Genomic DNA, 72,089 nt, shown 5'->3' with positions numbered 1-72,089 from the left:
AATTTCAAATTAGGAAGAGATAAAACCTCCAAGTCTGGTGTCTGTGAAATCCTAATTTAAAATCCTAATGTATGGTGAAGTCGGATTTTAAATTATAATTCTGAAAATACCATTTTTAGAAAGTAGCCATTTTCTTACTTTAGCCATTTGGTGCCCGATGCCTGTCTCTGACCACATGACTGGGATGGGTGATAGCTAGGCTTTGTGTATTCCTCCTAGACATCCACACACAATGGGAGCTTAGTTGTGACCTGATGGGCCATCCTGGCAGGATTAGAGGGAGGAGCTTGGCACAGCCTCACTTACACCTGAATAGGGTATGTCCTGTCCACACACAAAGGGCTGCATATCCCCCTTTTAGTGAGTCTAGAGCTGAGCAGGAAGGACAGGTCCTCTGAGCACTTGAAGTCTCTTCCACTTCAAAGTCCCAACTCTGTATAAGTACTGGACTTCTGACATCACCACTTCAGTACACCTCTGGACTTGTGGATACTGTGCCAGGAAGAAAAACTGCTATGCTGCTGAAAGGACTCTCACTCTGCTGGACTGCCAATCTGAGGGAGCTGCTGCCTTGCCGTGCTGATCTGCTGCCCTCTTGCCTGGAGAGGAAGAACTGGACCTGGAACCTATCTTGATCCATGTCCCAGAGGGACTCCGAGGACTAGTCTGCTGGCCTAGTATTCGGAGCCTCAGGAACATAACAGGCTCCCCACAGCTTCAGGACCCAATTTCAATGACGTCCTGACCCCCAAAACATGCCTCTACAGTCTCTGGGCCCTTGGTGTGGTTCTTGAGCTCTTAAAGTCCAGCTTTTGGGTTGTTTGCAAATGTGAATGGGCCCATTTGCTCTGGTACCACGTCGCTTGCACAGAGAATCAGTGCGAGCTGCTGTAAGTTAGTCTCTTTGCACTGCAAATCTCTTCCGTGGGCATGGATTGCCACTGCGAGGCTCTAACCTGCCCATCCGCGATGCCTGGCCTGCATTTCATGCCACACCAACCATCGCCAGCGATGCTCTCCTTGATCTCAGCAAACTTCTTCCCTACAAACGGGACTCTTGGCACAAACTTAAGAAAGTAAAATTTCCGCTGGAATAATCTGGGACTGTATCCTTGTCAGATCTCTCTAAAAACTAGGAAGAAACCTGTAAATATAGTCTTCCAGGGGACATTGCTAAAACCTAAAGTAAGGTTAAAAAGAATGCAAAGCAAGTTAAATCGAAATAGGAAGCATTCCAAGATGGCAGTCAAAAAACAACTTACAGTACAGCATACTAGTGTTGCAGAATGGGAGACAGGGATGGATTGTCCAGCGAGCTCTCCTTTAGAACACTGCTCTTCACCTGAAGATGTTCTGAAGTAAGAAGTCTTTTTGCTTTTCGGTGTAAAAGCTAGTCAGGGTAGCTGCATCTTGTTTTGACATTTAGTTTCGACGCATTGGGGTTAATCGGTTAGGATTAGTGTCTCGTTATGGAGCAGCGCACGTTTTCATTACTAAGTTTCCACACGTCAATAGCAGCCGCTGCAGGTAAGAGCAGCACTGCAGCGGGGCCAGGTGAGAGGGCATTTCGAGAGACGACCACAAGGTAAAATTAATTATTTATTACATTTTCCCTAGTGGTCGTCTCTCGATATCCCCCTCACCCGGCTCCACCGCTCTTACCTGCAGCGGCCACGGCTGGTCATTAGGATTAGCGTCTTGTTAGGGAGCAGCGCAGGTTCTTTTCAGTAGTTACCGCACGTATAACTCTAGGCGGTTTCCGTGTTGAAGGGAACTAGTTTCCCCTCTTCATGCGCCTACTCTCTCTCCTCCTTTCTCAGGGTTAGTTCAAGTGCTGAAAGAAATCCAGACGCGCTCGTCTCTCGCACAAGTATTTTTTTCTTTGGGTCTCGGTCCAGCTCATTTATTGTAATGTCTACATCATCTATATTTGCTGTTTGCTGGTGTTTTAACTATATGATTCGGCTTTCAATTGTACTTTGATGAATTGATATTGATACCTGTATGTCTTTTTTGTTTGTTTTTCCTTGAGTCTTGGTCCTGTCCATTTATTGTAACGCTTTCACCACCCATATTTGCCGTTTCCAGGTGTTTTAACCATAAGATTCAACTTTTAAACAGTTTTTTGATGAATTATATGTTTATGAATAATATACATGTTATTATGATATATTTTTAATTGTCTATATTGTATTTTATGTAGTAACGCTTTTTATGACAAGTACTGTCAAAATAAAGCTATTTGGATGGAAAAAGAAAGATAGTGCAGCGCTCACACAAGTGTAAATAGTTGAAAGGGAGGCAGTTGCACAATAAGAGGACAGCATCGGAGTGTCTAGCAGTCAGTTCATGAGTTCAATTCCTGCTATCAAGTACAAGATGCTCATCTGCAATACACGCAAGTACCTAAGAAAAAAAAATAGGATTAACAATGAAATTAACTCTTTAAAGAAACAAGATGCTCTAGTCACAAAGAAGACTACAGAACTAAATAAAGACCTCTCCATAGTAGTGTAAAGAAGAGTGGCAACAGTCATAGTCTACTAGGGTATGTACATAGTAGTAATGTGTATAGTATCTACTATATTATTCTCCAATTATTATATGCAAAGAACGTCTTGAGAGTTTTAAAAGTTGCGTGCACATTTTACTTCCTCTCTTGCAGTTGTTTTTCCTTTTTCAATGCTTCATTGAAGTAATTGCCAGCAGATGTTAAAAAGGAGCTAATAGTGGAGTACTGGAGAAAAGAAATAGGAAGAAAAGAAACCGAAGAAAGACCAGAATGTCTCTTCTCACTCCCCATCCCCTTTGCCCCCTTCAAGTTCTTCTGTCACTCTTAATACTTATCGACTTGATGACAGAGGGCGTTGGAGATAGGCATTGGGAAAAATACATCATTCTGCGAGAGTTTATGAAAATTCTACCCTCCCTATCTTGCAATCCACCTGAACATTTGGATTTGACCCAATCTAGTGCAACCAGATATCCCCGGTTAGTGCTTTATGCTTTCAAGTACTATTTTACAGCTTATTCTTTAAAAATTCATAACTCAAATTCTACTGATTGGAATTATGTCGTTTTGGTCTTGTTTTATTTATCAAATTAAGCTCTATTTTTCTAACCTGGTGTGGAATCTTTTTGTTTGGTGTTTTTACTTTTTTACTGTTTTGAAGTGTTGCACAAATACTTTACAATATTACTTATATGAGGCTGTTAGCCTTTCCATTTTATGACTTTAATCTGCTTTGGGCTCGGAGGAATGGGCGGCTAACGTGTAGGCTTTGTAATTATCTGCACCAGTCCTGGCTGCATCTGCTGTGCTATTGTCCCTTCCTTGCCAACGATCATCGCCGCCTTCTGCTCCCAGTTTATCGGGATAAGTCTCTTAGGCACTGCCGGAAAGCAGCTGATTTGTGCTTCAGTAATAAGTCTGCTCAAGTTCTAGCAAGGGCTGGGAAGTTTATTAACAATATTTTAACCTCACTGCACACAGCTCAGCATTAAGAAACAGACAAAGAACACAAGACGGGCTCAGGGGGTTAAACTTGATCTCCTTGTAGAGCCTAATAACGCTCTTTCAGAGACTGCTTAGTGAGCGCTGTTGAAGCAATCCCAAGTCCTCTCTTATACTGCCATTGCACAAATGGACCTTGCTGAAAGCTAGGTATCGACATTTGAAGCAACTTTGGGATATCCTGCTATTGCCTTTTGCACTCCGCACTTTCATTCTGGCGCCAAATAGCCTATCTTGACATACTCGCCATTAACCAGAAATGCTGCTTTGGAATTGTCACTTTTCTTGTATTGCTTGCCTCATAATGTGATTTTAATTTTTAACTTCCGTTTTAATTAAACATCAACGTGATGTCTGTATGTTATAGTTTTAATTAACTGCATAATACTACTTTACATATTACCTCTAAAGTTAAGCCTGACTGCTCTGTGCCAATCTACCAGAGGGTGAGCACAAGTCAATTTAGGGTTTACTTATACCTTACCCTGACTAGGTCTGTGGTTACTTCTTGACCAGGGCTTATATCCTAGTCAACCAGGAATCCAATGTTTTTACAGTGGTCTGCTGACCCCACCAGGCCATTATCCCTTTAATGGCAGAGAATCATAGTAGATCACAATGTGTGACCTGCCTCATTAATATTCATCACATAGGTTGAATTACGACCCTCTACAATTTCTTTTTTTGTGAACTTATATAATAGGTCAGTTTGCAAAATACCTCACTGGTTGCAAAAATACAGGTTGCAAATTTTTGCGAGAAATGTTTACAGCATCGTGCCCCTAGGTTTTAACAGTGACCACATGGGAAACCCCTTAATTCTTATACCCCAAAAGATATCTCAGTAGCTCATCCACGGGTGGATGGGTCGAGGATGATGTAAACCTCAATTTCAAGAAGGCAATGTGTCAAAAGACAAGGCACCAGTCAACGCATTAAAAATGCTGTCAGTTAAGTAAGGACAAACTCAATAAGTGCGTTCTAGGACAGAATTAGAAAACTTTTAAAGATTTATTACAGAAATTCAAAAGGTGCGGTCCAGAAATGGTAAATGCAAGTGCATTTGGCCACTGCCATGAAGGCTGTCAGAAGCAGATCGGTACAGGATAAAAACGACAAAATTGGAAAAAATCTAAATACCAAATGAGCAGCAAAATCAACAAAAATTAGACATCACCCCTAGTAGCGTTAGAAAATTTTCAGGAAAGTTCTGGCTCACCACCAAAATTAAAAGTTTATATAGGAAATCTTCCCATAGAACATAACTAAAACTGCAAAATTATCAAGATGTGAACACAAAAAAAATTATAATTTCAGCAACTCAGAGCACGGTTCTATTAAACTTCATATTGCCTTACCATCTAAGCGCTAGCACACTAAATGAATATTGATTCAACCCTTCTATGCTAATATTATTTCGGAGATGGCAGGACGAACTAGTTACAAAATAACAGCGAAAACTATTGTGAATGAATACAGTACAGAGAGCTAGTGGAAGTGACCTTGAGTGATCACAATATTACTTAACTTGTGTCGGAAAGTTTTCAAAGAGAGCAGCAAGAACAACATAAATGGAAATATACGAACATAACTTTGCTTGACTGTGTGCTATGGAAATAATAAACAGGGAACGTGCAGGGAGAGAAATCCATTTTGAACAAGATGGTGTTGAGGTCTAACTAAGACCTAGTATAAGCTAGGAAAAAGTAGTTTCACAAGTCTTAGCAAATTCGTTTCAAAGGCATTAACATCAAATAAGTGTACACGTGTAGCTTCGAGTGTAAACCACATTTTACACACTATTAATAATGCATAATTTTATAAATGCACAAAACTCCCACAAATGCACTGTATGTTCCTTAGCGTTGCACTAAATACTCCATTTCATTTATTCATAGTCTATGTTTATCACCAGCAAGGTTTCTTGAAAGGTATGCAACAGACCTGCAGAAAGAATCTGTGTAATAAAGGTCTCATTAAATTTGCACTTGCATCTGAAGATAAGGGGCTTCATTCAGGCTGAGCAAAAATAACTAGAAGGTAAAACAGCAGTCCTGAAGGTGAACTAGAGCCCCGGCATTTCTGAAATAAATAGTCCCATGATTCCATCTTCTAACAGTTTAAACAAAGTTTGAAAGATACAGCGAACCCTGCAGTGGGTGTTTCTAAGCTCAGAGGACAAACAGAATTACACACTGGGCGTGACTACAGAGTAAATATAACTTAAGGGAACAGTGCCTGCCAAGGCTGCTTCACCCAACCCTTCTCATTCTTCAGAAATGAGGCAATGCTGCCGCACCTTCTGCTGAGGCATAACAATAACTATCTTGTTATTTTGTCAAGGACAGGCCCGCCACGCCTTCCACACGTTTGTGCTTGACAGTGCATTTCAACATTTGATTTCTGGCATCTCCAGCCCGCCTCACGCTGCATCTCCAGAAAAGTTCCAGGCAGTTTAATTGCAGGCTTAGCAGCCAGGTTTTCGGTGTACATGTGTGTAACATTTCTGTTTACAGGGTGCCTTTGTGTGACATTTACCTACCTAGTGTGAAGTGTTATCGCCAGCAGTTGATAAGGAAGACTGGAGCAATGGAAACATTTCTCGTCTTGTTTTACTTTTCATGAGCCTGCTTGAATTTCTGCATCCAGATACTTTCAGTAGTAAAACTAAAAGTACCAGAATTCAAAGAGCAAAAAAAAAAAGAATTAGATTACTTACTCCAAATTAACAAATCCTAATTCAGCCTTTCTTCCTCCTTAGTAGCTTAGGTCAGAGCTGTCAAGCGAGATAAACTGGTTATTGAAATTTGCGGGGAGCCAGTCTGAGATTTGCCGATAATCAACGTGATGTGGCTAAGGAAATATTACGATGGGATAAAGCAGAGCAAAGGATTATGGAAGGCCAGGGTCGGACTGGCACTGTAGGGCAATCTGGCAGTGCCCGATGGGCTGGTCTGACGCACCAGTGTGTGGACCGTTTTTTTAGCAGTTTGTGGGCCACTTTTATGGCTAGGTGAGTCCGTTTTTACTGTTGATTTCCTTTACAAATTAAATTACAAATAGCTTTAGAGATCCATCCATGAGCACGGAGGAATTTTGGTCGTAAAATTAAAGCAAGTTTGCAGGCCAGATCGGCAGGTTTCAATGTCAAAATGAGTACATTTGAAAATGATTCTAAAGCTGCTGTTTGGATCGGGAGATAGGACGCAGGAGCCCGCGGGCAATGTGTGTTCCACAGCCAAATAAGAAAAGCAGAAGGCCAGAAAGGAGAGGCTTAGAGAATCGTGCTCAGTTGTAGATGCCTCCTGGTTTTTAGCACATTTACTGCTTCTAGTACAAATCTAACAACGCACAAGTCATACCTACACAGTCAGCTGTAGAATTTTTGACTAATACCTGCTTCTATTGGCATGTTTCAAATGAACAAGTTACCTCCAGTAACACTCTTTCTGGTGGATACTTAATCAAACCGTTGGCCACTAGGTGGTACCATACGGCTCCGTGCTGACTCCACACCACCCCGATGTAACAGAGTGGAGCTTCCTATAAGCGCCAACCCTAAGGACTCACATCAGTTTCTTGTGTTTCCCTTTCCTCACTCTCAGACATGGAACATGAACAACTGTTGGTACCAGTGTGCTGAATACTAACTTGGGACCCTTTTAGATACCGCAGCATGAGAAGGTTGGAGGGGGGTGAGGAATCTGCCGTTAGATAGAATATCCACCAGAAAAGAGCGTAACCAAAGGTATGTAACTTTTCTTCTGCTGGATACTTCATCCACAGATTGCTCACCTTAGAATAGATACCACGGTAGTACCTCCAGAGGTGGACGGTCTGTGGAGGGGACTCAGATTAAAATATCTTGCAGGACCTAGTGAGAGAAATTTCCTTCCTGCAGGACCTGGCTGTCAAGGTAGTAATGACTCATGAAAGTATGCACTGACCCCCACGTTGCAGCCGGGCAGATGTCAAGTACAGCCGTTCAACGAGCCAACTCAGTGGTAGCAGCCTTAACCCTGGCAAAATGACCTTCTGGGGACTTCTTCTTGGTCACCGTGTAGCAGATCTTAATGCAGAGGACAAACCACCTTGAAAGGGGCATCTTCTGCACAGCCTTCCCTTTATCGTTGACTTTGATCACCCACCTGATGGTCCTTGGTTTTATCAATATAAAAGCTTAAATCCTTTCAGGGCTCCAGTTGATGAAGCCTCTCCTCTTTTGAGGGGTGAGAGAGAGGAAAAAAACAAGTACAGCGTTAGATTGCCTAACGTGGAAGGGTGTCATGACTTTTGGCAAGAATGCCTTCTGAGTACTCAGCACCAACCTGTCTGGGTAAAGGGTGGTACAGGGCAGTTGCTCTAACAAATTAAAGTGAGAAGACACAATGAGCAGCCATGCATCGGCTTGAAGGGTGAACACATGAGAAACGTAACATCAAGTTAAGGTCCCACTGTGACATCACACACAGTCTGGGGGACACGTGTTTCAAACCTTTTATAAATCGCATCATAATTGGTGATTTAAACAATGATGTTTCGTCTGGCAAACATAGGAAGGCCAAAAGAGCTGATACATAACCATTAATAGTACACAGGGACTTGCTGGGCGACACATAAAACACAAAAAACAAATGTCTGACAATTCTGCTTGCAAAGGGTCAATTTAGCGATCAACACAAATTTGTCCCATCGCCTGGCATAAATGGCTTTGTAGAAGGGCACCCGGTCACAAGGATTAAATCCACTACTTCAGGCAGCAGATCAAATGCAGTTAAGTGCAGCTGCTTAACGTCCATGTATGTGGGTGTAGATTGTGCAGATTCTGATCGAGGACCCTGCCCTGCTGCTGAGAGAGGTTCTTGTGAAGTGACTGCCTGAACAGAAAAGAAATACTTATACCCAGAAGGTCCAGATACCACACTCTCTTGGCCCAGTCCGTAGCCACTAGGAAAACTCGGGTACAGTCGTTCCTCATCTTCTTCATAACTCTTGGCAGGGAAGGCAGGGGCAGGAAGGTGTGCAGGAGTCCAGTCTTTCTGAATTGATGCAAGAACTGTCTAGCATGGGTCAACAATCCCAAAGAGTGCGCCGTAGCTCTACTGTCCTTAAAGCGCTCCAACAGAGTACCCACCTTCTCTTTGAAAAAGTGGGAGCTATCAAAGGGTATATTCATGAAGGTGGCCTATACATTGTATATAGGAATGTATATGGTTCTTTAAAGAGGGCAGTCTTCAACTCTTGCCTAAACTGGAGCAGCATTGGTGCCTTTCTGATAGATACATGGATGTTATTTCTTGCCAGAAAATCCTGTGGCACATATCCATGTGTGGTGACAAATTATGACACAAGTACCGACTGCCTTCCCCAAGCAATTCGTAGTATCCAGACCGGTGCAGATAGGGAAATGGCCTTTACGATGCGGGCTGAACCACGTGTGCCGTTTCCCCACAAGTGGAACCACACTTGCCTTAACCACGCATATGTGTGGTTAAGGCAGTGCGCGGTCTAGATGCGTGGATGGGTGGGCACAGGAAAAGGAAGGCTCGGCAGAGGGAGCTCCGAGACATGGCCTGGTAAATTGGGCTGGGGTTGGGTTTTGGGGGGAGTAGTTTTTAGGGGTGGGGGTAGTTTTTATGGCTCAGCGGGGTTCGGGGTTGTTTTCATGGCTCTGGGTTGTTTTAGGGCTATGGTGGGGTCTGGGTTGTTTTTAGGGCTTAGAGGGGGGTCAGGGTTGTAATTAGGGTTCAGCAGGGGTCAGGGTTGTTTTTATGGCTCATGGGGGTTGGGGTTGTTTTTAGGACTCTGGGTTCTTTTTAAGGCTCATAGTGGGCGGCTGGGGTGTGATCTTTACCACACATATCCCTTTACCACGCAATTGCATGGTAAAGGCATGCGCTGTAAAGGAATACGTTGTTCAGATGCATTCGTAGTACGGGCAGCGTTCTAGAGGCATGCGTGGTTTAGCCATGCATGCATCTGTCATACAACCGCGCAGATAACATATTTAACCGTGTCTTGCCCATCATGAATCGTCCAAGCCCAAGAGGCCTTAAGGTTCTCCAGGACTCCCAGCAAAATCTCACTGGACTCTTGAGGGCATGTGTTAGCAAACCGTTAAACAAACAGAATTTACAGATTGCAGTGCTAGGCTGCCAGAGGAAAACATGTGCTTGCCAAACTCCTCAGTCCTCTTGGACTTCTTTGTAACTGATTGTGATGCCCTTGCCCTTTCTCTTTAAAGTCAGAGTGGTGAGATGGGATAGAGTCCCACTTTGATTTCTTATGCTTGCTCCTCGACTTGACTTAATCTTACAGGAGGACTTTGGGTGCAATATTGAGCTGTCGCAGAAACAGGTATGCCCCCGTGACTTGGATCTGAAACAGGACTTTTACGAAGAGCGCAACTACTTTTTGTCTTTGGTGACCTACAGCTTCACCTACTGGTCTCAGATTGCCTTAGATTGCATGAGGGTGCACTTATTGCATGACTTCGAGTCATGAGCCGAGCCCAGACACCAAACAAACACCTCGTGCAGGTTCCTGATTGGCTTCTGCTTTCATGCAGTCACGGCATGGTCTTAAACCTGTTGTTCCTCGCACAAGGGTTTGAAATTGTCTAGAAGTCATCAGAAAATGAACAAATTTGGGAATGGAGCTCTGGATCCACATTGGTACGCGCAGAAAAAGCTGACATCAGCACGCAGGGGCCGTGCTTATATGTGGCTTTGCTCTATCAGTTCCTAGGCGGTGTGGAGTCAGCACAGAGCTACACAGCGCTGCCTAGCGGCCCGTATTCTAAGGTGAGGAATCTGCAGTTAGAAGTATACATAAGAGTAGTCAAAATGTACATCATGTCACTGGACATTCCTGGATGGTGCCAAACTTATAGAGTATTTCCAATAATGAGAATCTGTAAGAACTGCAGGCACAATATCTAATAATTCTGACTGATCTGAGAAATCATGCTCTTGTTAATTTATTTCTTTATTTTAAATTAATCATTAAGTGCATCCAACACCTGTATGTACTTTTGCACTGAGCACATCAAAGCTTCTCTCCTTCGTATACAAGACATTCACAGATATAGAGCAGAGGCGTAAAGCCTAGCATGCTGGAAATAGTCAGGTTTTTAACTGCTTACAGAACTCTAACAATCAATACAAGTTCTTTCCTCAGTTCAAGGGAAGCCTATTCCACAGCTTTGCTAAAAATAATAAAAAGGCCCTGCCACCAGGAGTGCATCAACGGAAAGTTGCAATATTCAGTTGAAAGGCCTTCTCTGATCTTAAACAGCGTCTAGGAATATAAAACGAAAATCTGTTAGGTAAAGAATTAGGGGTCAGATGTACAAAAGAATAGCGACTTGCAAATCAATCGAAAAATGGTTTGTGAATGGAAAAATTACCTTTCCCCATGTACGAAAACCATTTGGAAATCAAAAGTTTCCAAACCGGTTTGCAAGTCGGTATTTTTTGCGACCGAAAATAGCGAGTCACAGATAAGAAATCCCAAATTGCAAATCACAAACGGAATGTTAGAGGCAGTCGCAAATAGCGAATAGTCTCAAAAACGACCCGTTTGCACATGCAATTTACCACCAATTCATACTAGGTGGTAACTGGGTGCAAACTATAAAAGCAGGCCTAGAATACATCAGGGCTGTCCACAATGACTGCCCTGTACGTGATAGCAGGGAGGGTGCGCATACCTGCTGCTCAGCAGAGAAGAAGGCGGAGACAAGCGAGGATTTTCAGAGTCAGGCTGACCATTTTTGACCAAGCAGAGGAAGAATTAGATGACAAATAAAGGCTAAGTAGCACTGCCATTTTGGAGTTAATAGCCCTTTTAAAGCCACACCTAGAAAGTAGTACTCTGCGCAGCAATTCCATCCCCACCCATGTTCAGGTGTTGTGTTCGTTACACCTATTAGCCAATGGCAGTTGCCAGGATGTGGTAGCCGTTGCAGGATGGGGGCCCCAAAGAGCGCTGTTGCATTTCTGCCACACATTTCTCCATGCCATGCTTCTCTACATCCACCCTCACATTTACATGCCCAGGAATGATGAGGAAATGCATAGTACCAAATTGCAATTTTACAGGATTGCCAAATTTCCCCAGGTCAAAGGGTGTATAGATGGGACACTTGTGCCCATATGTCCTCCATCCCATCTTGAATACTGTTTAGGAACAGGAAATATACTCACTCCTTTAATATACAAGTGGTTTACAAAGCTCACAATATAATAAATGACATTGTGTTACAATATCCAGGATGCACCCATGAGTCCTTCATGTTTAGGCACAGCGGAATATACAGACAACTGGAAAGTGGGGAGTTTGATGAGGGATACTTATTAGGTACTGACAATGAATATAAATGCTGATATGTAAGTGCCCAATCCCCACAATATGTATGTTGTCTCACACTAATATATGTTTTTCAGGTGACAGTGCGTAAATGCGATTTCCAAGATAAGGAAGTGACTAGTTAGCAAGTTGCAATTTTTCAGCAGACAGCGTCTGTACATGCCGATTTGCAATTAACGAATTGCGATTCTCTTAAAATCACTATTTGATAATCGCAAATCGGATGGTTCATACATCTGGCCCTAGGTCTCTTATCATAGAGTGTTTTGAGCACTTGACATGGAGATTTTAATTTGGTCCTCTGGCTGTTGGGAGCCAATGCAATTTCTCTAAAAACTCACGGGGCAATGTGTAAAGTATTTGTGTAACACACCCCCACAATAATCCAGTGTACCCCCACAAAAAGGACACCACTCCGGCATTAGAAAAATAAAACTACCTTTATCTAAATCTTGAAAAGGTCGACAAGAATGCATCACATACAATTACAGGTTTCCAGTAGAAAGTCTTTAAAGGGGGCTGTTACAAGGATGACCTGGTAAAGGCAGTGTTTTGGTTGGAGAAAAGCGCTCAGATAAAACAGTTCCTCAGTCCCAAGAAAAACGTTACAGATTTTAGGCAGACCATCTGAGTTTTCAAAAGTTTTAAAGGTTACTAGCACATGCCCGCTCCTTCATGCTGACAGGTTGGTGACTCCGCTGTCCTGAAAACGTCACTGCTGCAGTACTGACTCCAGGGTCAGTCACGTAGGGATTAGGTTATTTAAAAACTTTTGAGTTGCCCCGAGTTCAGGAGTAAAAAGTCCCAGTACCGCAAGGCCCTTCTGGGCCCATACGGACCGTGATTGTTACCAGGCAGGGGGCGGGGGGGGAGACCACGCGATCAAGTGAGTGTCCCCACAGGACCGCTATCAAATAAATTCAGTCTCCGGCGGGCCTGATCTCAAATATACTGCCCACACAGCCTCTGGTTCGCAGCCCGTACCCTGCCCAGGGCAGCCCAACATGCAGTGTTACCTGGGGGGATCGAGTTGGGCAACGGCGCGAGGCTCCTCCGGTCTCTGGGACGCGTGACTGTGAAGGTGCTGCACGTGGGAGCAGGAGAGCTCTTCCTGAATCGAGTGCAGCTCTTCTCCTCGGCTCGATGCTGGTGTCCCGCTGGGTGACTCGTTTGTCAGCAGGGATGCGTCTTAGAGGAAACCCTGTTCCCGGGCAATGCCTGACCTCCACAGGGCTTCCTTGTGGGCAATATATATCTTGTTGTCGACTCGCGGCCAGCGGCGGTGGTGATTTCAGGGGCGATTTTAAAAACGTTTCACTCGCGCCAGCAGCGGCGTCGGTCCCGAGGCTCCGGCGAGGTTCGCAGCTTCAGGGCTTCCCAACAATGCAGATTATACGAAGGTGAAGTATTGCAGTTCTTTATTCAAGTTAGTAGCCTGCGTGGAAAGCTATGCTCATCCTAGGCCAGCCAGTCATCAACTGCCTAGTTCAGAATCCTCTACTCCCAGGTGGAACGTAGAATACACTAGACACAGTGCTCCACACTCCACGCTAGGAGAGAACTTAACCTAGAGAAGATTACAACACATCCTCTACTCTTATACAAATAGATGAAAACAAAAATGAAGGAGATAAATGGAAACTGAGAATAAAGAGACTAAGGAAAGATGAGAGAGAGATAAGAAGTAAAGAAACATTGTGAAATACTTTTCAAAAATTACATGGCACAGGTAATGCCTTAACCATATGTTATCATTTAAACACTATAGAGAAGAAACCAGATATTCAAGGAATTTGAACATTAATTTGACCATTAAGTACATATGTAATCTTTCAAATAAATTGGAGGATGACAACCTCTTACATGCCTCACTTCCCTTGCAACAGGAACCATTGGTTCGGCCTCATTTGAAGAGACAGATGCATCACCACCCCCTAGCCTTCCCATATGGGTGGAACTCCTGGCATAAGAACTGCTCATGAAATCATTGTCAGACATAGATAAGAAGATATTACTAGAACTAATGTTTTGACATTCAGTTCTGACATTGCCACTAGCACTACCTTTCTGGTACAGGGCCACACGTCTATAATTCCACTTGTCTCCATTATCCAAAACAACACCATAAGGCAAAGTGTGTTTGACCTTGTAAGGACCTAAAAATTTTGAAAGACGTGCACCTGGTCTACCATTGCGTATTTTCACCCAATCACCGGAGGAAATATGTTTCTCAGTTTTTTTATTAGTACACCCTCCTTGTTGAGGAGAGAAGGAAGAACTATCACTGGGGGTGGAATCTTTCAAAACAATATCTTTAATCCAAGTGGGAACAAGTTTGGTGTTGGGAAGTCTACCACGCATCATTTCAAACTGCGTCTTGCCTGTCACTCCATGCACACTCGAGCGATATGCCCAAAGCAATTCAGACACTAACCAATTGACCTCTTTCCCACAGGACATGGCCATTTGAATAGCACCTTTGATGAGACGGTTTGCCCCCTCAACCATACCATTGCCTTGTGGATTGTAAAGAGAGGTGCGAATGTGTTTGATGCCAAAGGAACTCAAAAATTTCTGCATCTCATCAGACGTCAGCTGAGTACCATTATCTGTTATCAATATTGATGGTATACCTTTCTCCCCACAAATTTCCTTTAAGGTATTGATGGTAGTTGATGTAGTAATATCTATCAAGAACTTAACTATTAACCACTTTGTATGGACGTCAACCACTACTAAACCAAAACGTAAACTATCCTTAAGATCATTCATGGGTCCAATGAAGTCTAAGCAAATAGTATGCCATGGTTGACCTGGATCCGTTATGTGGCCCATGGAGGCTTGGACCCCCAATTTCAAACGCTTGTCACTTTCATTACAGATCTCACACTTTGCGACCCAAGAATCAACGTCAGAGTCCATACCAGGCCACCACCAATTCACTCTCAATCTTTTTTTTGTTCTTGTTTGGCCTAAATGTCTCTCATGAGCTAAACTGATTAGATTGTGTCTTAAGGCAACAGGTGGAATAAACAATTCTCCTCGCATGATTACAACATCACCACATACAGATAGTTCATCCAGAATCTTAACGTAAGGTCTAATGGAAGGAGAAACTGAGCTTTCTCTCCTATTACCTAGTAGAATTAACCGTTTGAGCTCTAACATGGAATTATCTATTGACATTTCTCTGATCCAAACAGTTTTAGTTATGGCTTGCGATTCAAACACACTTAATACATCTTGAACTGACGCAACAGCTCCTTCACTTTGTTTCTTTAAAACAGCATTTTTATCAACAGTCTCCCAATCAAGAGACAGTCTAGATAAGCAGTCAGCTTGCACATTTTTCCAACCTTGAATGTAAACTATATTGTAGCAATACTCCTGAAGGGGAGAAGCTAATCTAGCTAACCTAGCTGAACACTTAGTTGTACCTCCCGGTGACAATACCTTGATGAGAGGTTTATGGTCTGACTTAAGTGTGAATTTGGAACCCCACAAATAAGTTCTAAAGTATCACACAACCCCAAGCAGCCGCTAATGTTTCACGTTCTATCACTGAATAATTTTTTTCGGAATTAGTCAGTGTTCTAGATGCAAATGCCACTGTTTTTTCATGACCATTGTGCAATTGAGCCAAGACAGCTCCAAGACCAGTGGCACTGGCATCCACAGTGAGTACTGATTGGCGTTTGGTATTAAAAGGAGTGAGAATACCTGCTTCACAAATACTTTTTTTTATGTCTTCAAAGCATGTCTGTTGAGGCGTGCCCCAGACAAAGGCGACACCTTTCTTTAAGAGAGATGTCATAGTGACTGTTTTGGTAGAAAAATCCTGAACAAACTTTGAGTAATATTCAATGAGTCCTAAGAAGGACCTCAGTTTGTCCTTATCAGAGGGAATGGGAGCCAAACGAATAGCATCTAAAAGATTTTGTTTGGGTTTTACCCCAAGGTCTGAAATTTCATACCCTAGATAGTCAACTTTATCAACAAATATTTTGCATTTTTCACGTCTGAGAGTTAAGCCAGATTCTCTTATTTTGAATAAAGCCTCTCTGAGCGTGTGATTATGTTGATCTACACTATCACCAAAAATAAGGATGTCATCTTGAAAGAAGACAATTTTTTTAACATCTTTAAACAGTACATTCATCATCTTTTGAAAGATGCTTGCAGCCGAACAAAGGCCAAACGGCATCCTGGTGCGCTGAAAAATGCCATCCATAGTGATAAAGGCTGTGAGTGGCTTGGATTCATCATGTAATTTAATCTGGTGATAAGCGTTTTTTAAATCTAATTTCGAAAAAAAATTACCAACACTCAGAGCCAGAATCAACTCATTGATATTCGGTAGAGGAAAGGTGTCAACTACCACATTTTGATTAAGTGACCTAAGGTCAATGTAGAATCTAAATTTTCCATCCGATTTTTCAGTGATAACCACCGGAGAAACCCACATGGAGCTCTCCACTGGTTCTATTACCCCAGAAGTAACCATATCTTCCAACATTTCTTTAACTGCTTCCCTGGCAACTATGGGTGTCCTGCGCACCTTGTGTTGTATAGGAATGGCATTCGATTTTAGAATTATTTTATGCACATATCCCTTCAAACAGCCTAGTTCATCCCTAAATACATCTTTCGCTTCCTCTAAAATTTTTCCTAAAGATGGGTTTTCAATCACCATCACTTGAGTAGGAGCCCTGGGATTAACTATGATCGAAAGATCGTATTGATGCATCCATCCAAGAATGGGTGGTCCATCAGTGGCAACATATACGGATCGATCTACCACTAAATTCTATTGTGGAATTCATGTATCCCAACAGACTTCTTGTTTCACCTTGATAACCCCCAGGATTAATGTCTTTGGGTAGTAGAGTAACATCCGACCATGACATATCATATATGTCTTTTGGAATGATGGTGTACATGGACCCACAGTCCACCATCAATTGCACTGGTTTCCCATTTATCAAGAAATCTGCCTTAGGTCTATTCTTTCTACCTATTTGGTCATCAATGCTTAAAATGTTATCAGCAGGATCATCTACACTTAAAATGTTGTCAACCTGCTGAGTGGGTGTATTGATTATACAGGAAGATTCAGTGTCATGAGACAAGGTATTAGAATTACCTTCTATTTTGGCAACTCTCTGTTTAAAAGATTGCCTGCACATATTAGAAAAATGGCCTCTACGTCCACATTTCTTGCAACTTTTCCCTATTGCTGGGCATTTACTATAATCCGCATTATGAAACGAGCTGCCACATCTATAACACGATCTAATTTGTTGTCTACCTATTTGTGGAACTTTACCTGACTTAAATACAGCAGCAACATCTGAATAATCTCTAGACACAACTGATACACTATCCGAAATATTTTCTTGTTTTTTGGTCAACTCACGCATACAATATTGAGATTGTTCAAGAACTTTGGCAATATCTATAGCATCTTTTAAAGAGGGATTTTTTGCAGCCCAAAGTCGCTCCTGTGTTTTCTTGCATTTGCACTGTACTATTAATTGGTCACGAACGAGTTTGTCAGTCTGAGGAAATATGAATTTTGTGATCAGTTATGTCCCCTATCGTAGACCCCAACGGCTCCATGTGCATGCTATAAGTACATGTATGTTCCCTCCTGCTCCAGTTTTGAAGACGCAAATATATGTGCGTCCACCGTCAACATGTCCTCTTTCAGATCCACCATGAATGGGTCAGATATTCCATTCCTAAGTATGAAAGGCCACCGACTTTATGTGGTTCACTTTCCACATTTTACAGATTCAGGCGAGTAGGCCCCGAATTCTGTCATCAAGCCTTTTCCTGCCTTCTGCTTCTGAAAGCTCCAGTCTGAGCCTGCATCTGTATCCATGAACTTTGTCCTACTCCCTGCGCGGCTAACGGTGCCTGATCCAGCCTGTCGCCTGCCAAAAACTGTATTTCACCTTCAAGATTATCTACTCCGCTCCTCATCCGATGCATTCCTGTCTAGTAGTTTATGTAAACATTCCTCCAGCTACCGTGCAAAGGGCCAGGCCTCGCTGTCCTCATGCAAGTAATTCATAGCCCCGTTACCATGGAATATTCCTACCCCCTCGCATCTAGTGTAGACACTTAGACGCTTGTACACGCACTAACAGTCAGTATAGAATAGATTCTATCCTAGAGACCTCTCCTTTTGGATAACACAGTTCTTTAAACATAGGATATTAGATATGATTTGGGATTAGGTTGACATGACCCCCAGACTTCTGTCTCCACATGTAGAGCTAAATGTCAAGTCCCCTTCACCCTCTAGTTGCACGTCAATCACACGTCATGCGGCTGCGCGCGCATCTCTGCCAAATATTTCTGCTGACATTGCAGGATTCTCTTATGGATCCACCCACTTGTGACATCATGTATGATGACGTTTATTAAATTACGCCCATACATCCGCCTCTATTAGTTACGTATGCACCTTTTATCTGTACTATCAGCTGTTACGCCTCTTGCATCTGTTTCACTGTAATGTATTTTCTATAAAACTGCCTATCTGTCAATAATGTATGCCCTTCCTTCCTGAACTTTCGTGGTGATGGAATAGAAAGCCTACAATTCGAATTGTATTCCTTTGTATAGGAATAAAGCCTTTTAAAACCTCTGATACCACGGATTCTGCCTCTTATATTTACTGAGTTATTCTTAATAGACTTTACCGCATAAAAAATAGTACCGGTAATGAAATATTTACCACATAAATTGGCGCCCGAATAGGGACACTTTCTCATCTCACGCGCCGGCGGTGCGTTGCAGGCCCGGTCTCCTGCCACAGCTGAACGGACAAAAACGCGTACCTGCAGGATTTCCTGTATCTCCCTCCGGCCAAGCGGGGACGACTGAGGCTGCGATCGACACCCAGACGAGGCGGTGAGAAGTGCGAAGTATCCCGACCAGAGCCTAGCTGAGAGAGCAAGATCCGAGGTATACAGAGGCCCACCAGGTTCCGAGTCCAGTCGAGTAGAGTCCAGTCCGGTCCAGTTTCAGTTCCGTTCCGAGGCCTTCCGTTCCGAGCTACCCGGTGAGTACCATTACCGGGGAGGCATTTAACGTGCACATAGTCTGTGCCGGTCAAGACGGGTTTGGGTACACAAATCCGGTCTGCACTGTTTTAGCAGTGTATCTGTACTGTTTAGCAGTATATATAGTATGTCTTGCATATAAATAAGTACTATCTAGTGTCAGTATTATGTCAGTAACTAGTTTTCTATTAGTTATCACTGTTCGTAAAACTGTTAAGTGTTAAATGTTTTAAATACGTTCTATATATATTGTGGTGTGAATGACTGTTCATTATTGTGTTTTCTTGTATAAAGTGTGTTCTAGTAATAAGGTCTAAAAATGCCGCTCTTTTCGAAACTAAGACAGATCAAAACTAGAAAAGGTGTACTCGAAGAAGCTGTTCCCATCCCACCTAGGGACACTCCAGGGTACTTTATGTATCATAAGCATGGCCTAGATGCCGTATTATTCCTTGATTTATGGGTGGACTACACCAAAGAATTACCAGAGAGTCAGAGATGGCCCGCAGCGGGGACCTGGGATGCAGATTGCATCATGAGAGTAGAAGAAGAATTATGGAAAAAGAAAGCCAGACAGTCACAGAAAGATGCCATTGAATTATTGCGTAAAGAATCATATAGACGTACAGAAAAAGCACTCAGACAGGAAGAGAAAGGTAGAGAGAATTCAAATAAAACCCGAGAAAATCTATTACTTGAGGAAGGTACCCGAGTAAAATCAGAACAAGTAGATAGACAAAGAAACACTCTTATGAATGGTATGTATCCTCTTCTGGCCGAAGGGTTACCTAAGGCTACCCCGGAAATAACAAAAGACTTAACTCCTCCATTGCTCCCGATAAAAGCACATCCCAAAACACATCCCAAAACAGCAAAGGACGTTTTCCTTTCCTCCTATTTAGATGACGCAGCTCCCGAGTATGCTAATGCCATACCACCCACACCGCTTGCCGATGGTGTTCAGCACCAAGAGCATTCGTCTGTATCCCCGCAACTACAAACTCCTACACAAGTTCCAACAGGCCCGTCCGTTTCTACAGTTTTTCCCGCATCTACAATCTCTATCCTACGCCCAACGAATCCTTTCGTGCCTAGCACCTCAGATGGTGCTACAGGAGGTACGACAGACATGTTTGCCACACCGCCGCGAAATAAACAGACCCTTAGAGATTTAGCACTCCAACGTACACCCCAATTAGCGACATCCGACATGTTTAAAGAACAGCTTGTGGATTGTAGATACGACCCAGTACCAGGTAGACAGGATAAATTGCTCATATCATCACTACGTATAAGACGAGCTACATTATATTTAATGACGATACCAGGAATGGGTGAACACCTAGACGAAATATATCGCTTTGTCCAAACAGGGCGAGGTCCAGAAAGTATTAACGAAGCTATGGAATACCAGAAAGTGGATGTCCAAAGACAACTACTACGTTTTTTCATAAATTGTGTAATTAGGAATCAAGACAGGCCTGGGGCAGATCACGATACCATGCAAAGACTTGCCAAATGGGGTCAGAACATATCAGAAGAGAAACATGATAGACAGGCGTGTATAATCGCCATGTGTCGAAAGATCCGCAAGGAAGTAGAACGAATACATAAAGAAAGACGAGAAACAGACAGAGTAGAATCAGAAGAAGAGGAGGAGCAAGAATCAGAGCAATTAGAAATGATAGCTTATGTAGGTAGAGGAAGACCCCATAATAATACCAGAGGTTTTAACGACCCGATACGTCCAATACGTCCAGAATATAATAGACATTTTCCAAACCCTATGTTAAATACAAAATCCCCTGAACACCTATTCCAAGCCGCTGATAAATTACTCCGAGATCGAAGGGGGTACCACATGCTCGATTCCATGGACGAACAAGAATTAGCCAGGTCAGCAGTACAATGGGCTGACAGTCCCGGCGAATACAATGATGATGTACTTGCCCACACGTTTCTGAATCTTGACCCATACGAACAGCGTTTAGCTAGTATATACATGATTCAACACCTCCTTATATTATATAAAAGCCAACACTCCGATCCAGGACCTTTACCTGACATATTGACAGAACTACTCACGAACATATGGAGTAGGTCAGGTACTGATTTGATTAAGGAAATTCTAGAATCCCGAAACCAATATTTAAATTTCGTATGCCCAGAACACGTTCCAGTTCCCATAATGGGAAGAAGAATGTATCACATAGATAGACAGAACCCGTTACGCGAAGTGCACCCAATAAGAGGTGACGGTGATAATTTTACACGCGTGTTTGTGTACACGCCTATAACTAAACTGGAATTATTAGAAATGAAGAAAGTAGTACCCAGCCATGACAAGGACCCAGAAGGTTTCCACCGTGAAATAAAGGACATGTTACTCATGGGAGAGTATACCTACCCCGATATTATGAAAATATTAAAAGTCCTATTACCCGCCGGTGTTTATGAGAAACTCAAAGAAAAGGAATGGGAGGTGGGAGACCAAAAGATAGATTGGACAGCATTGGAAAACGAAGAAAGGGCCCGAGCTGCAGGAGCAGGGCTTGGGGAAAAGACTACAGCACTAGCAGGATTACTAATACAGGTACTGCCACGTTTATTAACTACGAAAAAGGAAGACTGGGGTGCAATCTCAGCCTGTAAACAAAAGCCAGATGAAGACACTAGTGATTTCTATTCCCGATTTGAAAAATGTTTTAGTATAAATAGTGGCATAAAAGCCAGTAGTGAGTCATATCCACATCTGTTTGTGACAAAATTAGTTGAAAATTCTCTGCTGCAAGTCAAGAATAGAGTATTGAAATTCGAAAGTACCTGGCAAGGTAATACCCCATCACAGATGTTACAAATGTTACAATATCACCACAATAGAATTAGAGAAGAACAAGAACACGAACAAAGACGTATGAAAGATACAAAAATGAAAATGCTTGTTGCACAGTCAGTTCCAGCCGATGGTCATCAAAAGGGTGATTCCGCAGGTCCAACGAAAGGGACATGCAACTATTGTAAACAACAAGGTCATTATATACACGATTGTCCAGTCCTGAAACATAATATTGCCACAGGTAGAACGCAGGAAAGACCACGTCCACCTAGACAGGATCAGAATCAACAACAAATCCCTCAGCATGCACAACCTAGGTTAGCTCCGCAACAACTAGCTCCGCAACAGGCGGCTCCACGACAGATCATAGCAACACCACAAGCGCAGCCTATTGCTGCAACACAAGCAACGACACAACAGATGCATCAGTACGCACAAACAGATTATCCCGATTATCAGCGATACTCATGAGATAGCCTAGAGAGGGAAGTTGGCTTACCCCTTATTGAGGTTCCTGTAGACCAAGAGGGACCTTATGTACATAGTGAACTATTAAGGGAAGACAGAAAGTTTTTACTTGATACAGGGGCAAGCAGAACAACTATAAGGCGCAGTGAAGTTCCAAGGGCACCCCTCTCAGGCTCACAGAATATTTCCCTTGGATTCTCAGGAAAACCTATAATAAATGACGTAACACAACCTCTTCCACTTACAGTCGGTCCATTGACATGTACTACAGATTTATTGCTTACTAAATCATGTCCAGAAAACTTGTTAGGCATAAAAACATTGAAAGCTCTAGGAGCCATAATATGTTGTTCTCCGGAAGGAGTACGACTATTTTTACGTGACTTTAAAGGTCACTACGTGTCCAGAGACATGGATCACCGACTGCAGAATTTACCTACACATTTATGGGCACAAGGCCCCACTGATGTTGGTTGCATGAACATTACACCATATCGAGTTACACTGAAAACAGGAATAGTACTACCACGAATGCGACAATACAAGTTACCACCAGATGCTGTAGTGGCTTTACTGCAAATCATTGACGAGCTCATTGCACAAGGAGTGGTTGTCGAAACCGACTCCAATGTATGTAATTCCCCGATAATTCCGATTCTTAAAAGAACGGATCCAAAAGCACCACCAGTATATCGATTAGTTATTGATCTGCGCGAATTAAATAAATGCATTGTACCACAATACCCTGTGGTCCCAGATATCTCCTCATTACTCACCGCTATTGACTCAGAAGCAACGTTTTTCACTGTAATTGATCTCAAGAATGCTTTCTTTAGTGTCCCAATCGATCCGGAAAGTCAATATCTGTTCGGATTCAGTTTAAATGGACGAAGTTTTAAATTCACACGCGCACCTCAAGGATTTACAGAAAGCCCCAGCATCTATAGCCAAGCACTGAAACGAGAACTTGACAGTATCCACATGCCAGTTAACACTGCATTGCTTCAATATGTCGATGATCTGCTGATCACCGCCCGAAGCGAACATGAATGTGAAAAAGCATCACTGACGGTTTTGAAATTTCTGGCCGACAAGGGGCACAAGGTGTCCCCTTCTAAGCTGCAATTCTGTGTCCAGCGAGTTGTTTACCTTGGGCACTCGCTGTCCAAGGAGGGAAGGCAGCTTACATCCGACCGCATCCAGTTAATTGCTAACATGCCACCACCCAAGACACAAAAGGAGGTGCGGGCTTTTATAGGCCTCACTTCATACTGTAGGCAGTGGATCCCTCAATATGCATTTCTAGCAAAACCACTCATCCAGTTGACAACACAGGAGGCAGCCACATCGACTGTCCTCCCTTGGACTCAAGAACATACACACGCCTTTGAAAGCTTAAAGAAAGCTTTATGCCAAGCACCTGTCCTAGCAACACCATGTTACAGTAAACAGTTTACACTCTTTGTTACAGAACGCGAAGGTACTGCTTTGTCAGTACTCACTCAGGAACAAGCAGGATCACACAAACCATGTGCTTATTTCTCTAGTACATTAGATCCAGTAGCTCAGGCACTTCCTGCGTGCCTGAAATCGGTGGCAGCAACAGCTTTAGCAATCAGACAAAGCGATGCCATAGTGTTAGGACACCAATTGACAGTACAAGTACCACACGCAGTAGAGGTTCTCTTGAACCGCACACAAACACAACACTTGACTATAGCGAGACTTACCGGTTACGAATTAACATTGTTTCAGCCACATATAGAAATCAGACGTTGTAATACGTTAAATCCTGCCACACTGTTACCAGTAGGCGGAACAGATCCATTGGCACATGATTGTGTCGAAGTCATTACTATCACGACGAAACCCAGACAAGACTTGACAGATATCCCTTTGTCAGATCCAGACTTGACATTGTATGTAGATGGGTCATGTATGAGAACAAGTACAGGAGAGTTAGTGGCCGCTTACGCAGTCACAACAGACACTGAAGTCATTGAAACAAATTGTATTAACACCTTGTCAGCTCAAGCAGCAGAGCTCATCGCTCTAACACAAGCCTGTATTCAAGCCACAAATAAAAAAGTCAACATATACACAGATTCACGTTATGCATTCGGAGTCGTCCATGACTTCGGCGTACTGTGGCGAGAGAGAGGTTATTTAACTTCTCACGGGGCCCACATCCAACACGGACCCCTCATTCAAGCCCTATTAGACGCGATTCATCTACCTACTGCAATATCGATTATGAAATGCAAAGCCCACACAAAGGTTACCGATATCATTTCTCAGGGTAATGACCTAGCTGACAGAACAGCTAAACAGACTGCTCAGAATCAGACTCACACAACTGACATGACAAAGACAATAGTTCCGACACCAACACATTGCATGACAGTTAAGGATCCCGCCCTTGATGTAATTGACATACAGACACATGCTACACCAGAAGAAATAAAGAAATGGACTGAATTAGGAGGGATCCAAACGGATCAAGGATGGATGACGTAGGAAAAAATCTATATGGTTTCTTCCCGACTCAATGGTTCAAGTCATCATTAACACTATACATAGTCCAGCGCACCTAGGAGAAAAAGCTATGCTAGACAGCATTCAACACATTTGGTTCAACAAACACTTGCGAGCAGCAGCTAAACAAAAAGTTCGTACCTGTATGATATGTTGTCAGTTTAATCCAGGTAAAAGCATCCCCGTAGAGCAGGGTGGATTTCAACCTCCCGATCATGCTTTTGAAGTCCTCCAGATGGATTATATCCAGATGGAACGATGTCGAGGATTCAAATATGTTCTCGTAGTTGTCTGTGCTCTTTCCCGTTGGACAGAAGCATACCCGGTTTCAGATTACACTGCCCCGACTACTGCCAAACAGTTAGTTCGAGAATTCTTCCCACGGTACGGTTTACCACGTGTTGTCTACTCAGATAATGGCCAGCCGTTCTCATCCGAACTAATGAAACACGTTTCCCTTCTGTTAGGCTACCAATGGAAATTCCACTGTGTCCGACATCCCGAGGCGGCAGGTCTCGTGGAACGCCATAATCAAACTCTGAAAATTAGATTGTCCAAAATATGTAGAGAAAAAGGAGTTGATTGGATAGTAGCCTTACCAGTTGCGCTCTTTTACATGAGAATGGTAGCACATTCTCGAACAGGGCTATCCCCGTACGAGGTGATCTTCGGTAGACCACCAAATATGTGGGGGACGCCTATACCTCGCAAAATCACTGATGTTGACTGTAATATGCTGACAGATTACCTGGCTTCCTTGATGTCTGCACTACAATCTTGTCGTTCACAGGTAACCGCAGCTTTTCCCGATAATACTGAGGTGAAGCCCCATGACGTGGTCCCTGGTGACCTGGTTCTGGTCAGGAATTTCGACCGGAAGACCCAACTGGAGCCTAGGTGGAAGTCGCCGAAGCTAGTTCTACTCACTACAAGGACAGCCGTGAAGATCGAGGGACGGAAAGGGTGGTTGCACTCGAGTCATATCAAGAAATTTTATGGACTACCATCCAGTGTGAATACTCAACCCTGTATTCCCTCACAGACAGACTCAAAGCTCCCCTTGGTTGAGCAGTCAAAACCAGAACTTTACAAACTAAAATTAAGGTCTAGTAAGTCAGACAATTTGATTGTTTAAGTCCTCTCCAAGGTGAATCGGTTGAATTTGTCTCTGACATGTATCCTCTAGACCGGAATAGAGAAAGAAATCATCAGATGCAGCTTAAGAAGCATGCGTATTGTAAATCATTTCGTAGTCACTGCACAGTAACATTATTAATTTTGTTTTTTCTAAGTCTTCTGATCATCATTGTCAGCATACTATTGCACATGTATTACCCTATTCTTAAGCGTGCTTACAATATAACTGCAGAACATTCTTTTAGCGAATTACCTCCGCATGAGTTGTCCTATAGATTTGCGCTGCGCAACAACACATTCATTAGTATGTTACATCATTCCCATCAAACCAGCAATGCCACAAATTGTTGGATATGTGGCCGACTCCCTCCCTATCAGAACTATAAGGGAGTTTTGCCCCTCTTTCCCTATCCGTTCACACACAATGGCTCCTGTGGAGCATGGTTTAGTTTGATTAATTCCCTAGATTCAAATTCCGCAGTTTATCAAGACAACTGGGTATGGGGAAACCTGAACTTAGTTTTGCTTAAAGTCTGCTACCCTAACAAGGAGGGACTTCCCAGAAGAACAGGAACTGATCTAGAAAATGAAGTATATGGATTAGGTAATTTTACACTTAACCTTATGATCCTGAACGTTGAATCTGAAGCTACACCAATCTTGCCCGCCATGTCAGTATTCCCAGTAAAAGGGGAATTATGTGTAAGAAAAAATGGTTCCATACACATGGGCCATAGTAAATGCACCACTGTAATAAAATTCAGTGATCAAGGCAAGTCTACATTTAGAGCTTCTCGCCATTCCTACTTTATATGTGGCCAGACCGCATATATACGTCTACCTCTAGATTGGGATGGTACCTGTTACATAGCATTCCTTCTACCACCTGTTTTCCTAGCTCCTCCTGATTATCATAGAAATACCCATTTAGTACACAATAGACAGCAGAGAGATCTCCCAATTGTCGATTACACTGAAACAGCATGGGAAAAATACACAGATTTCAATAAAGGTTTCTTTCCCTATATAGGTACAGTCACTAATAGTAAGCTGATACGTAGATTAACCAGAACCCTTGAAGCAGTAGTGAACGAAACTATTTCCGCCTTAGGCAATTTAACAGAAGAGCAGTCTGCTATGCGGATTGTTGTGCTTCAAAATCGTCTTGTCCTTGACGTCATCCTGGCCGATAGGGGCGGAGCTTGTAGGGTCATCGGATCGAGTTGCTGCATTTTCATACCAGAAAATTCGCCGTCAGTATATAAAGCCATAACTCGCCTTCATAAGATTGTAAGCCAGATACACCAGAGTCCAGGCACCTGGACTTGGTCCGGTTGGTTCTGGGGTGTGTTGTCAGCCTGGGGATGGAGAATCCTATCCTTCCTAGGCATTGGCTTTCTCATACTATTCAGTTGCTGCTTATGTCTACAATGTGGGCCAGCGATTTGTGGTCTGTGTGCCACCTCGTGTATCCCACATCCAAGTTTTCGTTCAAGATCCCGGAAGAAGAAAGAAGAACAAATGATGCTATATGAACAGATCGATGGATTGATGAAGATCGATATCTCCTGAGGGTCCGTAGGGGACAAGGAGGGAATGAGGAAATATGAATTTTGTGATCAGTTATGTCCCCTATCGTAGACCCCAACGGCTCCATGTGCATGCTATAAGTACATGTATGTTCCCTCCTGCTCCAGTTTTGAAGACGCAAATATATGTGCGTCCACCGTCAACATGTCCTCTTTCAGATCCACCATTAATGGGTCAGATATTCCATTCCTAAGTATGAAAGGCCACCGACTTTATGTGGTTCACTTTCCACATTTTACAGATTCAGGCGAGTAGGCCCCGAATTCTGTCATCAAGCCTTTTCCTGCCTTCTGCTTCTGAAAGCTCCAGTCTGAGCCTGCATCTGTATCCATGAACTTTGTCCTACTCCCTGCGCGGCTAACGGTGCCTGATCCAGCCTGTCGCCTGCCAAAAACTGTATTTCACCTTCAAGATTATCTACTCCGCTCCTCATCCGATGCATTCCTGTCTAGTAGTTTATGTAAACATTCCTCCAGCTACCGTGCAAAGGGCCAGGCCTCGCTGTCCTCATGCAAGTAATTCATAGCCCCGTTACCATGGAATATTCCTACCCCCTCGCATCTAGTGTAGACACTTAGACGCTTGTACACGCACTAACAGTCAGTATAGAATAGATTCTATCCTAGAGACCTCTCCTTTTGGATAACACAGTTCTTTAAACATAGGATATTAGATATGATTTGGGATTAGGTTGACATGACCCCCAGACTTCTGTCTCCACATGTAGAGCTAAATGTCAAGTCCCCTTCACCCTCTAGTTGCACGTCAATCACACGTCATGCGGCTGCGCGCGCATCTCTGCCAAATATTTCTGCTGACATTGCAGGATTCTCTTATGGATCCACCCACTTGTGACATCATGTATGATGACGTTTATTAAATTACGCCCATACATCCGCCTCTATTAGTTACGTATGCACCTTTTATCTGTACTATCAGCTGTTACGCCTCTTGCATCTGTTTCACTGTAATGTATTTTCTATAAAACTGCCTATCTGTCAATAATGTATGCCCTTCCTTCCTGAACTTTCGTGGTGATGGAATAGAAAGCCTACAATTCGAATTGTATTCCTTTGTATAGGAATAAAGCCTTTTAAAACCTCTGATACCACGGATTCTGCCTCTTATATTTACTGAGTTATTCTTAATAGACTTTACCGCATAAAAAATAGTACCGGTAATGAAATATTTACCACAAGTCATTGCGCCAAAATTGCACTTTAGGGATAGTTCACGAAGTTTGGATACAAAGTCATCAACAGATTGATTTTCCTCTTGTTTATGCGTATAAAAATGATACCGATTCATGACAATATTGATTTCAATATATAGCAAGGGGAAGATATTTAAAAATTCGTTGACCTTCCTTGCCCAAGTTGTTTAACAAGAGTGCCTTTTTTCTTGCAGCACTGAACTTGGAACCATCAAGTGCGTCAAAGTAGTTCTCAAACATGGGTAGCCAGTCTTCCCATTCAATGGATGGAGGTCCCGAAGATGCTAAGAAGATGGGAGGTGAAATGATTGAGCCTTGTGATTCCATTGCTGTGATAGTAGTAAAATGAAAAGATTTTTTTTTTTATTTTAATTTTGAAATAAAGCTACTGTGAATGAGACCTTTTACAGTGTAAGCGTGTAAAACTCACTGAGGTGTGTGAATCACCGAAGAAATGAAGAGCTCTGAGAAACACACAAACACCTCGTTGTTTAAAATAAAGAAAGCACTAAAATATTCAATTTTGAATGTTGAAAAAAAATATTAACAGTGAATACCTTAGAGCGAGGAACAATCCTTGGTATGCGCGTTGACAGAAACGAGTGGATAATTGGCAGTTGCAATGCGTAGGAGTCAAGAGTAAACGCGGTATTATTATTTGAAGCAACACACTAAAAGTAACTTTAGCAAGATGGCCGCCGACGTCGTAATGATGTGCTTTCTGAAGGCAGTAGAGCTTGTTTCGTAGATAATATGCCCTGGAGAATTCCAATGGAAGCCCAGGTTCACACCAGAACATGGACTTCTATTGGAATTCTCCAGAGCATATTATCAAGCCGATTATCGCCACTTTAGCGGCCGTTTTCTGACGCTAAACCGGCGATAATTTTTAACGCCGTCCTTGATAATATGCCCCATTAATAGCTGGTATTAGACCTGTCAGCCTTAGGGTTATCTTCCCCCAAACTTTTTGTCTTACTCCTCCATTTTTGCTGATCTCGTTTTTGCTCTGGATCTAAAGTACTTTGCTCAGTTGGCCTAACTGGGTCTCTGTAGTGCGCTTGTGCTCCATTGCAATCAGCCTGAACTTGTGACTTTGTCCCAGTCCAGTACGACATGACCACATAACCACAGTTGGTGCCTTGTGATTTTTAGGTCGAGCATTCGAGACCTCTTGTATATACTTTAGTATATACTTATATGTGTATGTACTCTGGGGGCTCTGGAGATCAGCCCTAGTACTTGTCTGCTTCCGCTTAAGGACTTTTTTTGCTGTTCAACTGCCTCTATTTAACTGTCTTGATAGAAAACGACCAGCAGAGGTCAGTAAATTACCAGAATTGCTTTCTGCTGATGGACTTTATTTTTTTAATTTTTCTGGCAACTGCCTCTATTTAACTTTCTTGATAGAAAACAACCTGCAGAGGTCAGTAAAATACCGGAATCACTTTAGCATTCTCCAGATTCCAGTCCATAGAAATTGTCTTCCACGAGCACCCGTAGACAGTAATATTTTTTTCAAATCCTATATTTTCAGTAATATGACCACTGAAGGCCCTGATTTTATATTAAAAACAGAGCTTGGACTTTACCATTTCCCACTGAAAGGCAATATTTCTCTCCATGTGTTACCATACCTGGCGTGTCACGCAGTTTGGTGCCTACTTTCCCTCCATGCTAAAGAACAGTAGATGTTTCAGCACCCAGGCTAATGTGTTGCATAGCTAAATACATATAAGGTCCCAAAGGCGAGACCGATTGCATTGCAAATGCTTGTTGGCTCTATTTCCACAAAAATCTTTAAACCTGCATATCGCTGGTTCTACTGATTGGATATTTGTCATTTTGTTCTTTTTTATTTATTAAAAATGACTTTATTATTCTAAAATGGTGTAGGTTCCTTTTGAAGTGTGTTTTTACTGTGGTAATATTTGAAGTGCTGCACTAATACTTTACACATTGCTTCAGAGTTAAGCCTGAATGCTCTGTGCCAAGCTACATTAAAAGCATGCACTTTAAGAAGATGGTCTCATTACAATGTCTAAACAACTGTTACGCCTTACCGAGATGGTGTCCTAGAATGGCAACCAGCAAACGTAAACATATAAACCAAAAGTGGAGCAGGACGAAGGAAAAATCTGACTCTCTTACAACTCATGGGTAACAAAAGTGCACAGTACCACAGCTGTTGAAACAAAAACAGTTATAAGAATACCAATAATAAAAATGAATCAGGATCAAACAATTAACAAGCACTTTTAAAGCTAATAGGTTTTCCCTTTTGGACCTATTGGCTTTACCAATGGTTGTTAGCCATGCTGTACAGCAGCCAGGATGGGAGGAAACACCACAGACGGTGGGGTGGGGTGGGGTGGGGTGGGGAGGAGAAGTAATGGGCAAGAGTGTGTGAGGAGAAGCACACAGAGGATAAAGCAATGGGGGTGTATGGGGTGTGGGGTTAGAAGCAACAGGCAAGAATGGAGGACCCAGGTGGGGAAACAACATGGAGGGTGATGGTGATGAGAAGAAGCAATGGGCGAGTGCAATTTACAGAAGGGAAACCACACTAGAACAAGAGAGGGAAAACACATGTATGAAGTGCTTACACAAAAAGAAAAAAAATAGTTCCCTGAATGTGAGCATGAAAACCAGGCAATCAAACACATTGTAAAGAGGCAATGCTTCATGGGAAGGACAAACAAACGATTAAAGGAAAATCCTTCAAACAAGAAGCAGGAAAATAAGAGTGACAGTAAAGTCAACCAATGGTAAGCAATGGGCGGGCTCCAAACCCCTCTATGTTCTTGGTAAGCATATAATGTGTCTGACAACACACAGGGCCGGCACTGTCTAGCGTGCTCAACCTAAAAATCAGCCATACCAAACAAGCCACAAAATGCCTCCTTCACCCTAAACGTATGGCTCAGATTAGCTGGTGCAGACGTGCCTTCATGCACCTTATGTAGATGGCCCCGTTAAAATGCCTGAACAACTAGAGCCTCTATCTCACTAACATAACAAGTTAGAACGGCCACCAGGAAGTGTAAAGATATAAGCCAAAAGTGGAATCGGAAGAATCAAAAGGCCAACTCTTTAGCAACTCTTGGATGACAAAGGTGCACAGTGAGACACTGGTTAAAACAATACTGATAATAATTAAAATTAATCAGGCCCAAATAATTAAAAATCAGTCCCACTAAAATAAGCAGCTAAAATATTCCCTCTCAGTGAATGTTTGCACGTATTAGTGACTCATGGATTAGCTCATATTTTCTGTTCAAAAACTGATGTTTATTTTGATTAGACGCATAAACCACCTCAGGCTTTATTCAGATTGCGGGTCCTCATTTATTAGCATAGAGACCTACATTCATTAGTAATGAAAATCAGCAGCGTCAACTCTGTTGTTGCACCCTTTCGGTAATTAACATACACCAAAAGAGGTACAACAGGTCACTGGACAGAGGCCAAACTGAACGAGTTTGTGGAGCACCAACTGTGCCTGTCACTTACATCAGTTTCTAATGCAGGTTTTGGAACAGTTTGTTCAGGTGGTTTTAGAGAATTATAATAATGCATATATTTAGAGGAGGTGACTAGCGTTTTAAATCATTATTCTGAATTGCTCGTTCTTATCCATAACTACTCAAATACACAACTCTTAATGCAAGTGAGCACTGAGATATTACCCTGTGAAGCGCCTTCTGACTGTGTGTTTCTTAATTTGACATTCCATCTTCCTTCACAATGTGGGATGAAAAGTGTCCATCATAGCCACAGAACTCGAGTAGTGAGAATAAGTAGAGTTTTCTATTGCTACCATATTCTTTACAGAACACAGATCATTCCCACTTTTCTTTCCTTACAAGGGTATTGTCTTACATATTTAATACATCATAAGTCACAACATCAACAGAGGCACAGTGGCTCTGGATGGCCAATTTCTAGATATTCAGATGGTCAGCTTCAAGTCATGACCATCATAATGAGAATTCTGTGATAGTCTACCAGGTTTCTGTAATTTATTTATCTGCTGTTTTATGGCCCAACACAATAGTTATTGTGCAATGCATGACCTCTTTGCCGCTTATCCTAAACCACGTACATCATTAGAAATTCGCTGAATTAGAATACAAAACCAAGCATTTGGGTTCCCAAAGTCTACAGCCAAAGTAGATCAAGTATGAAGGACATCCAGGACATTTTGGACATTCACTTCAGAAAAGTAAAATCAACGACGAGCCACCATGGCCACAAAGTATCATCACTGCCTAATTTGTGTGAGGGCTACCAGTATTATGCACTGACACAAATTTTTTCCGACCAAGACTTGTTTTTCATCATCAAACTTTGACCCAGGGCAAGAGAGAGATAAGACAGTAAAATAAGAAAGATGGCACAAAAGAAAGACAGGAAACAGTGACAAGGGGAGAAAGCTGTGATGAGAAGCAACCTGCAAGAGTGTGCTAGAGACAGGAAGTTCATGGCGGTGGAGGAAAGAGGCATGAGGTGGAACCAAGGGTTGGCAGTCTTTCTTTCACATACTCCAACATTCAACAGTGCGTGTGGGGGGGCGTGGCTTGACGCCGACAGCAATGGCCGCCTAAAAGGAAAGCTCCGCCAGAGCCGGGGCTCTAAACCCCCACAACATCTGTTAAAAATCCGCCTGGGTGGGATCGGAGCGGCGAGCTGCACGTCGGAGGTCGGGCTGAACCCGAAAATCCCTGAAACAGCCGTTAGCCCCGGGCTGGGAGCCCGCGGGAGCCGAGAGGGCGCGGTGCCGGCGGCGCCTCTGAGTGGGCGCGACCAGGAGGACGCCAAGTGGGCGCGATAGTCGCGCGTTGCCCCTGCAGACGGAGAATAGAGGAGGCGGGGAGTACCGGGGCCGCCACACTCTGTCAGGCGTGAATTGCCGAGACTGCAGGCAAGGTGAGGGCTGAACGGCGCCACGTCGGAGGACCCTAATGGCTGCCTAGGCTGCGGAGTAGGTGGGAGACTTGCGAGGCCCTGCGGTGGCAGAGGACCTCGCACACGGTAAATAGCGGTGCGAGAGGCCTGCGTGGGGCGGCTGCTGCGGTCCATAAGCCGGAGTGAAGCACATCTGAGTGTTGCTGAGCGCAACCAGGGCAACGCGTTGCTCATAATACAGCAGGTGGCCTGTGGCGGGGTCCTGGGAGGCCCGCGCTCACCCTATGCCGGTTTGAAGGTTCTGGAGGTTAGTGCACTACGAGAGCAGGGGAGGCACCTAGGCAAACCGTGGAATGGTGGGACTACAGTGCAGGCTTTTGCGATCCTCCGCCTTTACAACCTGAGGCCCGGACGGCAAGCAACATCGGGGAGGGTGCGAGGCCCTGGTGTGACGGACGCGGCTCACTTGGCGGGCGGCGCGGGCGTAAGTGGCGCACTTCTTGAATCTGTGCTGCGGCGCCCATGGCTGCTCCATCAGAAGGAAACCTATAAACCTATTGTCAGAGCTGGATGCGTGCACACTTCGGGTGCAGCCGCCCGGTGTCTGTACCGGCTGGAACATGTGTGCATGGGAAATGAAGGACTGCACTACATCTGGTGGTCATTATTGAACACATCCTAATCTAGGGAGGAAGCCAAGCCTGATAAAACACGCCTGTAGACGTGAGAGCGAAAGTGAAATCTGGTGGTCAGACTGCGGTAAAACACCTCTCAATCGGACTTGCACGCAGGGATGGGTGGGGTCGCGCCACTGGAGGCACGCAGGTGGCCGACACACCACAACTATGAGACCCAAAAATGGCTCCACGGTTCAATCCAACAAGCAGGACAAATACGCCATTCCCAAACCGACGTCGCAGTCTGACAACGCGCAGGAGGACCGAGAGGGGGAGCCCGAGCCGTCTTTGCAGTCCATAATGGCGGGCATTAAGGGGCTAGGAACCACCCTTGAAACGAAAATGGACAAAATGTCAATTGAAATGTACCTCATGAGGGTAGACATGAATAAAACAACAGAGCGAGTCAAAGAAACTGAATCAAATGTCACGGACCTCCAGACAACTACGAAACGCTTGGAGGAGAGACTGAACGCTCTGACTCACCAACACCGCCAAATGGCACTTAAGCTCGAGGATCAAGAAGGGAGGGCCCGCCGCAGTAACATCAGAGTGGTGGGGTTTCCAGAGGGATTGGAGGGGCCGAGTGTTGACCTCTTCCTGGAGGACCTCATCTTAAACCACCTCAAGCCTAAAAGACTCTCCTCGCTCTTCGCGGTGGAAAGGGCACACAGGGCTCCGGTCCCTAAACCAAAGCCAGGGGCGGCTCCCAGAACGATCATTGCCAAGATCCTGAATTATAGAGACCGGGATGCCATTCTACAGGCTGCAAGGCTCCAGGGGGACGTTCGATACGAGAACGCAACTATCCGGTTTTTCCCGGACTTCACGCTTAAGGTTCAACAGGAGCGGCGGTCATTCGAAGGGGTGAAAGCAACCCTGCGACAGCGTGGGTTCAAGTATATGATGTTCTTCCCTGCGAAGCTTAAAATTCTTGCCGATGGGAAATCACATTTTTTCACCAGCCCTCAGGAGGTACAGGACTGGCTGGAGGGGAAGTCAGACCAGAGGAAGACCTCAAGGGCCACTGCGAGACGGACGGAGCCCGACAATCGAGAGGAAGTGACACCAGGGGAACATGTCGACCCTGGGCTACATACTGCACGCACTTGGAGATCGCGGTCCAGTAGCCCGGGTCGGACACCACCGAAACATAGGACTTCCATACTTCCTTTGGGAGAAGACTCCATAAAACTGTAATGTATAAGTATAGATGTGCTACCCTAAAGGGCAGTAGAAAGTGGGTCCACAGTTTTAAGTAGTAATCGAATAATTTGGTATTACCTCTTGGCAGCGCTGGGGAGGTGCATATCTACGCTCCTGGCCTATTGCACATAGCGGTGGGTGGGGTGCGTTCCTTACTAATATGACCAGTGCTGTCGGGGTGAGGGCCGCTGCTGTTGATCTCGTGTTTTGCAACTATTTCAGTGAAATAGGGGGGGACTCGGGCGGCCAAGGTCGGCTACTGCCCACTTCCCCAGGACATAGTTTTTCATTCATTGGGGCGATAGGCACTCTGCTGGTTGGGGATGTGGGTAGTTTTGAACCTACGTAGCAGGGTAGCAGGGAGGGGGGGTGGAACATCGGAGTTGGTACAATTGTGGTTTATAATTTGTGGGCTGTTGGTTGTGGGGGGGCAGGAGGAGGGGGAAGTTATTGTTGGTCATGCAACCTTAGAGTGTTCGTAACAGGGTCGGTCGGCATCGTACATGAATGGTCCCTGAAGAGCTGTTTTCCCATCAGACATGCAGTGGGACAAAAGCCTTAAACTTATAAGCTGGAACGTTAATGGGTTGGGTGACAAAATGAAAAGAAGTATTGTGCTGCAACACCTCAAAAGGCACACCCCGGACACTGCAAGAAACACACTTAATCGGCAATACATGTAAAGCACTCAACAGGTGGGGCTACAAAATGGTGACACATGCAGGGTTCACGACGGTGTCCAGGGGAGTGGGGATCCTTTTGCGACACACCTTCCCCTTCGATGCTCAGCGAACGTGGGCAGATCCGCTGGGGCGCTTCGCGGCGGTCGCGGGGCGGTGGGAGGGACGCACACTCACACTAGTGGCGGCATACATTCCCCCTGGTTTACAAGCCCAATCCTATAAAGACCTCGGCGCCTTTCTACTCGGACTACCTGAGGGACACATCGTGATTGGGGGGGATTTTAACGCCGTTGTATCAGGGGCGCTGGATAGGCATCCGCCACGAGAGATAGGACCGGGGCAGCAGTGGCTCCCTAATTTCCTTGAAGCCTTTGGCCTTGTCGACCTCTGGAGGAAGCGACATCCCACTTGCAGAGAGTACACGTTCTTGTCGGGAGCCCACCGTACCCTCTCTAGAATCGACTACATCCTATCTCCCGTACAGACAGACATGACCACAGCAGACATTAGGCACTTACCGAGAGGTATCTCTGATCACTCGCCAATATGGGTCCACCTGACGATTGGGGACAAAAGAGTTGGAGGCATAGCACCAATAAATCCCTGGTATCTGAAAGGTCAAGAGACCAGAGACGCAATGGTGAAGGTAATTGAACAATACTTCCTCGACAACGAGGGCACGGTGGATTCCCCTACTACTTTGTGGGAGGCATTTAAGACGGTGCTCGGGGACAGGCCATCTCAGCAGTCGCAGGCAGACGTAAAGATAATGAAAAGCAGTTGACCGATGTCGAACGCGACATCGCTCGGCTGGAGGAGCGAGCTGGGCATGACCCTGACGACGACATCTCCCATCAATTGCAAATAAGAGCGGCAGAATATAAAGCAATTGCTACAGACGCTGCAAAAACCCTAGCACGTGACAGGGATGGACGGATTTATGACCAAGGTGACAAGGCGGGCAAGCTGATAGCCTGGTTAGATAAAAAAGAGAGGGCGCAAAGAGTGGTGCCGGAGCTAAAAAGCACTTCGGGTGTCGTCCTCACTGAACCCCACGACATAGCTAGAGAATTCGCTATACACTTTGAGAGGGTGTACTGGAGAGACTCTGAGTTCACAGAGAGCGACTCCTCAGATTTTTTGGCAGACATTAAGCTGCACACCCTCACTGATCAAGATCGTGAAAAGATGGAGGAGGATCTCACGACGGATGAACTAGCTAGGGCAATAGGGGATCTTAAGGTGGGCAAAGCGCTAGGTCCCAACGGCCTCCCAATTGAGCTGTACAAGCTCAAGCCAGATAAGCTAGTGCCTCATTTGAAGGCCATGTACTATGACAGTAAGGATATAGGTAAACTGCCCAGGGATCAGCGCATAGCAACACTGGTCACCATTCCCAAACCAGGGAAGCCGAGAGATGAATGTACATCTTACAGACCAATATCCCTCCTCAATGCAGAACCTAAGATACTGGCCAAACTGTTAGCAAACAGACTCCGGCTTATCATAACTAAGCTAGTACACCCTGACCAATCGGGATTCATACCCCATCGAAATATGGCCCTCAATCTGCGGCGCCTTCATGGAATGCTGGGGTGCTGCCCCGGAATCCAGGAGGATGCAATAGTGGTCTCGCTGGACGCCACCATGGCATTTGACACCCTTGAATGGGCCTACCTCTTTGCAGTGCTTAAAAAGATGGGCTTCGCCCCCAAATTTATAGGGTGGGTACGCCTTCTATATGCTGAACCGTTAGCACAAGTGACGGTCAATAATAAAATGTCGGAAGTGTTCCCACTGGGCAGAGGCACCAGGCAGGGATGTCCTCTGTCGCCGCTATTGTTCGCCCTCTCCCTTGAACCGCTTGCAGCATGGATACGAAGTGATGTCTCTATCCGTGGACTCCGTTGGACCGAGGGTTGGGAGGATAGAATTTCGCTGTACGCTGACGATATCCTCCTCTATCTTTCATCCCCTGCGCGTTCATTGAGAGTGGTGCTAGATATTTTTGCCAGTTTCGGACGAAACTCAGGTTTCCGAATTAACTGGAGCAAGTCGACGCTCTATGTGCTCCACGGAAACGCTCCCTCCCTTCCTAGAGACTGCACGATACAGGTAGCGGTAGACGGATTTAGATATCTTGGCATATTTATAACCACCGATGCCAGGACTAGATATGAGCGAAACCTGGCTCCTCCCTTGCAGAGGCTTCGAAGGGATGTGGATGTCTGGAGGAAGTTGCCTCTGTCCCTGCTCGGGAGAGCAGAGCTGTTTAAAATGATGGCATTGCCTAGATTCTTATATGCCCTCCAGAATTACCCTGACTTGGTGCCTCATGCGTTCTTTAAGGAGGTCGAGTCCTTGCAGAGAGAGCTACTGTGGGATGGGAGACCGCGCATAGCACTCGGTAGGCTTACGCTCGGATGGTACGATGGGGGTATTGCCCTACCAGACATCAGAAAATACTATTGGGCAGCGCAGCTGGCTGCAATTAATCAATGCCAATACGGCAGTGGGGATGACCCAGCATACTGAATGGATAGGTGGTTACTGCCTGGTGGCGACTTCACAAGAGCACTTTACTCTAGACCAGCCAGGTTCACGCTCACAGGCCCCAAGAAACACGCGGTACAGGTATGGCACGTGGCCAATAGAGCTCTGGGATGGGCCAATAAGCTCACGATGGCCACCCCCCTATGGGATACAGAACGGCTGGGAACTTTGGGGCGAACTAAAGGGTTTGACAAATGGGACCTCATAGGTATTTCGCATATAAGGGACCTTTGGGGGCGGAATGGAGTGGAAACGTTCACTGCACTACAACAGACATACGATATGGCTGAATCAGAGCATTTTCGATATGTGCAGATTAAGCACTCTTTACAGACCAACATCCCAACAGGTACGGAGCTGCCCGAGGCATCCCCACTAGAGGACAGATTGCTTGACGGGCATTTACCAGAAAAATGCATATCCCTCACATATAAAAAGCTCATTCACCACACCCCTGATCCCCTTACTGCACTTAGAGAGAAATGGGTAAGAGATGGTCTGGAAATTGATGATGAAGAATGGCAGGAAGCACTTTCCTCACCAAAAGAAGTGGCCATATCGGCAAAACTAAAACTGGTACAACTGAAGATTCTACACAGGGTTTACCTCTCAGGGAAGCAACTACTGCTCAAGGGCAAAAGCGTTGATGGGCTGTGTAGAAGGAGATGTGGGATGGAGGGTGCGTTCCTACACGTTCTCTGGGAGTGCCCACTAATTCAAGACTACTGGCAGAAAATCCTGAAATGTATGAGCACGGTTTGGGGGGTGCCTTTGCTGCCCGAAGCCAAGAGATGCCTGTTGAACATTTGGGAGCCCACAGACTTAAATGTGAATGGGGGGATATGGGCCACTCTTGGGCAGATGATTGCTAAGCGCAATATAGCGCAGTCATGGGGAGCCGCTGCGCCACCGACATTGAAGAAATGGAAAGAGGACATGGATTGGTGTATGGTGTGAGAGAAAACAGTCTATGTAGCGAGGGGGTGTCCTAAGAAATGGATAGCAATTTGGACTAAATGGAATGTTTATCGGGGGGGGACTGTGTGCACCCCCATCTATCACATCCCCTGATGACCACTGTATGGTGTAAACCTGACTGCATGTACTGTAAATGTAAAATCCATGACGAAAGTAATATACCGATGCCTATAAAGAACCGCTACTATGGTAATGTACGAAACACATATCTGTACAGCATGACCACTGTTTTAAGTTCAATAAACAGAATTATAAAAAGAAAATTAAAAAAACAGTGCGTGTGGCTCCCAAGTAAACGTTTGGGCCCTGCACTTATATTACTTGTTCATTTATTACATATTAAGCATTGTGTACAAAGATATAGTGTTCCAGCAAATCCTCAAGTGCTGTTGGTCCTCTTCCCTTCACCCCACCGGTGCAGTCATCATGTTATAGAACAACATCAAACAGGAGTGCAGCAATTTCTTTTGAAAACAAATTCATGTATATTCATTCATAAATATTCATTCTGTGCTTTGCACACCTGGGGCTCTATTATGTAAAAGGCGCACTTTCCCTGTTTGCTCCCCGGCGCACCTTAAAACAGGTGCGCCGGGCACAAACAGGGAAAGTGTGCCCTATTACATGGAATGTGCTGCCGCCAGGGCAACCGTAAACTTGTGCTGCCCTGGGGGCAGCTCATTCAAGTGAAATAAGGAGCGTCTTTGAAGCAGCTGTTCAGTGTATCACTGTGCAGGCGGCAACCCGCCAGCACTTTTAAAGAGGAATCGAGATCCCCTTGCAGGTACGTGCACACACTGACTGCACCCGCCTTCAAGGGGATGTCTGGGGAGTCCATGGGACACCCTTTCCCCCGGCAGTGGGCTGCAATCAGAGGGTGTACTGACAGTGCGCCCCCTTTTAGGGGGTGCACTCTCAGTGAGCCTCCTGAGAGCTTCTTTGCCTCTGCACCCGCGTCTGTACTACAGCACCGGCACAGAAGCAAAGGGATTCCCTCATTTGCATGGGGACTGTGCCCCATGCAAATGTGGGAACGCCCCCTGAAGATAGCGCTTCAACAGAAGAACTCCCCCGATCCGTAGTTTTGGACATGGATTGTAGTACTGAGTATCGACATGAAGAATATCAACGTGGAAGAATATAGAATATCAAGGGACAAAATATCGAAAGGCAAGTGCATGTTTTGCAGAATAGATTTACTATTCCTAACTCCGCATCTTCGTAGTTTGAAGATAAATGCATTACGTAGCTACATATATGTGGAGTTCAGTAGAGAAAATCTGACCTTACTTACCTGTCGTTTTTTTTCCTATTCTTGGAACTTTGGTACCATCAATATTCTGACTTCAATATTTAGTATGCACACCTTGGCTATCAACCAATAAAAGGCACGCTCAATCATCGGCATTATTTCCATAACTATAAACGGGCATTGTCTTAGCATAAACTATTACATTCTACACAAAATACAAAAGTTCAGATGGAAGGGCTTGCATTTTGCATTGTATGCTGTTTGGAGTGCATCCTCTGCGCCGACCCCACTCCTAAAGGTGTAGCTCGCCCCATCTGGTAGAGCATGTCCTCTGTACTCAAAGCAAAGGCCACTCATAATTCTTTTCTGCATTGCTGAGCACAGCGAACAAAGAGGTGCACCCGTGGATACTAACAACCAAAACATAGTCCGGGAACGCTTGCAGTTTTGCATTCGTGCTACTGCACTTTAGCTGGGATTTACTGCGGCTTCCCTGTGCTTTTTTCTGTCTCCACCTCATTGTGTTCATCCAATTAAAGCCAATTCCTGCATCTGAGAACAGTACACTGCCGTCTGAAACTAGTGGTGAGGGTCTCTAGTGTGTTGATCTACATTGTGCTATCGTGAACAGTAGATGACTGTCTCTTCCACATGAATGGGGTGTTTGTAGCACATCTTGTTTACAAAGTGGATTTCCTTTTTCTGTCTCATCAAAACATCAATTCACTAAAACAAAGACTGATGAAAGCTGCATAATGCTGCACTGCATTAATATTCATGAAGCTGCCTGTGTGCAAACTGTGCTATTGAAATAGATTGTAAATTGTAATTGCAATTGAAATTTGTATTTATATAGTGCTTCCTACTCCTGACGAGGTCTTGAAGCGCTTTTTCAGTGAGTACCACACTACTCTGGAACCCAAGATGGATTAGTGGTAGATTAGTAGAGAAACAAGCATTTGCAATGCAATCGGTCTCGCATTTGAGAGTTTGAGCTATTGGCATTGTAATGACAATGACTTGTTTTTATGTGTTTTGAAAATCTGCAAGCAGTGCGTAAACACGTACTTTAAACTTATAGTCTTTGCTTACGAGAAGCAAGGCTGGCAGTAAAAGAGAAGCAGTTACTGCCAGCCTTGCTTCTCCTAAGCAACAACTATAAGTACAAAGTGCGTGTTTACACACTGCTTGCAGATTTTCAAAACACAGATATAGGAGGCCCTGTCATTTACAATGCCAAAAGCTCAAACTCTCATAAATGCGAGACCGATTGCATTGCAAATGCTTGTTTTAAATTGTACGGCAACAGTTTGACAGCACTGACTCAGAGGCTCTCCTAATAAAGTCTGAAGGGAATAGCCTAGGCAGGATTGTAGACTTAACACAGTGATGTTGTCAAGATGAAACATTGATATTTAGCTGGGAAACTGGGGCAAAATGAAAGTTTGGGGACATTTACAAGTTATTTGAGTTTGTGTTAACTCTGGCTTCCACATATTGCGAATAGCACAGCAACAGCCTAACTTACAATGTTTTAGACCGGCACATGGACGGCTAATGCTGGCACCTTTGTGTCTGCCTAGAGCCTGGTGCACCAAGCACTAGACTGTACACAAGATGCTTGATGCACAGTGCACGGGCTGCTGTGCAATCCCAGCCTCGATGCAGCATCTGTTCAAAATATTGAGAGGGGCCAGGAATGTTACATGACTTTATATGGAGGTTTTCAAGGAACTTTCAAAGGTTCCCATGATGAGAAATGGACGGCTGATAGCTTCCAATCCAACCTTAACTCTTCTTTAACTACATTTTTGAGTGAATACTCATGAATTATAGTATTTTACTTCAGTGAAATACCTTATGGGAAATAGTACTGAGAGAATTGGACAGTTCTTTTTCCCTCCTCAAGTTCCCATTTCTTTGAGATAACTGAGCCTATCGTGTCCCTGATTATGTACTTATGAACTCATGAGCATCGGTTAATAACCACCAAGTTAACATTTTGGGGCACAATGTTCACGGTTCTGAGCTTAATATTATTTTCACCAAGTCTGGTGTTCTAGAGTTGGAATAAATAGTGCCCCCCTTTAACACAGAAATACTCACAGAACAATGTTCAGTGCAAGAGGGGGAAATGTGTCCACTGCTACATATTTTAACAAGCCTTTGCAATGCAATAGGTCTCGCATTTGTGGGAGTTTAAGCTATTGGCATTGTAAATGACAATGCCTTTTATGTATGTTTTAAAAAACAACACGTAAATAAAAGGCATTGTCAGTTACAATGCCAACAGCTCAAACTCTCGCAATTGCGAGACCTATTGCATTGCAAATGCTTGTTCTTTATGCTTGGAAGACCAAGCATATCACAAAACAGTTACCCCTGGTACAACTCTAATAAAACAAGAATGCTGCCGGAGCTTCTACTGCTGCCGCCGGGAGACAGATGGCCCATAAAGACGGGTCCCTTCAGCCCTCTGTTCTAAACACAAAGAGGAAAGGAAGGCGGAGGTGCGGCTGTGGGAGCCCGATCTGACACCGGACTCAAGCTGGGCTGCTGCTGCAGAGTCAAGAAGGAGGCCCGCACCCGCCGCAGCTAAGGCGGAATGACATCTGCTTTAGGGAAAGTAAAGAAATAGAAAAAAATTAATTTGTTTTTCATTTCTTTGCTGCTGAAGCAATCGCAGCAACCGCGTTTTAGCTTTAAATGGTTAAAGCTAAAGCGTGGCTGACCGCATTGTAACAGAAAGTAAATACATTTAAAAACAAGCATTTGCAATGCAATAGGTTTCGCATTTACGTGAGATTGAGCTATTGACATTGTAAATGACAATGCCTTTTATTTTTGTTTTCCTTTTTTAAAACATAAATAAAAGGCATTGGGCCATATGTAGGTAAATAATATTTACCGAATCTTAAATACCGAATTTTACCAATTCGGTATTTATGAATCGGTAAATGTAATGTAGTTAAACAATCGGTAATTATTACCGATTCGGTAAATATCGGTATTTAAGAATCAGTATTTACCGAATCGGTATTAATGCATCCCTTCCCATTCATTCCTATGGGCCTGGAGGCCCATAGGAATGAATAGGAAGCCAGTTACCATTACCGATTCGGTAAATACCGAATCGGTAATAGGGGAGGCATTATCATGGGTGGCAGGGTGTCACATTGACACCCTGTTGCACCCCTGATTCGTGCATGTGTGCACATGTGGCACACATACATGCCCTAAGGGCATGTAGTCTGCCACATTGCACTTTTCAAATAGCACAATAATGCTTTTTGAAAGGTATTCGTCATTTACCATCAACTTGTAGTTGGTGGTACATAACGAATCCAGACACCAATGATGCACTCACTTGAGTGCCCCCTACATAGCATTTCTGGATTCGGTATTTACCGAATCGGTATTTTACCGATTTCTTAATTTCCGATTCGGTAAATACCGAATCCAGAAATCAGCCCCCTACATCGCAAATGCCTAAATACCGGTCGGTAACGGGATATTTACCGAATTTCGGCCGTTACCGACCGGTATTTGGCTTCCTACATGAGGCCCATTGTCATTTATTAGGTCTCGCCTGACCCAGCGCATGCGCTGGTCTGGCGAGACTTTTTGAGAGGGCTCCAAAAAGTGCTACCAGGCCAGCCTAGACCTACAGTGCATGTGCGCGGCCGCGCGCGCCACGCTTGACGCAAGTACTTTCACTTTCGCGGCCGCACGACCACTTGGCATAGCCAATAGGTCTCGCTTTTGGGACCTTATAAGTATTTAGTTATGCAACTGTTGCATGGCTAAACACTTATAAGGACCCAAAGGCGAGACCTATTGGCTATGCCAATGCTTGTTTACAATGCCAATAACTTAAACTTGCATACATGCGAGACCTATTGCAATGCCAATGCTTGTTATGGGAGACTGAAGGCACAGGAAAAAGTAATGTGGTAACAATGGTGTTCTACCCAGGTGGCAGTTCTAGGCAGCATTTGAACTGATTTAAAAACCAACAACTTCTGATCCCTAGAGCAAGTCGTGGTTCCAACTTGCGTTGTAATGGCATGCATTGTTACAACGCGGTTGTTGTAATTACCTCGTTGTAATGGCACGCATTGTGTTGCATGCGGTGTAAACGAGGTTTTCCCTGCAGGCTAGACGCAACTGACAAATCTTAAATTCACTGGGCCCCTACGACCACTGTGCCCAGGTGCCACTGCACCTGCTACACCTTTGATAGCTATGCCCCTGAGAAGTGGTGCAGATGCCAGCTCCAGCAGTCTTCAGAGCCACATTGCTTCATAGCTCTGCCGCATGCTTTGACAGTCATTCCTCAAAGTAGTTTTTACAGGTGGCAAACGGCTTTCAGTTTGTTTTGGACATATGAGGATTTGGTGCATGGTAAACTACATTCTAGCATAAAAAAATGCATGTCGCCTTGAGCGTGAAAGCGGCTTTTACTTTTAGCAGATGGGGTTTTCATGAAAAATAAGCATTTTTCTTTTATGTGGCTCCTCTGCATTACTCTATGCAGTCTCTATGCAGCCCTGTCCCCTAAAGGCGAGTCACTGTACAGCACCCACGCATACCTACGCGAGGCAGATGAGAAAGGTTGTAGTACTGATACCCAGTGGCTCGTCAGCGTGTGGCTGAGGTTTTGGGAAGTGCTTGCTGTGGTTGTGTGCATGTGTTGGTGAATGACGGTACAGCTGTGTAGGGCATGGGTTTCTGCACCGGTTTAAGTGCCATGGCAGCTGCGTGTAGGTCTGTGCCCAAGAGATTAGGACATGGTCGTATGTGAGGACGGGTGTGAGGGCTGAGTGGCATGGTAGTTGTGTGCAGGTGTCAAGGTGCATTAGGTGCAAACGGTAAACACTGCTCTGGCTCCTAGGCAGCGTGCCAGGGCAAGCGACTGTGTGCAGAGACACAGGCCGTTTGCCATGAGTGTTCTTTGTAGCCACAGTGTGCCATGGCAGGCGGCTGTGTGCCAGTGCACGAGCTGTGTACCAAAGCACAGGTGTGTTCACACACGTTTGCATAACCGCACGGTGACAGGCAGGCGCTTCTGTGTAAGGCCTTGAGCTGTGTGTCGGGGCAAGCGCTTGTGTGAAAGAACATAAGCTGTATGCCATAGGCAGGGCTTGTGCGGGCCTAAGTGAAACAGCAGGAAATGTGTGTGAAGAGCAATATGAAAGGAAGAATGAAGCATCCATGCTCTATTGATAACAGCAGAAAATAAAACACTGTAAATTAAGTCAATAAATAAAATAATGTGGTCAAGTAGCACGAATGGTATATCAAATAATGTGGTCAAGTAGCACGAGGGGAATTCAGTGTGGAACAGTGGCGCGTGTGCGTAAGCGGCTGCACGGCTTTCTTTGCTGAACACGGCGCACAGGGGGGAGAGCAAGCGTAGGAAGGCACTTAATAAAAATAAATAAGCAAAATAACATGGGCATGCAATACGAAGGGTATGGATGTGCGGGAGGGGCGAACAATGATGCGTGCGAGTAAGTGACAGCACAGCTTTTTTTAATCACCACAGTGCACAGGGAGAAGAACGGAACACGCTGAGCAAAGAAAACCCTTCGCAAAATTTGCACTAACACAAGGGTACAATCAATTCAGTGGTCGCCTTGCGGGCGTTCGTGTGGGGGAGGGGGGAGGACAGAGCGTATTTAAAATGTATAGCAGGACACTCCAGTTAAAAAAATAACAAGCGGGCACAATTGTCCCTAAAGCTTCGAAAGTGAAAGCGCACACAGCGCGCTGAATGTAAACAAAGCACGTCACCCTGCCTCAAGTAGGACAAACTCAATAAAGAAAATAGTGCTTACAACACTGAAATAACACATACCACGTAAGAACAGAAGTAAAGGGGCCAGTAGCCAGGGAGGATACGAATGACGACATGGCTGTACTAAGGAGGGACTAACAAGCCTATTAAAGAATCAGATGGCAGCATTTACAGAGGACAAAGACACAAGCCAATGAAAAATATGGGCAGGGGGGCGTGGCCAAGTAAGATGGCTGACTGGTAGTGCACCGAGTCAGCTCCGGCCCCACGGACTCCTGTGAGCAGCTAAACTGGGGCTCTAGACTGGCGCTTTTTGTGGTGAACACTCGCGGGGTGCCTGTGACGAAGAATGGCCCGGAAGCGAAGATGAATCGGCTCCGCTGCGGCTAGGTGGCGAGCAATGTCCCGGGAGCGAGGTCCCAGCAAAATGGCGGCGGACAGCCACGATCGCTCGCCGAGCGGCGATTCCCCAGACTCCAGAGAGTGATCAGAGGCTGGTCGCGGTGACCGCACAGCGGGAGAAGAACACCGCGGTGAGGGGGAGAGGCGGTGCCGGACCCCGCTGACACCGGTGAGCGGACCAGCGCATGGGGACACTTCCCGGTGGGACGTCCGTGAGGAGGCGGTGACTGCGGCCCTCCCGGAGCCCGTGAAGAAGGTCGGTGGGCCAGCAGGAGACAAGTGGTCCGCTCTAGGGGAGATCGCGCCAGGCGGAGGGGAGCGGGGGCGCGGGGGGCAATCACCGCGCGCCCCGGTGGGAGACGATGCCTGACTCCAAGATGGCGGCCAAGTGGGACACCTGCCGGCGCTGGGACCGGAGGAGCATCCACGGCACTGACAGGGACTCTCTGGGGCACAGCACGGGGGCCTGCCTGAGTGCCTGAACGAAGCCGGGTCGGTCCCTGCTCTGGTCTCCGAGCTCCCGGTGACTGAGACGCGGCGGCCGGGCGCGAAGAGGCCAGAGAACCGGTGGAGGCGACGCCGTGAGGCACGGAGGGGGCGGTCTGATGGGGAAGTCGTCCCGTGCGCCCCCGACGAAGAAGGCACCAAAGCCTCAGGAAAACCAAGTGGCGAAGTACTTCCAGGCGCGCTCCAACGCTGCGGACGAAGGTGGGCCAGGCGGAGGGGAGGACATGGCCTTGACGAAGGACGACCTGGTGGCTACGCTCCGGGACTTCAAGAGGGAGCTATGTGGTGAACTCAAACGGGACCTCCACGCCAGCCTGGACCAACTGCGGGGGGACCTCACGGAGAAGCTTGGCGATTTGCGCAGAGATGTGGACGCCGTGGGGTCGCGAACCCTGGAGGTGGAGGAAAAGGTGCAATCCCTGGAAAATGCAGCTCAGGCTTCCCGGTCGGAGTGTGCGGAGCTTCGCGCTCAGCTGGCGCAAGCTGCCCTGAAGCTGGAGGACTTGGAGGACCGTTCCCGGAGGGAGAATATACGGGTGAGAGACTTGGAAGAAGGCGCAGAAGGTCCGGACCTGGAGGCGTTCGTCATAGGCCTCTTTGGAGAGGTGGTAAACAGGCCAGACCTCAACATCAAAGTGGATCGGGTGCACAGGGTCGGACCACCGGGCCATGGCGACCGCCGGAGGCCGAGGGATGTCTTGGCAAAGCTGCACGCCTTCCCGGTCAAGGAAGCCATCCTGGAAGCGGCCAGGAAGAAGAAGGACGTCTCGTTCCAGGGCCACGGTTGCTCTCTGTACCAGGACTTGTCGCAGGCCACTCTTGTTCGGAGGCAGCAGCTCCGCCCGGTGACCAGCAAACTTAGAGAGGACAATGTGCGCTACCGTTGGACCTATCCCTTTGGACTCAGCTTCGAATGGAAAAATAAAAGACACCATATCACGGCCTTGGGAGAAGGGCTGCGTATCCTGGACCTCCCGTCGGCACCGGAGGAGAGGGGTGGCCCGGGGCCGTCCGGTACAGTGGCGGCCGGCTCGCAGGGGGTGCAGTGGCGCAGGGCGCAACGCCAACGAGGAGGTCCTCACCGTGAGTAATGGTCGCGAGGTGGAAGTCCGGGACTCTCCGGGATGCAGTTCTAGAGCCGCCGCGGGGGGCCCTCAGGCCGGGAGGGCCCCGGGAGCCCGAGCGGCGCAGCCAGGTGGCTGGCAACGAGTCTGTGACGGCCCAGCGGAGAAGGAGGCAGCAATCTCCGCAGAGACATTGCGGCTACATAGACACTGAGGTTTTTGTTTTTCTCTATGAGCCCTTTGTTTGGCCCACATGTTGTTGATGCTCTGCCGGTTGCGGAGCAAGTTGATGAGGTTAGGAGTTCGATGGGGCGGGGTCTTGGTTACTTTCCCTGGAATTACCCCGGGTATGTGGGGTTCCATGGTTGGGTGCTTGTGGGGGGGGGGATACGGGAGGGGGGGGGGGGTGCGAGGGGGTCGGGTGGGGGGGAGATGGTACCAGAGGTAGGCTGCAACGAAGTCGTGGGGGGAGACCGGGGAGAGACAGTGAGAAGTTAGGAAGGGGTCCCGGGGGGGGTGGAGAACAGGCGCTGAGGTCTGGCATCGGCGGATCTTACAACACGGGGTGGAGAGGGGGGTCTACACTTACTTAAGATGGTGACGTGGGCTACATGGAACGTGAAGGGCCTGAACTCGCCCCAGAAGAGGCAGCAGGTCCTGAAGTACATCGTGGATAGGCAGGTCAAGGTAGTTGCGCTGCAGGAAACGCACCTTACAAGGGAGGATGTGGGTAGACTCAAGCATAGGGCTTTCCCACAGATTTTTCACTCAGCGGCCGCCACCAAACATAATGGAGTGGCGATATTGTTCCACAGCTCGATGCCCTTCCAGGTAGTGGACTCACAGAGAGATAGGGAGGGGAGATGGCTCATGCTCAAGGGGCGGCTTCAGGGCCAACTGTGCACCATCGCGGCCGTGTATGCTCCGAACACGGGACAGGCGGTGTTCACAGCACGCATGTTGGGGTCCCTGGGCGGGTTCGCAGAGGGCCCCATCATTCTGTTGGGGGACTTTAATTGCCTGGGGGATGGTGCCCTGGACGGTTCTCACGTGGCGGGGGCGAGATCATCCGTATTCTCCAAACGAGTCAAGGACCGCTTCGATTCACTCGGGCTGCGGGATGGGTGGCGGGCTCTTCATGAGACGGCAAAAGACTACACTTTCTACTCCCATGTCCACCGAACCTACACTAGAATAGACTACATCTTCATTAGTCAGGCATTAGTGGGGAAGGCGACGGGGCGCAGATTCTCCCCCTTTCGGTCTCAGACCACGGGATGGTCTTGTTGGAGCTTCAGTGGGGGGAGCGGAGTCGTGGCAGATGGTACTTTCCGGGGGCCCTCCTGCGCGACCAAGTGCGGAGAGTGGAACTGACCGCGGCCATAGGGGAATACTTCCAGGACAACCCACCTGCCGACACCTCGCATCAAAATACTTGGGACGCCTTCAAGGCGGTGATGAGGGGCAAGTGTATCCAATTACAGGCGTCGCTGCGGCGACAACAAGCATTGGAACGGGAGACACTGGAGGAGGAACTCAAGGGGTTGGAGGGTAGGCACAAAGATAAACCCACTCGCGATCTGCAGCGGCAACTCACGGCGGTGAGGGGTAAATTGCGGGCGATTTATAGCGCCAGGGCAGAATATACCTTACTGAGGCTGCGCCGCGCGGGGTATGAACAGGGGGACAAGGTGGGTTCTCAGTTGGCCCGAAAGCTCCGCATTCAGCGGGCAAAATCCTATGTGGAAGGCATTCGGGTTGGGCCAGACCTAGTCACGCACGAGGAGGCGGCGAAGACCAGAGCCTTTAGGGATTTCTATGGTGAGCTGTATGGGGGGAACCCGCTGGCGCACGACGCGCAAACGGCTTATCTCGATGGGGTGGAATGCCCCCAGCTGTCGGCGCTGGATCGGGACAGGCTGGACGAACCTATCTCTGTGGAGGAGGTGCGAAGTGCCATAAAGCGTCTCAAGTTCCACAAGGCACCTGGGCCCGACGGCTATACCGCCCACTTTTACAAACACTTTGTAGATGAGCTCGCCCCGCATCTGACGGCTCTATTTAGAGCGGTGGCGAAGGAGGCGAGAGTGTCCCAATCAATGGCAGAGGCGGTGATCACGGTCCTGCCTAAACCGGGCAAGGACCCTCTGGTGTGTGCATCATACCGCCCCATAGCACTTCTGAACCTAGATGCTAAGCTTTACTCCATGATCCTAGCTAGTCGCCTGGATGACCTGCTGCCCCGATTGATCCATCCGGATCAGTCGGGCTTCATTAAAGGGCGTCAGACGCACGATAATATACGGCGTACCATCCACCTTGTCGAGAAATCATCCAGATTTAAGATTCCAGCGGTGCTAGTGGGTTTGGACGCTGAAAAAGCGTTCGACCGCGTAGATTGGCCCTTCCTCTTCTTAACCCTGCGAAAATTTGGATTCGGGGACGCTTTCATGGAGATGGTGCGAGCCAACTACAGCCATCCCTCCGCGAGAGTGGTGGTCAACGGGACACCCTCCGCGCCCTTCCAGCTGGCTAGAGGTACTAGACAGGGGTGCCCGCTGTCCCCTCTGCTTTTCGCCCTCAGCATAGAGCCACTAGCCATCCGGGTGAGGGAGAATGCTTCCATTAAAGGGATCCGATTTGGAGGGGAGGACCACAAAATCTCCCTCTTCGCGGATGATATTCTGCTGACTCTGGGGGAGCCGCATGTCTCTCTACCCGCGGTGCAGGAGGAATTGAGAGACTTTGAGAGAGTGGCAGGGTTCAAGGTCAACATGACCAAATCCTACATACTCAATCTCACACTCTCGAGAGCGGAGGTGGCCTCGATCAAGTCCCAGACGACGCTCTCATGGGCCCAACACTCACTACAATATCTAGGGGTGCAGCTGACACCGACGGTTTCGGGACTATATGGGGCCAACTACGCCTCAGTATTGCCACACTTGCGGCAGGAGTTGCGGCGGTGGACGCCCTTATACATATCTTGGCTGGGGCGAATCAATGCGGTAAAGATGATGGTACTGCCCCGGATCCTTTACTTGTTTCAGGCCTTGCCGATCCCGCTGGAGAAGGCATTCCTTCCGCAGCTGAAGACGTTGATTACTCAGTTTGTATGGCAGGGAGGGAGGGCCAGGCTCCCTTTCACGGTGCTTCGGAAACGCAGGGCGGATGGAGGGATGGGGCTGCCGGACTTTGAGCTATACTATCAAGCGGCCCAATTGCGGGTCGTGCTGGAATGGACGGTGCGGGAATCGGAGAAGCATTGGCTTCATATGGACCGTGCGATAGCCGGCAGGTCCATCTGGGACCTGCTGTGGAAACCAAGGGGAGATAGACCGCCGAATGCATATCTTAGCACGCCAACGCGCACTACATTGGAGGTTTGGGATAGAGTCACGCGGAGGGAGGGGTGGACGACGTTCCCTTCACCTTACACCCCGATACACTTCAATCCGGCTTTCGCCCCAGCCAGTGAGGAGGGTCCCTTTGATGGGTGGCGAGAGGGAGGGTGTCTGAAGCTGGCGGATCTTTTCGATAGGGGGGAGTTCCGCTCATTCCAGGACTGTAAGAGTGAATTTGAGGTCCCCAACAGTGAGCAGTTCCATTATTTGCAGCTCAAACACTGGGCCACGGCGCCGCAGTACAGGGAGGCGGGCTGCCGGAGCCTTACGGAGGTGGAGAAACTGGTATTGTCACGGGCGGGCTCAATGAAGGGGGCGATTTCGTCTCTATATGAGATACTGCTGACTACACTACACACACCCAGGGCCAGGCATATGGAATTCTGGGAGCGTCTCCTGGGGAGGGAGGTCACTGAGGATGAGTGGAGGGGCCTGTGGCGGGACATTCCTAGGCATAACTTGTCGGTAGGCTTGAGGGAAGCTCACTACAAGACCATCTTTGATTGGTACCTATACCCCACTAAATTGGCTAGGATCTTCCCGGGGACCTCTGCACTCTGCTGGCGGGGATGCGGTCTCCTCGGGGATTTCAAACATATCTGGTGGGACTGCCCTAGTATTCAACCTTTATGGGCTGAAATTTTAGCGCAGATTAAAGAGATTTTGGGCTTTGAACCGCCCGGGGACCTTGCTCATGTCATCCTGGGTCTTCGGGGAGAGGACTGGGAGGAAGTGTCCAGGGGGGATAAAGCTATATGGTGGCTCTGCGTGGGGGCAGCTAAACTCACGGTGGCAGCGGCATGGAAGAAACAGGCTGCTCCCGCTCTGTCCCTGTGGCATGCCCGCCTGTGGCGCTTGCTTTCGATGGAGCGCTTGGCGCTGTGCTTTAGGGATGATCCCACGGCCTTTGAGGAGTCTTGGGGATCGTTACTGACCTTCTTGTCTAGGGGCCTCCCGTCAGCCGTCATCCCGCCCGCGTGGCGGAAGATGCGTCTCTTCCGGACCTGGCTCTCCACAGACTGAAGCGGTCTCTCCTTCTTTGTCTTTTCGGACGCTATGCAGCAGCCTATGGGGGGGGGGCGGGGGGAGGGGGGTAGCGGGGGGGGGTGGGGGGTGGGACGGGATACCGGAGGAGTCTGAGGAGGGGTTCCACTGGGTCACACACGGAGCATCTGAACCACCTATGGGGAATTCTGTAGAGCCTTAGGGCCGGGGGAATCCCGACAGTTATTTGTTATTGTATGACTATGCATGTGCAATGCTACTGTTGCTCTGAAAATCAATAAAAACGATTGCTATAAAAAAAAAAAAAAAAATATGGGCAGGGCTTCTCCTCGGTACTCTACCTACAGCAGATCCCCAGAGCAGCACTTGCACGTTGGCTCAGGCTCGACCAAATTTTTTTTATTGTTATTGGGAGGGGTGGACATGTGCACCTGTTAGTTGCAGTTGTGGCTGGCATCTATAGGGAGTGGTGGGGAGGGCAAATGGGTGGTAAAAATAAAAATAAATAAAACACCTTCAACATGGCCTCCTCCTTGCTGCACGTCCTTCTCCTGCTGCTGCAGCCAGATTTTCAACGTGGGCCCTAGCCAACTGCCTTAACCAATCTTGGTGCTGCTCTCATGCTTTTAACCAGCATGAGAGAAGAGCCAGGATTGGAGGGAGCTTCCTCTCTCCCAAGGGCATTGGAGTCCTGCACTTGGAGTCCTGCACTTGCTCTAACCCAGCTGTCTTAAGACAGCTGGATTAGGGTTTTCAAATTGCGCAAGTATGGCTGGCTGCTGGCAAACGGGACATTGAAAAGTGCCCAGGCAGCTCACCCTCCTCCCTGCTGCTGACTCAGCAAGCCCTGCCTCGCCCTGCCCCTCATTTTTGGACGAGTGGATGAAAAATAAACTGGTAATCGTTTTACCATATTATTTTTCATCACTGTGGCTTTTGGAGGAGTTTAGGTGGCTAGCGATGCTCCGCCGCTCTCACGGAGGCGCCGCCCCTAGTTAGCTGGATTAATAGAATAAAGAGGGGATAAAGAAGAGAAGAGTTTGGAAAGGGTTATTTGGGAGTCCATAGCAGTATGAGAGATTTGAGTTGAGTCAGAGAGTGGAGGTAGGGGAATATTTTGAAAGACACTCAGGACGAGTAATAGAATAGAGGTTGGGGAGTGTTACATAAAAAATATTAAAAATAATACTAATGTGTAAATACTAATAATAATATGTAAATAACATAAATTTGTCACATAAAATTTACTGAGTTAAAGCTAAATTAGTATTCTTGCTGACGAGATACAACAGAAAGGCTATTCGCTGTGGAGACGTAAATGTCTGGAAATACATATTTGAGAAGCCATATGTTTAGCCCACCTACATTTTATCAATTAATGACCTACCATTGCTACTTTGATTATATGTCAAAATATTGGGCACAAAAATATTCTGCTACAAAAGTATCAGGGTCTAAATAATCTCTCAAATATCATGAAGGTAAGTATCTGTAGACAACAATGGATTAACTATTCTTAATTCCATACCTATTTACTGTGAAGATTATATATACAGGAACAGACTTAAAATAAGCAAAGACGACAAACTGGAGCAATAGTGTGGGATTGCCACTGAAGTGAAATGCAGGACTCGCATGATGAATTCTATGTTTTGACTTGTTTCCTCAGAATAGACAAACACTACATATCCCACCAGGCTGTTGATCATCTTGATATGGGAATAAAAGAGACGTTGAGAAAAGACTCAGACACAGTTGTCATGCTCAAGATCGGTAACGGCCGAAACGCATCATTGTTTTTTCATTGCTGTTTTCCCTTAATAAATTTGGAAATTAATACATCACCCAGGCGTGCTTCTGACTATTCTTGCAGCATGAAATAAAACTGGGGCTTAGGCCCGACCTCTTCAATAGGCATCAGCAAAAACATGCCAAATATATATATATATATATATATATATATATATATATATATATATATATATATCAGAGTTCACATTCACCCAAGGTGCGGGGTGCACTCACGATCAGCGCGTTCAAATTACAGGGGAGAACCAAGGTGCCACCAGCATCAGCAGAGCCTGACGCGTTTCAGGAATCCTCCCTTTTTCAAAGGCTTATCTGCTCCAGAATGAAATGCCAGCAAACAGATACCAGTCTTATTTCCCTTTTTATTCAACTCAATAGTTCTCAGGTGAGTAGCAAATCAGCAATGAATTGTGGGACTGGTAGTCTGTACAAAATACTACCCCAGTGGGCTGATGGCAAACATCCGGAAAATAAAATTATATCACGGGAGCACCCTTCTGTTACTCCCCCTTTCCAGGTAACGCCAGAAAGTTCCACGGCGCCGATCAGAGACCAGCAGCGGAACCGCCAAAGTCCGCGGCGGTGCATCCCCCGGCCGGGTCGGCCGCATTTATCAGAGTTCACATTCACCCAAGGTGCGGGGTGCACTCACGATCAGCGCGTTCAAATTACAGGGGAGAACCAAGGTGCCACCAGCATCAGCAGAGCCTGACGCGTTTCAGGAATCCTCCCTTTTTCAAAGGCTTATCTGCTCCAGAATGAAATGCCAGCAAACAGATACCAGTCTTATTTCCCTTTTTATTCAACTCAATAGTTCTCAGGTGAGTAGCAAATCAGCAATGAATTGTGGGACTGGTAGTCTGTACAAAATACTACCCCAGTGGGCTGATGGCAAACATCCGGAAAATAAAATTATATCACGGGAGCACCCTTCTGTTACTCCCCCTTTCCAGGTAACGCCAGAAAGTTCCACGGCGCCGATCAGAGACCAGCAGCGGAACCGCCAAAGTCCGCGGTGGTGCATCCCCCGGCCGGGTCGGCCGCATTTATCAGAGTTCACATTCACCCAAGGTGCGGGGTGCACTCACGATCAGCGCGTTCAAATTACAGGGGAGAACCAAGGTGCCACCAGCATCAGCAGAGCCTGACGCGTTTCAGGAATCCTCCCTTTTTCAAAGGCTTATCTGCTCCAGAATGAAATGCCAGCAAACAGATACCAGTCTTATTTCCCTTTTTATTCAACTCAATAGTTCTCAGGTGAGTAGCAAATCAGCAATGAATTGTGGGACTGGTAGTCTGTACAAAATACTACCCCAGTGGGCTGATGGCAAACATCCGGAAAATAAAATTATATCACGGGAGCACCCTTCTGTTACTCCCCCTTTCCAGGTAACGCCAGAAAGTTCCACGGCGCCGATCAGAGACCAGCAGCGGAACCGCCAAAGTCCGCGGCGGTGCATCCCCCGGCCGGGTCGGCCGCATTTATCAGAGTTCACATTCACCCAAGGTGCGGGGTGCACTCACGATCAGCGCGTTCAAATTACAGGGGAGAACCAAGGTCTTTGGCGGTTCCGCTGCTGGTCTCTGATCGGCGCCGTGGAACTTTCTGGCGTTACCTGGAAAGGGGGAGTAACAGAAGGGTGCTCCCGTGATATAATTTTATTTTCCGGATGTTTGCCATCAGCCCACTGGGGTAGTATTTTGTACAGACTACCAGTCCCACAATTCATTGCTGATTTGCTACTCACCTGAGAACTATTGAGTTGAATAAAAAGGGAAATAAGACTGGTATCTGTTTGCTGGCATTTCATTCTGGAGCAGATAAGCCTTTGAAAAAGGGAGGATTCCTGAAACGCGTCAGGCTCTGCTGATGCTGGTGGCACCTTGGTTCTCCCCTGTAATTTGAACGCGCTGATCGTGAGTGCACCCCGCACCTTGGGTGAATGTGAACTCTGATATATATATATATGTATATATATATATATTACCTACTGTCAGTCGCCAGTAGGTAGTTATAGTTAGGACCTATTATCCATAGGAAATCTGCAACATTCTATTTGGAATAACTTTGGTGCCGGTTGACAAATCTGCGCGAAATTTTCAAAACTCGTGGCCCGCTCCGGTCCGCTCCTATCCTGAAACTCTCGGGGTGATTCGTCGAGCGGGGGTTGAGAAAAAAGGGGGGTCCCAAAATGTGTTTTCCCCATGCAATTTTCCATAGGGACCGTTAGTCACAGCTACATCCCGAACTGCTGAACGGAATTACACCAAATTTGGCAGAAAGGTAGACCTTGGTTCACACTCGTGCCATTTGCTTAAATGGTGTAAATCCGTTCAGTAGTTCCTCAGAAAATCAAAAGTAAAATCATAGATATATCTATTGGCGCGGTGGATCTGCGCACCCTGCCAAGCACGAGCTGTATGCTAATTGGCTGTCAACACTCCAAACCAGGAAGTGTTGGAACCGAGGCACATGAAAAAAAAAAGAAAAAACTCGCAGAATGCAAAAAGCGGGCAGGGTAGAAGCACCCTGACCCCCTAGGCCTGCTCAGGGCCCCAAAAAATATATATTTTTTTTTAAATTGGCAAAATCCGCTCTGGGTGCGCGGATCGTGTCAATAAAAAAAAAAACGAAGCGCAGGCTCCCGCGCTCCGTTGCTAATTTGCCCCCGGGGGGACAAATCCCAGGGGCTATTCATGTATTGGGTTGGCGGCCCGAAGGGGCCCCCCAGCCCCGGGGACTGCCACTCCCCGGGGCTTTATGTAAATATGTGGGGGGGCTCTCTACCTCCCCAGCCCCGGGGACCGCCACCCCCCGGGGCTTCAAAAATTAATGGCTGGGGGGCTCAAAGCCCCCCCCCCAAGCCCCGGGGACCGCCACCCCCGGGGCTTTGTGAAAATATTTGCTGGGGGCTCACGGGCCCCCCGCAGCCCCGGGGACCGCCACCCCGTGGGGCTTGTGAATGTTTTGTAAAAAAAAAAATGAAATACCCTGTGGGGGGCTCAAGCCCCCCCACACACCCCGGGGACCGCCACCTCCCCGGGGCTCTAAATATGTAAATTGGGGGGTCCGTGACGGCTTTCTAAATTGGTGGGAGGGGGACCGCGTGGCCCCCCTCTGGAGCCAATGATGGCCCTGCGGACCGCCAACCCCCGGGGCCGGCTCCTGCAATGTCCCGGGGTGCCCACCCCCGGGACACTGTAATTTGCTATGCTAGGCTCCCGCCCTGCCATAGCAAACTTGGTTTGAATTTTGAAAGAGAGAGCAGGGAAACCTGCTCTCTCTTTCAAAATTCAAACCAAATTGCTTTTCCACACGGGGAGCTGCATGTTAGCAGCTCCCCATGTGGAAGAGCAATGCCGGCTCCCGCAGGAGGCGGGGAGCCGACGCGACCGTGGGGGGATTGGGGACCCCCCCATGGCCCCCAACAGAGAGGGCCAGCCCCGGGGGATGGGGTCCCCGGGGCTATTAGTGGCGCCGGAGGGGTGCAACGCAGCCCCCCTCCAAAAATAAAAAATAAAAAGGCTGATTAAGGCCTCGGGAGGGGGCCACGCGGCCCCCTTTCCAAATTTATTTATTTTATTTTTTTTAATTAGGGGGCAGGCCCTGGGGAATGGGGTCCCCCGGGCCAAAAAATAAGAAAAAGAAGGGGGGCTATGCAGCCCCCCTTTAAAAAAAAAGAAAAAAGAAAAACCGGCATCGCGCCGGAGGCCACGCCCCCTCCTTTCAGCACTCTGCAAACACGCCCCTGGCGCGTTTGCAGATGGGGAACGAATTCCCTTTGAATACTGGGGGTCCCTGGGGGCCAAATAGCCCAACAGGAACCTCCAGTATGCATCAGGGGGCTGCGTTGCATAGAGGTGTCTGAGGCCATGCCCCTTCTTCCACTTCTCTGCAGAGGGTACCTGGGGGCCAACTAGCCCATCAGGTACCTCCAGTAAGCGCCACGGAGCTGCGTTGCAGAGTGTTGTAAAAAGGGGTGTGGCCTCTAAACACCTCTCTGCAAGGCAGCCCCCTGGCGCATACTGGAGGTTCCTGTTGGGCTAGTTGGCCCCCAGGGACCCTCAGGATTGAGGAGGAATGGGGGCGTGGCTAAGGCGCCGAAGAGGATGGCCGCCATTCTAGGAAGCTCCGCTGTCCCGTAGCGCGTCAGAGTTTCTCTGGGCTCAACCTCTTGACGCGCGACCTCCCACGATGTGGATATCGCTGCCGGAACATCTGCTGCTTACAATGTGTTCCATGTAGCTTGCGGGGTGAGCGATTTTTTACCTTCATTTTTCGTTTTTACCTAAGCGCGATCCGCGAGTGAAGCGCGGCCGCCATTTTGTTTTATTATCGCTCCTTATGTCGCCCATGGACGGTGCTTTCTCACCCACAAATCTTCTCATCTGCTTTTCTTTACTGGATAATATGCCTGACTGGGATATGGTTCCCTCTCCACAGTGAGTGTTCATCTTTAAATCGTATTTTTTGCCTCTGTTTGCTCTTTTTATATATTTTGAGGAGGTGAACTGCCAGAATGTTTTCCTTTAGGAACACATATGTTTTTTATTCAGTGACCTCAGGCTTTTCATTCTTATTTATCCATGCACTGTATTTTGGACTATTTTTAATTTTTTGAAGCTGTGAATAATAATTATAATACCTTTAATTGCGTGAGGAAATTATATTTTGCGCCCCTTCCCTATCTACCCTCCTCTTCCCAACAGTGCTTGTAAAGGGCTTAGCATAAGCATTGTGTATACATGATGCAAGATCACCTTCTCTCTTTCCTCTCTCGTGCCCCATGTGTCAGTCCGCACTCGACTCACCTCCTGTTCTCATTGTATCCCTGCCTCCTGCCTCTTTCCCCCTCCCACCCTCCTAAGTCGACAGATGCTTATGGCCAGCAGCTCACAACTCACTGCCCCTCTATCTTATCCCCATATCTTCTGTTTCCTTCTCTCAGCGCGTTGAGGTGATCCAAAGGCGGCATAAGGCACTACACAAATAATCAACGCAACTTACAATCACACATTTTTGCACAGAAAATGGAGCTCTTTATCATCACATAAAGGAAAAGTTGTTCTTTGAAAAAACTAATATGTTTCAAGTGTATTAAACGACAACTCCAACACTGAGTACGGAAAAAACCTTTTCGCATACTGCTTCGAAATGTTTCCAGTTGAATCACAGTTCTTCGTGGGTATGACTTATTGCTCTGGAATTTACAGCCGTTTAACACCAAACAGTAGGACAGTTATAAAAAGAGAAAAAAATACAAAAGTAGGTTCTTGTGGCAGTCAGATGATAGGAAAAACAGATTCAGACCCCTACTTGCCAAAGTTCTGGTGAGACATGCTTAATGTACCGGCCGCAGCAATGTCTGCTTTGATGAGATATCCGCAGGAAATCAGCTTATTTTTTAGTTTGACGGTGGCTGTTACTGTTTCTTCATTTTTTATTGTTTAAATGTTTTTGTTTCGACTGTTTTTGTGATTTGTTGCAAGATGAACTAAAACGGCATCTAAGTGTTATGCGTAACTAACTATAGCATTTCCCAAATGCAAGAAAATAATCTAAATGCTCAGCTTAAAAAGAGAGAATTTCATATCATTAATTAACGCATTAATTAATATTGGATTGGGTATGTAGTAAACATTGAGAACTGACTCTCTTGGCTGTCACAATCTGCGACAGGTAAGGGAATTTTGCCACTGGGACAATAGGCGGGTTGCCCAAGATCACACAATTTGGTTAAGTGGGAAATCCAGGAGTCAAAGCTAGGTACAGAACACTGCCACGTCGCCACTGGACCACTTACAAAAGGTACTTTCTAGTAAAGATATGGTTACATTAGATTCCGCGAATGCATTTGAAACCATTACATTAATGTAAGAACTACAGGCATGAGGCTGGGATATTCTTGCCTTGGCTGTTACTGAAATCTGGGTAGCCACACCTTGATGAGTAATATGGGCACTGGACTGGTTTACACAGCTCTAAAACTGGCACAGTTGTAAAGATGAATCTGTGAAAATGAAAAATGTTGCCAGTATCAACTTTCCGTCAAGATGAAGGCTGTGAAAGGCAAAAGCATCCTCCAGATGTATGAGCTTTGCCAAGCCTAGGACTGCCAGTAGAAAGCAACCACTTTGTTGCGTTTATTTCTTTAATCGGGATTTTTTGCACATCAAATTGAGGCAGAAAGTTTGCAATTACCCCAAATTAACCGAACAATTAACTTCTTTTTTAAAACAACCCCCTTCAAACTTTCTTGTTCAAAACATAAAGATGGTTGTGGTCTGAGGCACATGAGCTGATGCAGGGCAGCTCCCACCGCTGGCCACTCCACCCGCAACCTTTTCTGCCCACCGAAACACTCTATCGAGAACTCCTAGTCCAGGAAATCTCACACAAACCCCCATGAGAATCGAAAATCTAACTAGACTTTGATGGAGAACAGGAACTCCCAAGGGAATCGGTCCCAGGAGTGTTGTATCTTGCCATCAGGGTGGCATGTGGACACTGCTGCCTCTTCATCAGATGAATGTTGGGGGGCGCCATGATGAAATGTACAGGTCTGAGCCGGCAGCACCAAGCACCTGAAGAGTAGTTTGAAGACGTTCTCAACAGAACGGCAAACCTGAGTTGGATGAAGCTGCCAAGAATCGTGTGGTACCTCTGGCAGCTGTCACTGGCTAGTGAGCCAAGCCTTAGAACTCTGGCTTCCCAAGGCTCTAGAATGGACTTATGGAAGCAGACTGAGAGGGTGAGTGACTGTTACCAGGTACAGTTACCAGAGCTGCTGCCGAGGTGCTATGATCGAACTTTCTTCGATCTCTTCAAACTTCTGTCGTCTTTTCCTGAGGAAGTTGTACTATTTGACACTGGTGACGAGGATGGGATGCCTGCCTCCTAATGGCAGCTCAACACACTAAAGGTTGGGAGTTATACTATATATTGATCAACTCCAGGAAGGACTTTGGGGAGTGGGCTGACTGACCAGATCCTGTTGTTCTGACTAATTCTATTAGAGATGGCCATGACCCTACGGTTTCTTGGAATGAGTATACAACTACTGATATTTTTGTGAGCCTGAGGTGGATGGTGACTTTATCAACAGATTCTCCTCCCCCCAAGTAAAACATGTACATGTAGTACCTCTAACTTAAACTTTCAGTGAGGAGAACGAATCGTAGAGCATATGAAATAATTCTAGTTACAGTATTGTAAGGATTTGTCTATTTTATCTGCAGTGTGTGTTTTGGTAACAACGCTCGCCCGAGTACATTTGCGAGTATTCCCTTGCGGCGTGTGAAGAGATCTTGTGTGTCTGAAGCAGAAAAGGTGTTCACGTGCACCGAAGTTATTGTGTGAGAATTGGCAGCATGCAAAGAGGCGTTAGTGGGTGGAGAAGTTAAGGAAAAGTGCACAAATAACGGTACTGGGCGATGTAAAGTAATAAAGTGAGGAGAACTGTACTCAATATATCGTCAGGCAGAAAGCTGGATTGGCAATTTAAGAGTAATTTCTTTTCCTCTCTCACCTCTCCCTGTCTTGGAATGCTGACAGGAACTTCCACATCCACTCGTTAGCTCAGCATACAGATAATCCAATACCAACTTTATCACTACAGACCCTCTCTAGGGGTCAGAAAACTGACTTCAGTAACAACTACAGTTGGGATTTAATAAAGGTCATTGTGTTCAATCAGGAATCTAACCAGTCAATGATCCACAAACCTGTGTAGGTTGTAGGATATTCGGACATCTTTGTGGCATGAGGGATTGCGAATTAAGATACCATCATGTGGGCACCTTGATTCCAGAAAACAACCCCTACTGAAGATTTCAACTCAGTGATCCACACTCTAACATGGATCATTGAGTAAAACAGTAGAGTTTGTGATTAGCTCAAGCACAGTAATTGAGGGAAAAAATTGTTGGTGAGCTCTTGGTAAAGGGTGATTGAAGCGCATGTGTGGGTGTGGAGTACATGGTTGTGGTATATTTTGAAGCTGTAAGGGACTCCGAAAATTTAGGCATGCAAAGCGTAACGCCTTTATAATTTTTTCTGGCATGTCCAAGGGAGCCACCAGTAAGGTGGAGCAAATGGAAGAAGGTTTTTCACAATGATTCTGAGGAATGTAGGCCAAATTTGGGGCTAGAAAGGAAGGCAGCTCTTTTATTGCACTACTTAGGAGCAGAAGGACAGGAAACATCTTAGAACATCTACCAGCGCTAAGTGATGAAAGCGCAAGAGATTTAAATGCTTATGAAGTTAGTACAGAGAAGTACGACAACCATTTCTTACATAGAATTAGTATTATAATGGAATGTTAGCACTTTGGCAAACGCAATAAAAAAGAAGGAGAGACCGTGGAAAAATTTGTGTTTACATTAAGGAAGTTAGCAGCCACATGTAAGGTTGGAGCAAGCAATGAAGAACACATTAGGGATTCGTTTTTACTGACTTGTATTACCGCATCCTTAGGCTAGATAGGCTAATCAAGGTAGAGGGAGGTATAACAATAACCTACAAAGATCACATCAAAATAACTATTCTGGAGCAATTAAGCAATGATAGTATGGAAGCTCTTGTTTTCAGAATTGACCCGCAACATAGTTGGAAAGGTGCCTTGGTCTACCGGCCTCCTGGCCCACTATGGGACTTCTCACTCCAACTTATGGAACTGATCTCTTCGCATGTCATTCCCACAAAAAAATTTGTCCTTCTGCGCGACTTTAATGTTCATAGGGAAGACACCTCAAATCAAGATGCAGTGTCGCTCTTAACAGACATACTAACATTAGATCTAAATAAAATCAATGAAGACCCCACTCACTCTGCAGGACACACAATAGATATGATTTATACCAACTCCTCCAATTTGCTGTGCGGAGCCACCATCCCACACACATGGACTGACCACTCACTGATCGAGTTCCAACTCAGAGGCCCCAGGGCACAGAACACACCGTCCTCAACCTCCCTCAGTGGACGCAGGCAGTGGCACAAAATCACACCTGGACTTTTTCAAGATATAATGCCCACTCATTCGAACCTCGATACCGAAAATATCGAGGCAGGCCTAGCTCGGTACAACTCTACTATTAAGAAGACCATTGATCTCCTGCCCCCCCCCCCCCTAAAACGAGGGACTAGATTACCTAGACGTACCCAGTCAGCTTGGTTCACTCCTGTACTTAAGACAGAAAAGATCCTATGTAAAGAAAATGGAGGGGCGCTGGCGGCTCTCTCACAACGCATCTGATAAAGCACACTATAAATCAGTTCTAATTACCATAAAAATAGAAAATATGCACGCAAAGCCCATATTGCACTGCAACTCGAGCAGGCCGGGAATGCTCCCAAAACCCTTTATCAGCTCCTTAAAACTGTCACTCACCCAGAAGCATGCAACAATGAGCAAGCTCCAACACAAGCCCTTGGTGACAAAATTGCTACGCATTTCACAAAGAAAATCAACTTAATATACGACAACATTACCCGAGACGGAAGCTGCCAACATGATTTCCCTGGTGGACACGTACTTGTCCTGCCTAAAATACAGAAGCTGGAACACTTCCCTCTGCTGATACCCGAAGAGGTAGAATCTCTACTTAACAAGGTTAAATCAAGCTCACCTCTCGATATCATTCCAGCTAAGACCGCCTCACTGCTGTCCAAACAATTTGCTACCCCTATCTGCTCTATACTAAATCTATAGCTGGAAAAAGGTCTTCTCCTCACTGACTGGAAGGCAGCACAAATAATTTCAATACGTAAGCACCTCAAGGCCCCTATGGACGACCTCTCCAACTATTGACCCATCTCGCTGCTTCCCCTACTAAGCAAGATTTTGGAAAAACATATTAATAAACACCTCTTGGACTTTGTTGAGGCCTCCGGTTGTCTTGATTCTTCGCAGTCAGGATTTAGACCCAGACACAGCACTGAGTCAGCTCTGATTGCTGTCACTGATAACATCAGACAGACACTAGGCAACAGACAGGCAGCTCTATTGGTGCTGCTCGACCTGTCGGCGGCTTTCGACACTGTCTCTCACCAAATCCTGCTCAGGAGACTCAGTGAAATTGGGATTCAAGGGACAGCCATGCAATGGCTACGGAGTTTTCTGTCACACAGAACTCAGACTATAAACTTGGGCCATTTCCGATCAGAGACGACGGTACTGACTAAGGGAGTACCTCAGGGATCCTGTTTCAGTCCCATCCTATTTAACATTTATGTTGCCCCGTTGGCAGGAGTACTCAGGGATTTGGGGTTCACTCCTAGCTCATATGCTGATGATACCCAGCTTTTACTTTCCTTTGACAAAAACAACCCCAACGCTCAGTCCATCTTCTCAGAAGGTATGAAGACCATTGCCTGCTGGATGAGAAACAAATTTCTCCAGCTTAATGCAAGAAAAACTGAAATTATGCTGTTTGGTGACGCATCTTTGAGATGGTCCCTGAGCTGCTGGCCAGCGGAGCTAGGATCTACACCTACCCCCAAGACCATGGTAAAAAACTTAGGGGTCTGCCTTGACCAGAAGTTGCTAATGAAGAAACAGGCCTCTACCACCCCAGGTGCCTGCTTCCAAGCCCTAAGCCTCCTGCAAAGGGTATTTCCCTTTCTTCCCCTGTCCACTCGGAAAACTGTTATTCAGACACTAGTATTAAGTCACCTAGATTATTGCAACGCTCTGCTGATCTCAGCGAATCAAGCATCTTTAAACAGACTACAAGTGGTCCAAAATACCACAGCCCGGCTGATCTCCAAAGTTCCCTCCCTCACCTCTTCCCTTCCCCTCTTGCAGAGCTTGCATTGGCTCCCTGTGCGCAAGCAGATCTGTTTAAGATGTGCTGTGTTGTACACAATTCCCTAAAAGGTAAAGACCCCAGTTATCTGACAGACAAATTCACGAAATACCAGCCTCCCAGGGCACTTCGATCTAGCTGCAAATCTCTTCTTGTAGTTCCACGCTGCAAAAAATTCCCGCTGGGAGGTAAAGCGTTCTTCCATTTAGCCCCGACCTACTGGAACCAACTACCCATCCAGCTGCGGGAGTGTGCCGATCACCTACAGTTCCGGAGGCTTCTTAAGACAGCACTGCTTTAATAGGTCCCTTTCCCTGGCCGACGAAAGCAAAGTCCTAGCGCAGAGAGACCCCTTGGGGGGTGATTCAAGTGCTTTATAAACCTTAAATCAAAATCAAATCAAATGAAATCATGTAGAACAATAAAGATTTCCTTGCAACAAAAGCAGCCTGCAATAAATGTGGGAAAAGATGTCACTTTATAGTGAGTTGCTGGGGTGGCTGTATTGTTAAGAAAGCAGACAAGTGAACTTTACCAGAAGTATGTGATGAGATTGTGCTATAGATGTCTGATTGTGGTTTGAGTAATCCAAAAGATGTGATGAAAATTGATGATATGGTAGTAGAAGTCATGTTTGACTTGTGCTCTAGGTTAACCATTATCTCTGATGAGGTGTTTGAAAAAACATTTCGGCAAGAGAGTGCAGTTACAGAGAATGGACTTATGCCCGGGAGGGTATAGAGGACAACCAATAAAGATGAAAGGATACTTCATGGGTAAAGTTGAGTACAAGAGTAGATACACTGTCTGCAAAATATATGGTTTTGCTAAAATGGGATAGTATTCTGGGGTGGCCCATACAAAAGGATTTAAGTGCCTATATTAACCCTAATGCCAGTCCACAATTCTTGGTATATACTACTACCAGCACTGCGATAAAATAAGCCACTTTTGACAGAGAGTTCCCAGAGGTATTTAATGACAAGTTGGGTTGCCTCAAAACATATGTATGCAAAATAAAGTGGAAAGAAAAGGCAATTCCAGGAGCAGCCAAGGTAAGAAGACTACATTTGAGTGTACATCACGCTGTGACAGGAGAATTAGAAAAATTGTGCAAACTGGGGGTCATAGTGCCTGTTTAGGCAACTGAATGGCGGGCGCCAATTGTGGTAGCAAAGAAGTATGATGTTAAGATTCACTAGTCTATTGACCTTAGAGTCCTTTACAAAGAAGTTGTTGTTGATATATTCCCTCTGCCTAACATAACAGAGATGATTACAGCAGTAGCAGTAGATATGTTTTACTCTACTCTTGACGTAACATCAGCTTACTATCAGGCGAGTCTGCACCCTGATTCACAAGATCTGACAGCGTTCATTATACCTAAGGGGGCATACAAATTAAAACAAATGCCATTTTGTCTTGTGTCAGCGGCATCGGTGTTTCAGAGAGCCATGTCTTCAATTTTCAAGGGAATTTCTAGGGTTTTCTTTTACCAAGATTATGTGCTAATATTTGCTGAATCAGAAGCACAACACGATGATAGGCTGAGACAGCTATTGAATACACATACTGGCACATGCATCAACAAAGACTTTTGCGATTCTTTAATTGCGATTTTTAAGGAATAGCAAAAGTCTATGCATGTAGGAATCGCTATAAAAATAGCGATTCCTACAAATTCCTTAATTGCGACTCGCAAATTGCGAGTCGCAATTAAGGAATGCCGTCCCATTCATTCCCATGGGCCTCCAGGCCCATAGGAATGAATTGGAGATTGCATGAGCAATTTGCGAGTACCAGTAGGTACTCGCAAATTGCTCATGCAATTTCAAGGGTGCAAGGGTGTCAAAATGACAACCTATTGCACCCCTGAAATTGATCTGTGCACATATGTTGCACACACACATGCTCTAAGGGCATGTGTGTGCGCAACATGAAACTTTGAAAAATGCACAAAAGTGCATTTTTCAAAGTTTTTGCAAATTACCATGAAGTTCAACTTCATGGTAATTTGCACCCCCTATTAGCGAAATCGCTAATTTTTTCACTTTCATGCATTGCATTTATGGAATCTCAATTTGGGATTCCTTAAATGCAATCGCAATTTAAGGAATCTCAATTTAGAGATTCCTTAAATTGCGATTTTTGCATTTGGGATGATGCATCCCAAATGCAAAAATACCGGTCGCAAAGGGGCAGATTCTGAGAATCTGCCTGTTTGCGACCGGTTTTTACATTGATGCATGTGCCTATTAGAGAATACAGTCTAAGGTGATCAAATAAAAATGTAGGCTGAAGGGTGCAGAAAGACATAAGATTTCTTCCCAAAGGATACAACCTGAAGCAGAGTTTGTCAACACTATGCTGAACTTAGTAGCCTCAAAAAACGAGGACGAATTAGGAATGATTGAATTGTACAGCCAATTCATAAGTAATTTTACGAGTTGTACATTTCGTACAAGAAATTTGCTAAAGAATAAATTGAGCTTCAACTGGGATGAGGATTGTGTATTATAGTTTGAAGACATAAAAAAATTGGTTAGCTGCTTCTCCGAAACTGAAAGCGTTCATTCCAGGCAAGAAAGTAATTATGGCAACTGATGCCAGTTTGAAAGGGTTAGAGCTGTACTATTGGAGGAACATGGCAAACCAGAGGTGACAATAGCGTTTGCCTCTACGGCCTTGAGACAGGCAGAAATAAACTATTCTGTAATTGAGAAAGAAGCATTGGCCGCATACTGAGTGCTTAACAAATTTAAAAGTTTCTTTACCGGAACTGTTTTCAAGGTAAAAACGGATGATAAACTTCTCAGAGAGGTGTTCACAAAGAAGGGTCTGGAAGTAATCTCAAGCAGGATTAGAAGATGGGTAGTACATTTCCACAAGTTTACATTTAATGTTGAGGATATTTCAGGGGTGAAGAATTATGTAGCTGATTGCCTGTCAAGATTAGTTACACTGGTGAGGGAACTTAAACTAATGAAGACACTATGGAGGATTTTGGCTTACCCATGGAAAACGTGTGTGTAATCACTAATGGAGTCATTGAAGACAGAAACTGGATACAGGAGTTAGGGGTAACAACTTATCCAGTTTTAAATAAGCTACAACAAATTTTTGTAGAGGGATCGCAGAGAAAAGAAAAAGACTGTGAATAGTTGAGACAGTATTCGATGGTCAGAGAGAAATTGTCAGAAATGGATGTATATCTATTTAGAGGCACAAGGTTGATACCTCCTGAAACACTTAGAAGGGAACCAACTCACCTCGCCTATGAGGGTCACTTTGGAATTGGAATTTTGGTGGCCATGGGCAGACGTAATGGTAGAAAGGGTGGTAAGGGATTCTATACATTGCTCTAAAAATGACCAAGGTATTGGCGTCATGTACTCTTCCTATGCATTGTCGATCTCTTCCCACAGGACAATGGATGAATGGACATCATACGTCCACCAACTGGAGAAAGAAGTTCACCATACATTTTAGTGCTGGTTGACTTGTTTTCAAGACGGTCAAAAATGTAACTTGTCTCAGATATCAGCTCTAGTGTTGTTATTACATTTGTAGTAGAGGTTTTTATACAAGAAGGTCTCCCTAATACCCTGTTGACAGACAATGATGAGCAATTTTGCTCCAAGGAAATGAAAGAGTTTCTGGACTGTAGTGGCATTACATTTTTAACTTTGTGCACTTTATCACCCAGAAACAAATGGGATGGTAGAAAAATTTAATTAAACACTTATGGAAGGAATTCAACTAGCATAGGCTGATGGGTTATGCTAGAAGGAAGCATAACGACATGTCAGGTCCCATATAATTTGTGCAATAAACCAAATGATTTTCTGTCTCTATAGTACTGCTAAAGGGAAACCCTAGACATGTGCATAAAGTGTTATGAGCAAAAACATGCACAGAATTTATGGGTTGAGATTAATTTATGGTTTCTGTTACAGAATAAGTATTGCCCACTTGGGCTAAATTGACCACCTGGAAATGAACATATAGAAAAGTATTTTCTTGCTATTCATTATGACATTGAAATGATGTGTTCAAGAAGTAGGCCAGCTGCATAAAATAGGCATAAACGAAAGCAAGTATTTTTATTAACAGCAATGTTTGTATTTATCAGTTCGATTTTTGATGAATTATGAAATCTATGTTGAAAATGAAATAAGCATGAAATGCGCTGGTATGAAAAATGTCTTTAATGTTTATTATCTCGTGCAACACGTGAGCACTTAAATATTTTGAACAAAATGGAGGACTCACTAATGTGAACATGGCCGAGTTCAGCCGAAAAGCGTTATTGGCGGCATTAAAATAAAATACGCTTTTGGCTTTTTGAAAAGACCCTGGAGTGCAGGCTTCTGGTTTCTCTATATTGCGATTAGATTTTGATAATTATCTATATATATATAGATAATTATCAAAATATGTATAGGTAAAGATTCCCTTATCTTTATGGCCAGAACTTCGTTTCTGGAAGTCTCCTTTTGTTTAAAAAAGGATGAGATGTTCTCATGAAAATAAAATTATAAATGAGTTAATATCGTTGGTGATTATGGTGCACTTCCTCAAATGGCGTGTATCTTTATTACCAGGGGTTATCTGATTAGAAATGCAGTGTTGCTTTAAATTAAGTCAAATGTTGGGTTGTTATAAAATATGTGGATGTATACAAAATTTATGTTACTGTAGCCCTCAAGAAGTTTCAACAGAACCAAACATGTTTGCTGCATATAATAATTACTGTACACGCTACAAGCAAGTCTTATTTTAAAAATGAATTTTAAAAAAAAAGAAATCGTTTTTTATTATCACATAGGATCATTTTGTGGCCACTTTACAACTGATTGTAACCACTTAGTAGAACTTGCCTGTAAAGCACATTTGTTTGATATAATCTGATGTAATACAGGAGAGTGATTCTATGAAGGATAATCTTTGGGGATCCTTATGGAGGCATTGTGGTGGTTGATTCTTGTAGTGTTGTGTGAGTTAGCAATGAAGGAACTCTTATGGATCCTGATGGACTCCGTAGAACTGTGACATAAGTGTTACAGTGTAGCGAAGTGAATGCGGGTTCGGAATGTTAAGTTTACGGTTACACGCAGAAGAATAAAGATGTGCAATACTAAGCTCCATGTGTGGCCTAGTCAATGGTGAGTACCCAGGCTGGGGAGGATGATAGAACTGGCTACGAGATAGGGGATAAGTAACCCGAAGATCGACAGTGCTCTCCCTGGGAGTTTGCAGTGGTCCAGCAAGCTGCTTGTGTGTGCTACGTGTGCCTCCGTCGAAGTGTAGAATTGAAGTTTGGCACAGTCAAAGCGCAGCCCCAGTCAGTGTGAAGCATTTGAAGATAATGAAAGCTACACTGAGAAGCCTACACATCGTTAGCCAAGAACCTGCTGGGAAAGCCGTAAAGAGAGATACCGCGCTACTATGCAACCTAAAGCTATACATCATACAGAGTGATAACGCTAAAGGCGGATACAACCAGGTTTTGATAGAGCAGCAAAGAGAGACAGCCAATTGCAAGCTAATGCTGCAAACAGAAGCGCTGCGAGGCAGAGATCAACCAGGTGTCTGCCAGTACAAACAGATGCCTAAATGCAAAGAGATACAGATACAAGAAAAGGTCATCTGCTTACCAGAACTGATTAATGAGAGTCATTATACCACAGCATTGGGTGATGAAGTGCCTGGGATTGTGTTGACGGAACAGTCCATACCAGAAGCGGCACAACACCAAAGCGGACGGGTGGATGCTCAGAACAAATCCAAAGGTCTACATAAAAGTGAAGGGCTCCAGTGGAGCCCAAGGGGGAAGTCAAGGTTCCACAGACTGTCCAAGATGACCCAGAGGCCAGAACAGCACAGGGCTCAGAGATGGTATGATTGAAGCAGGTCCTAGTGGACAGCAGACAGTGTTGGACAGAACTCCACCTTCAGTGTCAGCCAATCTCATAAATGGTTACAATGCTGCCACATTCTTGAAAACAACCACCAACATTCGATACCATCAAAAAGCCAAGTATTGGCGACAGATGGACTGCCTGGATAGAAATTTTTGATGATTTGATTGATGCGATAGAAGAAGCTGATAACAAGAATACTATCAAATACCTTAAGAATCTTGATTGTGAAGGTGTACAAGAAGTCATGAAGAAAATGCCAAAATGATGAAACTATATACTGTCAAATAAAAGCTGTCTTAAATCTCAAGTTCAATCCAATGCCAAATGTGGATTATGAAAGATACATTTTCAGTCAAGGATGACAGAAAGTTG

This window comes from Triturus cristatus, chromosome 5_2 (genome assembly GCF_964204655.1).
Source record: "Triturus cristatus chromosome 5_2, aTriCri1.1, whole genome shotgun sequence".
In the NCBI taxonomy this organism is placed as follows: Eukaryota; Metazoa; Chordata; class Amphibia; order Caudata; family Salamandridae; genus Triturus; species Triturus cristatus.
The sequence above is the reverse complement of the archived record's forward strand: the minus strand, read 5'-3'. Positions refer to the sequence as shown.